The following is a 72,089-nucleotide window of genomic DNA, read 5'->3' on the forward strand; positions in this document are numbered from 1 at the left end:
CTGATAGTACCGGTAGTTTTCACACCTGTTAGCACCTGCTTTCTTTGGGATTGGGATTATTATATTCTGTTTGACATCATCTTCCATAATATAAATGATAAGTTTGTGGTTAATCAGTACTCTGTATGGAACTTCACTATACCATATTAAAATGCCCTCTTTGAAATTCTCAGCTGTTATGGCACTCATACAAAAAGACCACTTCCATAAACCTTTAAATGTTTAACATCAGGTTTCTTCCCAAACAACATCTCATAAGAAGTTTTCCTTTTAATATATTAGCTGAAGCTCTGTTTTAAGGCGTGTGGTTGGACAAACTTCTTCAGGATAAAGTCTCCTACCTACTCTCGCTTCAGCTAACAGGCATCTTGATACATTTATAATTCGCCTGTTGTATCTTTCAGCTGTACGTATTCATTTATGTATGCATGGATGACATTCATTTAAAACGATTTCTTTCTGTCCTATAAATTGATACATATCTGAATTTAAATATTTATTCCCACTGTCACATCTCTGTTTGTTAGTAGTTTCAGGAGCTTCATTTTAAATTACAGTTACATTTTCTGTAAGTCAACTATGAACTTGACTTTTAAATTTGACTATGTATACTCTAGCTGCTGTACTATGATCGTCAGTAAAAGTGCGTTAGCTTTACCCATGCAAATCATGAATTGATGAGGTCCATTCAAATCAGTTCGAATAATCTCTAATGTTTCTATTGCTTTGCTTCCATTGTTTTCGAAAAGTAAATTGTGCATTTTGTTTTCAGTACAGACTTTATACCTCATAAATTCAGCCTCTAAATTTGTTGGCATTTTATGAGCTAGCTGATGATTACACAACATTTTAAAATCATTAAAATTTACCTCTCCAAGTGGATGTATGCATTTGTCCCTTACCGACATATTATCCTTACTGCTGCCACTATTGATTTTAATCACTTTCTTGTAAATTTTACTTGTCGTATTACACAGCTTACGTTCTTTCAAAGCAATTGAAAGTAAGTTATTGTGTTTATCACAGAATCTTCGAGATCTCACCTATAGCTACAATTTTTTTTGTTTTTCTGGTACTTTTACTCAGGTAATCAAATTTCTTTCCATGCATCTGACATAAAATATATTTTTCATTTCGAATGGGACCATGTCATCATAAACTGTAATACCCAACTTTTGTAGCTGGCAGAACTTCACCATTCGCTATTTTTACATCCAAATGTAAACCGTCACGTGTCTGGTCTTCAACATTTTTGCGGTTTATTTGGATCGTGGGTACTGCAGCTTTCGTGGCCTTATCGTTCCCTCTGTGTCTACGTAAAGTCCCCTCCGGATGTAAGACCTGATCAGATGCGGATCCTAATGTCAACCTGTCAATTAATGCGTCGACTTAACCGTATATTTCCAATGTAAAAGCTGTGCTATGATGGAGGTAGTATTAATTTTTCGTTTTTGCTCGTTTTCCTTTGACAGTCGTGTACTATATGGTTTCAACATAACATGAGGTGACAACGCTGTGTAGATTCCTCCAGACGACGTTTCATTTTATCTGAGGACAGAGACCTTCTATATGATTTCGACACCTGTTGTTCGTTAAAAAGTCGTAGATCTATTTGTTTGGTAAGATCTACTAGAGGTTAGGGTTTTTGCGTACGTAGTTGAACTCTAAAATACAGTACCTAATATTTTGTAACGTCCTTGGTTTCACTCTTTTGTCGACACCCGGATCCATCCTCTCTGGCTCCAACTCTTGGTTATGGAATTAATTATACACTGAAGAGCCAAAGAAACAGGTACACCTGCCGAATATTGTGTATGGCCCCCGCAAGCACGCGAAAGTGCTGCAACACGACGTGGCTGGGATTCGACTAATGTCTGAAGTAGAGCTGAAGGAGACTGCCGTCACGAATCCTGAAGGGCTGTCCGTAAATCCGTAAGAGTACGACGGGGTGGAGATCTCTTCTGAATTGCACGTAGAAGGGCGTCCCTGATATGCTCAATATTGTTCATGTCGAGGGAGTTTGGTTGCCAGCGGAAGTGTTTAAAATCAGAAGAGTGTTCCTGGAGCCACTCTGTAGCAGTTCTGGACGTATGGGGTGTCGCATGGTCCTGCTGGAATTGTCCAAGTCTGACGGAGTCCACAATGGACATGAATGGATGCAAGTGATCACACAGGATGCTTACGTACGTGTCACCTGTCAGAGTCCTATCTAGACTTATCAGGGGTCCCACATCACTCCAACTGCACACGCACCACACCATTATAGAGTGTCCACCAGTTTCGAAAGTCCATCGTTGAGATACAGGGCCCATGGATTCATGAGGTTATCTCCATACCCGTACACGTCCATATGCTCAATACAATTTGAATCGAGACTCCCCCGACCAGGCAACATGATTGCAGGTATCAACCGTTCAATGTCGGTGTTGACAGGCCCAGGCGAGACGTAAAGCTTTGTGCCGTGCAGTCATCAATGGTACGTGAGTGGACCTTCGGCTCCGAAAGTCCGTATCGATGATGTTTCCTTTAATGGTTCGCACGCTGACAGTTGTTGATGGTCCAGCTCTGAAATATGCTGCAATTTGCGTCCTCTTCAGTCGTCGTTGGTCCCGTTCTTCCATGATCTTTTTTCGGCCGCAGCAATGTCGAAGATTTTATGTTTTACCGGATTCCTGATATAGAAGGTACACTCGTGAAATGGTGACACGGGAAAATCCCCATTTCATCGCTATCTCAGAGATGCTGTGTCCCATCGCTCTTGCGCCGATTATAGCACCACATTCAAACTCACTCAGATCTTGATAACCTGCCATTGTAGCAGCAGTAACTGATCTAACAAATGTGACAGAGTGTTGCTGTCGTATATAGACGTCGCCGATAGCAGCGCCTTATTCTGCCTGTTTACGTATCTCTGTATTTGAATACGCATACCTATAGCAGTTGCCTTGGCGCTTCCGTGTATGGAGGCACTGGGTGTGTCACCATGATGCCCAGTCAGTGTTATTGCTACTGCCCTTGTGAAGTGCTAAGAGATCGTGTTGTTCAAAGGTCTGAGAGTGTCCAAGGAAGTGTTTCTGCTCCACGACATCATTTCAGCTCATTGCGTATAGGACACAGCGACACACGACGTATTTTTTGAGCTAACATATGTTACCTCAAACTTAGTATTTTCCAGACATAGCACCCCTGGAGAGCGAAAATGCAGGCTTCTGTAACTAAGATCTTCGTCAAGTCGTGAGGGAAAAAACGTCGCACTTCAGGATGGATGAGTAGAGAAGGATTAATACCTTCGCCTAGTCTCAAATTCGTATATCGATTTTTCGGAGTCGACAATTAAAGTTTTACTCCTCTCCTTCATATTTCCATAACAAGGAATGGAACTGTTTTGTTTGTCAGCGAACTGTGAACCTGATTTTACTGTCATGTGCTTGAGAATTCTGTTGCTCTCTGCAGGACCATGAAACACAGAAAAAGCGACTCCAGCAAGATGCTGGGTTCGGAGGCGCTAGTGCTGGGTCTGTTGGGTCTTTGGAGGCCGCAGCAAGGTGGCGGGAACTTGCCTGGAGTTCTGCTGGCGTCTGTAACTCTGCTCTCCGTCGCTGCAGTTCCTGCTGGGGCTGCTCTCAGACTGTGTGCTGATTTTCCAGAAGAGCTGGAGGATCTGGCACTCTGCAGCTACATGCTTATTATTTGCTCAGGATCTTTCATCAAGGTGAGGCTCACAACGTTTCATATAATGACAGCATTCGGAAAAGTGACGTACAGATTTGAAGGGATGTGCAGGTCACCATGCCGATATAGCTGGTGTTTCATATTTTATTTTCTTTCTAAGTTTTCGCTTTAGTATTATTATGTAATGTTCGAGTAACAGTTGGTTCTTGCCTACGTGCCATGCAGGATCGTTCATTCAGAAATGATGAGTACACAACAGGATGCTTGCGAGAGAAACCACTTATTGGCTGCTGGTCATTACCTCGAGTGTCGGCTCCAGACTGGGCTCTCTCTCTGCCACCGGGTTTCAGTTGGCAATGACGTGAGCGACCTCCTCACCGTCCATCCTTCCAGGACACTGGAACTATGATCTTTTCATGATCACCATCACTGGCTGACGATCTCACAAGCCGACCAAGGAGGCCCCTTATCTATATAGCCTAAAGAATGACTCTTTTATTGAAAAAACTCGCTCTGAAATCTCAAATTCCTGCCTGTCGTGGGCAGATTCCTCTCTGCACCTGAACACAACAGCTCTGAAAGAAATGTTTCTAGAATGTAGCAAATTCCCTGTGTTAGGGTTTATTGCAAAATTTTTGACTGTATTTTGGCACTGATCTAAACTCACAAATAACTCTACACTCTTTCACAGAAATTGGCCTGGGCGAGAAGAAGAGCCCTTGGTCAGATTTCAACAGGGCACTACATCTCCACTGCATCGTCTCGCCATTCCATTCTATTCTTCCCACGTGACAAATTAGGATTATAAATCAGATCACTGATGTTTGTCAGGTAGTTTCTACCAAATGACCGCTTGATTACAATCCACTGATCAAGTGAATTTGTGAATCTGTCAAGACACTTCTTGCATAAATCATTAGTTTATTTTCTTGTAACATTTTCCTGGAAATTATAGTAGTGCTCAATAATGTAACGTGAAACTCCAACTCTTAGAAAAGATGCCCGGATTGAATGAAATCTTAGGGGAAGTTTATGAACACTGTACCAGCAGTAAATGAATGAATTGTGTTCACTCTGTTTCAACAACTCCCTCTCTTATGTGATTGGAAAAATCAGCATTCTCCAAGTTTCTTATATAAAGCGCCATTGAACGAAGCAGGGAAACGAAAAGTGCTGACGGGTAACATTTAGTCTTTTAGAGATCAAATAGTGGTGTACTTGGTACCAGAGAAGGTATGATGATCGTACACAGTGACAAAATGGTACCAGACCATGCAGTTACCCACTTGATGGGATGAATGACATCCATACTTCGTAATGCACGATGTAGCTTCTTTGGCTCGATGCAAGTGCACACACTCCATTGCATCGACGTTTAATTTCCAGAAACTCTGACCGCTCACCAATGCAATACCAAGTGAACCCTGTGGGTGGGTCGGCCAGTGAGGACGAACGGTTCTAGGCGCTTCAGTCTGGAATCGCGTGACCGCTACGGTCGCAGGCTCGAATCCTGCCTCGGGCATGGGTGTGTGTGATGTCCTTAGGTTTAAGTAGTTCTAAGTTCTAGGGGACTGATGACCTCAGCTGTCAAGTCCTATAGTACTGAGAGCCATTTGAACCTGTGGCTGGTATGCTCAATAGCGCACTGTAGTATGCTATAAAGGAGTGACGCTCCTGCAGTGACAGCATGCCTATTAGCTGTAACTATGGTGACCGAAATCTGACAGCATGCTTTGCTGACTGGTCAGCCAGTCGATAGTATTTTAGCGAATCGGTTAAAGAAATGTATGTCAAAGGTATCAGGCACTTCTTTCAAGCACTTTCCCATTTCGTTTCTCACTCCTTTAAAGTGCCTACCTACCATTCCAGACCAACTTTCTGGAAAGAAGCAGTTTACTCTAATAAAATACGGTGACAAGGGATGCCATCAATGCTCTGCTGAATAAACAAGCGTACTCAGACCCCAGTGTCAACGCACAGTGTCAACCAATAGCGAATGGGTGAAGTGAGTCAAATGTGTGGTTATCGGAGGGTCTTAGAGGGCAGAGTGGATTTTCATCTCTCACTTGCCGCCTAGTCGTCGTACAGAGAGGACAGTTTCTTGGTCTCTAGCTTTTGGACAGTTTGGGTGGCCTCGTGCAGCTCACCTCTGGCCTGCTCTCCAGGACAGGTCACCAGCCACACAAGTGAGAAGTGATTCCTCTCATTCTTCCTGTTTCTTTTCTTTGTTCACGGCGCAGCTAGACTGGCTATCAGCCTCTGCTCTTATCCTGAGAATGAATAACTGTCATTGAGAATGAATAACTCTTTTATATCACCAAGTCTCTTTTGACGTTCACCAATCTCACTACATAACCTGTACAACTTGTATAATTATCGTTAGGTCTCCAGAATGACTGCGAAGTTCTCGGTTGAAATTGAAGCTGTGTGGCAGGTCAGAAATCGTCGCCACTGTTACCCACACTGTCTGGGTGCTGTGGACAGGCTAGGAATGGGTCGTGTTAGCACCTTCTGCCACGCCAGGGTCAGAGTCTAACTGTTCGTCCACCAACGCGGCTTGTGAACTGAGCCATGGGTTCACCATGCAATGGAGTGCAGCACAAAGTACACATATTCGCGACATGCTTTCCAGTGCCTGCTGTGAGTGCAGAGCACACGATTCCACTGAATGTAGCCTAACGCTGCCGCTCACAGCCATCTTCCCCTTAGTTGGCTGTTGCCCAACGGATTCGCTCACCAAGTGCCTGCCTGCTGGCTCTACTGAGAGCGTCGCCAAGTCTACATGGGCACCACCCACTAGTTGCCGCACGACTTAGCCTGCCAGCCACGTTGTCGACACCGCAGACCATAATGTTCAATGCCACTTAGTCACTTGGCACATTTCAGTCCGTTAATCACTGATCACCACCATTATGATACCGTCACCAAAGTGGCATCAGACCACTGCAGTCTATAGCTGTGTAGACCATCAGCTGATACGTGCTTCCCGTCGTTGAGCTGTGCCAAGTCGCTGCCGACCTGTAGCCACGTCTTACTTGCTAGTAGCCGCTTGCTGCAAATCATACTGCCATCCAGTTGCACGGCCTACATTGCTCTGTGCCATGTGGCCCATCCGTCACCTGTCTGTCGAAGCAGCCTGCTTGCAGCTACTCTGCCTGAGGGTTCTAGCATCTTCCCGAAGGCCACGTTGCAGTTGCGCAGTTGCAGCACTGTTCACCCTGCCAAAGACCTTCTGTCACATGCATACTCTCTCTGCTGACCACTCGTGTGGTTGCTGCCATCAAACCCAGAATGGATAAGATTTTCACACTGCCCAAGTCCATGTGCCACATGCATACTCTATGTGCTGACCACACGTGCGGTTGCTGCAATGAAGCACAGAATGGATACGTTCCCTTCACTGCTGGCTCAGTGATAGCGAAAAGGAACTTCTGAGCAAAATTATAGCTTTAAATGGACAAAAACCCAAAGAACTTTCTGACTACACCAGCAATCGTATCATTTGGAGAAAGTTGGTGTGTGCTGAAATGCAAATCCCAACCCAGAATGGATAAGATTTTCACACTGCCCAAGTCCATGTGCCACATGCATACTCTTTGTGCTGACCACACGTGCGGTTGCTGCAATGAAGCACAGAATGGATACGTTCCCTTCACTGCTGGCTCAGTGATAGCGAAAAGGAACTTCTGAGCAAAATTATAGCTTTAAATGGACAAAAACCCAAAGAACTTTCTGACTTCACCAGCAATCGTATCATTTGGAGAAAGTTGGTGTGTGCTGAAATGCAAATCCCATAGGGTTAAACTAAATGGGGACAGATTAGAACATAGGTTTATTTCACGTGACTAGTGCCTATACTGTGACGTTAGTGATGCTATCACTAGGAAGTGATGTATAACGGGGTACATGGGAAGGTGTCGGCGAGTAGCACCTTGTCAGAAGAGGTGGAAGTGTAGACGACCCAAGGTGCTGATCTAATATCAAAATTATTAACAACCAGACATGACTAGATCAGTATATCTGCAGCAGACAGCCATCAGGTTGCTGGTAATATCCTCAGGAACTGAAAGCGTAGACTGCATGGATGCGACAGTTTCCGATTTGGTCACCGTATAGGCAGGGGCGTTGACCGACTGATTGGCTGTGACTGCGGGCTGACTCTGGGCCTCGGCTTTTCTTCCACGCCGCTACTGTTATATGCTGCTACAGATACATTAGTGACTGGTGAAGTGCTGTAATTCTATAGGCACAACGTTTAGTTTGTTTATCATATACTCTATTGCACTACCCACACTGTTTTGTTGAACAAACGTGATGAGCAGTGAGGACACTGCCATGAACAGCATTGTTTAGCGATGTATGCCCTTAAGTGTTATTTTTAAGTTGGCTTCTGTTATTGAATTTTCTTGCTAATAATATTTATTCAGTGATTGTGGTGTGGACTATTAGGGAAAACCCGTGGATCTGTATTTCTTAGAAATTATGTTCTTATTCTGATTATTAGGCAGTGTTGTGAACTACTTTCAAGGATCTTCCGCCTGCCAAGATGTTGATTACCAGCTACGGAGTGTCCGAGTTGGACGTGGCATTCCCTTCTGATTAGCTTAGGTGTCATGACAAACACTGTCTCTTTTATCGTTCCTGAGAAATTTATTACTGCTAGGGAGTGTCCCTATTAAATTGTCTAAGGCAGAATCGAAATCTACTATGTACACAATAGGTGGCTGTAATTTTTAAACCTGGTGAGACTGAGTTCTTACTTCAAGCCCGGATACCGAAGCTGCAGTGACGTGCAGGCTTCGGAAGGTAAGATTCATACCATTACACTCTTCAATCCTAATGTGTCTTTCAGATTACCAGCGGGAATAGGAGACTTTGGGCCCATAGGTACCTGCACTGTCGTTACCGACGATCAGCATCTGCTGCCACGGAGACCAGCAAGACACTGTGTGAAACGCCAAATTGTGGGAAGAAAACATTATCTCTTTCTTGTTTCACCACACCTATTTGCTATGTCTTGGTTGCTCGTTTCCTACCTGGCTCTTTTTCAATAGTGATACTTGCTCTATAAAACTAGATTACACAAAGAATATGAAAGTGATGGTGGTAGTATACTGGGTATAATATAATTTAGGAAGTTAATTCTTTATTAGGTACTTTATAATATATAACACGCATAAACTATATGTAAGTTTGGTGCATGTACTTGTCAGATATTTGTAGTTATAAATGACAGAGACAATGTGTGATCTCATATTCTTCATATGTTTCAAGTTGCTGTAAACATTAGTGAGTTTTGTGAGAAAGAATTCAGTTTTTTTAAGCACTACAACATAAGTATAAATGCGTAGGAATAAGGTGTTGAAGTATATTCTTTCTCATTTATTGTATAGGTCTTAGTTATTTTCGTGTGATAACCAGTTTGCAATATGTGAATATGGGAGGTCTTCCTTGGTAGTGGAAACATTGTTCTTAGTTTTACCCTGTCAATAAACATCGATTTAACCTGTCACGTAACTTAATCATAGTTTTCTAATGTTACACTGCTCTGTATTTGAGTTAATGCATCTTCTTCTGTTCATTTTCAAGAAGTAAGTGTTAAAAGTACTGAATACATTTTAATTACGACCACGGAACTTACTGCTTGCATTCTGCTTTTCTCTGCAAAGCTTTCCTCCATCGATGGTACTCTGTTTGTGTTCGCTTGCTTTAACTAGCCTAATTTCACCTGAAATCTAAGTTACAATGTTCTCTTGTACACCCTTGTTCTTTTCTGATCGTAGTTATGTCGTCTTTACGTGTCTACACTGTGGTTCCCTTGTAGATGAAGGATTCCTAAGATGGTTGACTAAGATCTTATGAATCTTGCGTTCGCTGCACTGGGCTATCATGAAAACATTGAAACATCCAATTTCTGACGTCAGAAAACGACAAAAAAATCTGTGCTTGCCACACTGAATTAAGCTTTCCATGATTGGTTTTGTCTCCTAAGTTCACCTTTCTTTGAGGTCATTCTAAAAAGCGTACACACTTCTGCAGCGCGTGGCCGCGTTCTCTCCCCTTTCCACCCTTCGCATCTCGCAGAACAGCGTCTTCCCCACTTTCTCAGCCTCCAATGCCTGGCAGTGCGTTCTCATCGTCTCCATATCCGTCCTGCGGAAGCTACGTCTCACACCACAAGGAGTACCCCCTCCTCACCAGAGTACTTTGGAACGGAAATTGTGAATTTATTTTTATGTTTTTAAGGGAATTGTTCGTTTAATGTTCATGTTATGAAAAGTGGAATGCTAGTAAAGTAGACAACTTATTAACAAGGCTAACGCAGTTTTACTTGAGAATTTCCAGTTTTATTAGAGATTGAGTAACAGATGATTAATATCGAAAGTTCATCCTGTTTTAACCACATTATGACCTTGTATTTAGTCCTGCTGAATGCAGGTGGCTCCCTCTTGCCAGTTTCACGTTTTATACATCCCACACAGAATTTTAGGCAATGGAAATTTTTGTGTGAATTATCTTTCACTGGTTCCTGGGAAATGAAGCTTAAGTTTCGTTGGCCTGTTACTACTCTTATATTCTGAATTTGCCATTGAAGGAGAATGCTTAAGACATTTTTGATGCTAAGAATCACCATTTAGTGTTCACATACTAGTTCTGTATCTGATCCCTTAACTGTTGTCTCTACATAGCTATAGCAATAACTATTTATGAGTGCATGAAATGTTCTGAAGCAACTGTGAAACCGTCTGTTGAATTTTTTATTGTTTGCTGAATAGTAAAAGGAAGTTTGTCACTTCTACTGTAACTGCTAATGCAGTACATTCTATTCGCTGTGCACCTGTATTGGGTTCGGTCATTTGCAGCTGACTAAATTTGGTTTGGGGAAATCAACGGTAACTGACTTTTGTTCCGTAAAATATATACTTTCATGGTCGGTATTTGTTATATTGATCATATTTGATTTCAGAGGATACGTCTGTGGTCCAAAGCATATATCTCTTCCTAGCTTCTTCCTCTGCTGGAGATTTCACTACAGGCTTTAACGATTCAGAAAGCTGTTAGAAACTCAAAACAATTTCAGCAAACCAACTTGTTTATACGTGCCCACGCAGTAGTCCTTTTGTGACGTCATCTGACCGCTGCCTAGTGCTAAATAAACGGTGCCACCTCTACAAGCTGCAGGGCTTACGTCGGCGGGGCTCCTCTGTCCAAGGAAGCTGTCGAGGCCTACGAGAAAGACAGGCCACGGCGGGTACGTCACGAAGATAGTCTTGCCCTCGCTCACTCCGATCAGCAGACAGACTACGTTTCTACACCTGTTAACTCGTAACTAGGCGTGTCTGTACAAACTAAAACCGAATCTTCTACTGGAATCCGCTATTATCGAATCTTACTCTTATTAGTCCTATGACGATGGGAAGTCCATGGGCCTACTTATAATTTGTTACGGGTGTTCTTGCATACAATGAAATAAAATCATGCTAAAATGATTAGCAGTTGCATAAGGCACCACTTCCAGCATGTAGTGAGTACCGTTAAGCAGAAAAGACTAAATGCTATAAACAAGCCGTTATACCATTTATATCGAGTACTGATCTTAGATTAAATTTTGCTTTAGTACTTTTAATCAGTAAGACTTCATAAGAGCACATTCCAGTGGAAGATGCAATTCTCGTTAGTACTTACACGCCCACCCCTGCGAGTTAACAGGTTTACAAACGCATTTTGTCAGCTGAGCTGAGCGAGCGAGCGAGTTCAGGACTACCTCCGTGATGTACGCGTTGCGGCCTGTCTTTCTCGTGGGCCTCGGGATGCTGTCTAATGACGTCATGAACCGACCGTTGAGTAGAGGGAGAACTAAACACTTCCGCTTGATGAGCTGTCTATGACTGCTTCCTGAGTCGTTAAAGCCTGTGATGAAGTCTCCAGAAGTGAAAGACGAAATGTTAGGCACAGAATTATGACCTTAAGCCCATAATCAAATATCAGAAATATTAAATATTCCTTGCAATTGTTTAAACATAAAATAGAACCTTTCTACAATAGTACAATATTGTGGACTCTAGATTTTATTGAGTGTATTTAATAGCTTTTTAACAATTGAACCTAATTCTTTTTGTGCATACGTTGTGAAGGAACAGATTAATTATCAGTTTCATTTTACATTTAAAATGAAATTTATTATTTAATTCTTAAATTATGATAGGTGAAATGTTAATTATATAGATAGTTGATTTACAAGGCTATTGTAGTTTTCTGGAGAATTTCCACTTTATTGTGGGTTTAGTAACAGGGGATTAATCTTAAAAATTCTTAATGAGTCAACTGACGTTTGTATTTGGATTCCATTCTACAATAACCGTATTGCATGACATTATTGATTAATTTTGATTAATTTCGTTAAATTAAACCACTCGTTTTCACATCTAGCCGACGATTCATAAACACGGGCTCGCTTACATTGCTCTTCAGCATTGTGAAGGAATTTACTAGCAATCACGACAGGCAAGGACTCGTTCGGACACACACTCGGTGACACAATTTCTTGTGCTGCTAAGGCAATGACATCGCAGTTTTCTGTTCTGCCAATAACGATGGGCAGTTGCCTGTGACACTAACCTGATTCATTTTTTGGCCTCCCCTTTTCAGTTTTTATCCTCGTGCTGTGCTACCAACGCTATTCTGTGTTTCTTCTTTCGTCAACGAAGGGTGCCTCGCACTTAACCCCTTGTGACTGTACCAGTTTTTCTATCTCGCTTTCCCATCCATGATTACTGAGGCAACGTGCTTTCCTTCTTACAGATTCTGTCTAGTTATGTTCCCTGAAGCTCTCCTGCTGGGACTGAGGTTTGAGCTTTCTTTTATTCTCCCTGCCCATGATTAATAATCAGCTGACTTTCTTACCAATAACTTCTTATTCTGATATTTCATTTTAGTAACTCCTTTGAAGTATTCAGAAATACCTTTCCAAACTTAATTACACATGTGTACACAAGATTTGTAGTTATTTCTACGATTAGCTGTGAGACTATCTATATATGCTAAAGAAATAAGACATTCTACATCGAAAGTTGGGATTTCATTCTTACCATATCTAAGTATATGAGAATAATTCGTCATAAAGTAGAACATGTAGTTTCTTAGTATTTCTATTTTTGATATGACATGAGAGCATGTGTATTGGGAGAAAGTTAGGATTTCACAAAATCAATGAAACGACAATTTCCTAGATCTGTCTGCTTAGTGATCGTATGTCTCATTATTGGAGAATACTACAACAAGACAAACATTTATAATTTATTTGAATGAGTGTTACAAGTTTATTTCAAAAGTTTCATTTTGGTGATTAGGATTTTAACCGTAATGATTAAGAGAAATTTAAGTATATAAAAATCCACATCCCTATGAAAACGCTACAGACATCATCTGTAAGACAACAATCACATAGACTCTACGCACGTACTGGGCAAGCTGCGTTTCTGAAGGAGTGTTTGCTGCCATTTTGTAAATCTGGTGAAATACCATTTCCCATGGAAGGGGGAGAAGTATGTACAGGATGGCCATAAAGTCGAGAATATTTGAGAAAACTGGTGAAAAATATTTGTTTCAAATATACCGGCCACACTCTTCAAGCATTTTCCAAGCTTCACTCCTTATGCCATTTCAGCGCCTACATACCAACGAAGTTCGCTTTTCAGCACAGAAGGAGTTCACTCTGGTAATAGCTGCTGACATGAGATGACTGAAACGATCTTCTGAATAAACCAGCATACCCACACTATTGTGTTAATCAAAAGCGAACATGAGAACTGAGTCACGCAAGTGATCACTAGTGAGTGCCGGGTCCACCCCAACCCTCATCTCAGAGCGAACCATCACTGAAAATATATCCAAAGTTCGTTTAATTTAACTCTCTTTTTTCGCCACATCCCTTCTGCTATTCACCCACACTCCCGCATATCCTCGACGCGAACTAACGTCTTACATTTTGTGCAACCGACAACTCACAGCGTGGAGAGTGATCGGGCAGTAATATATCCAGGTATTCTTTGATGCCATATTATAGTGTTAGGAGATGATACTGCAGCACATAAGATCGCCATGCCTTATTGAAAACTCAGGATCGTAGGTAACGTGCTATTCTGTACCTACGGCAAATTACGTATTTTCATGTAGCCAGTCTATATGTGAACTGTAGTTCAACAACTGATAACCGAAATTAACCACCACTCATTAATTTATGTTTAATTTTAAATTATTCGCTTACCTATGAATTATTTTATTACATAGCACAGTGACTAATAATTTCACTTATTTTATGAATATGTTAACGACTTCCTGTTTTTACCACACTTTCAAACAGTGATTACAGAAGTGGACAATAAACAAATAACTCATTTCATTGTAATTTTTATATGAGACGGTGAATGCAAGCATTGCTAAGAATATATCTCCTGTGCTACATCAAAATGAAGAAGATGGTAATCAGTTTAATTCCTCTATTACTATTTAGTTATTATTATTATTATTAGTATTACACTTTTCTTCATTAGGCAATGTAAACTTAACTGTTAATTCAGTCGCCTAAACGCAGTTATTTCTATAGTTGTCTTCTGAATAAACAGTGTTCCTTTTTTGTCTTCTTACTGTAGATATACGACTCTTAAAATCTAACCCCAGTGATATTGTCTTATATAGCATATTACGTAGCTGTAACCTTCCCATGTGGATCGTAAAAGATAGGTAAAATACTATATACTTCAGAGCGGTAGGAAAAGCTCATAGTTCCCAGTGTTCTGAAAAACACCTCAGTAACAAAAATACTGATTCTAGATCTTGCTAATACGGTAGTGTCTGTACGAGAGAGCTGAATGTTTAAGGTAAGGTGTCGGAAGAAACTGTCTTCGGCGTTTATAAGCCGTTACCGATGCCATATACTTCATTATAGATATTTATGCCCCGAATTAAGAGGATGGCGTAAAAGGAAGCTGCCATAAGAAGTATTGTTTCTTTCTTTAATTTTTTTCAGGTCGCTCTTTTCATTGGAGAAGGGGGAACACTACACGAACTGGTGCGCCTAATGAACGCCACAAGGCGGCAGTACGGTAGTGGTGAGACCACTGACTGCATCCGAAACCATTACACAAGGACCATGGACACGCTGTACCGATGCTTCCAGGTGTGTGTTTCTCTTTGCCCTTCAATGTCTGTAGTAACTTCTTGTTGCTTTGTAAAGCTTCTTTAAGTAATGTTACTGTTTTTTATTTCTATTCAAGTAACACAAAACTACGCTCTTTCTTTTGTAATCTGATACAGAATGGAGTGGAATTTTTTTGTGCCATTATGACAACTTCCTTCACAAAATCACGATATCTATTGGTCCGTTGAATAACCTTTGCTGTAAATACCGCGTAAATAAACTTGCATTGTAATTATGTTATATCCTTCATAATATTAATTTTATAGTATTTGGTGCCCGCCATCATATACCTGTAACTATTTTCGTTCTTCTTATGATCCACTTTTTTATTTAATTTAAATGGCATTAGCAAACATCATATATGTAGCCAGTAAAATTGTACTCCAGGTGATTTACAAAGACATTACATTTAATTATGCAAATATCATTAACTGGTTACATTATTATCCATATGCAGTAGGAAAAATATAAGAAATAACGCAGTCACTTTGCATATACATCTACTCTGAAAATAGTTTCATACAGAACACCAAATTAGGGAAAGTGGAAGACTTAATTTGCAGATATAGATGACTGTTTACAAAGACATGGCTAAAATCTCAAAGTCTTCAAATTTAATATACTAACGAATGCAATGAAACCACCACCCTGCCTGCCATCTTCATTGGCCTGAGATCTGCTGCATTTGTACTGTGATTTTTAATCTGTATTTTGGCCTATGCCAGTTATTTATAAATCGCACTTTACTTATGTAAATTAAACTTATGCAGTGAGATAGTAACAGCATATAGTAACAGCACTTAGTCAGCAATTTATTTGTACTCTGTATCTTGTAGCTAGTTACTATTAGTGTCTGACTTAGAACATTCCTCAGGTCAGCCTCAAAATTCTTGAAGCGATGGCAACTTCCAAAGTATAGAGTTATAACGCAATGTAAATGTCTGCACAGCATTCGTATGCCCATTACGGATGTCACACAAAATTCGCTTAGTATCACACAATGGAACTATGAACTCAAGGAACCGTCTTACCTTCTATCTGGAGTCAGGCAGCTAAGAAGCACATTTGTGTTATTCGTATTAGGCAGATAGTCGCATCTCAGTTCTGAAATTAGTATGTACTATCGTCATTTGTTGAAGCTGACCTTCAGTAATGGCCTTGTTTGAAAAATCGGGAACTCTCTCATTAGATACCGAGCTCCAGATGCCGCTGTCCAGAATAATCCGACACCAAAAGTTCAGTTGGCATCCCCTAAAGTTTTTTTGTTTTTGTTTTGAATATCCCAAGCATTGTAAGATACAAAAGTCATGAAAACATCCAAAAATGACCATATTGCTTTTCGTAACAAGAGTTTCAGTTATTTTCAAGTAAACAGGAGCAGTTTTGTATGTGTGACTGAATAACTCGTTGACTGACTTATTCAAGTGATTTTTTGTATCCCCACAGATTTTTCTGTGTTTGTACAAATTATCCATTCCTGCGTGGGAGAGAATTATCAAACGAAGACGATAATTGTTAAATCTGATTTTCCCAAGGTGTTACCTTTCCTTGCTAAGAGTTTTTTAGTTGCATGGGTGTCACCTGACACGATATAGCATGCATGCAAAAGGTTTGTAAGTAGGGAATAACAATCGATAGCCATGCTAGGAATCTTTCAGAGCAAACGTTTTGGTATTGCTAGGGTTAAAATATTGTCAAAAACATAATTTTTAATGTAGTTGGCTGTGGTGAAACATCAGGAATGCGATGTTGGTGCAGAGAACACAACAGGAACCGAACTGCCTGGAAGTCCCATATTGAAAACGTAATTAAATAAGATATATTAGCAAATCATTAACAGTAATTTCATTTTTATAATCTACATCACAATTCGCTCTCTCCTCCCACATTAATAGAGCTTGTTGAGGCTTTCTTTTTCTGTCTCTCATTTAAAAGAAGTATAAAATATTAAGTCTTCGCTAAGTACACTACAAATGTTTTGTAGAGTCGTAAAACAATCTATATATAAACTTAGGACTGTTAAAATTAATTTGAGAGGTCTCTGTCACACTGTAGCTGTCATGCAGTAATTGCATCCTTCCTGCAGCTATCAGTAATGTAGACTACCTATCTGTATGTGTGCTTGCCTGCTTTGCACAGTATTTTGGCTAACACATGTTCTGAGCATTTATACGTTTGGGCAAGTTTCTTTTGGGAACATTGTTTCATTCAGTCTTTATACTAAGTGTCAACTGCCATCTTAAGATGTTACTTTCTATCCACATGTGGTTTCTGACAACTGAAATGTGGAAATAGCATGTTGACACACAATTTGCAAGCCCACAGTCATGCTTAAAGCATCAATTTTGTCAGATGGGTGTCTGTGTCCATCTGTCTCTCTCTCTCTCTCTGTGTGTGTGTGTGTGTGTGTGTGTGTATGTGTGTGTGTGTGTGTGTGTGCGTGTGCGTGTGTGTGTGTGTGTGTGTGTGTGTGTCACTTGAAAAGAATCACATAACGGATTATTATGTGGATCTGTTGTTCCTTACACCAAGTGTGGTACAAAGTCGAGCTATAGATGTTTATAAGCTTTGCTTAATATGTAAGTCCATGGAAAAAGAATGTGCCTGTGTGTGTGTGTGTGTGTGTGTGTGTGTGTGTGTGTGTGTGTGTGTGTGTGTCACTTGAAAAGCATCACAGAACAGATTATTATGTCGATCTGTTGTGCCTTACACCAAGTGTGGTACAAAGTATAGCTATAGATGTTTACAAGTTTTGCTTAACATGTAAGTTCATGGGAAAAGTGGGTGTATGTGTTGCTCCTATTTTAGATGAATAAATAAGGTAAAATTTTTATATAATTTTTATTTTGTGTTACTAGTGTGAGTTGACAGGTATACTATTTAAAATAAATATCGTTTTCGTATTTTTAATTGATAATAAATGTCGTTCAGACACTTATGAATATGTTAGCTGGTGAAGTACTAGCCTATGACTGGGAGAGGGGATTGTGATGTCATGGGTATACCCTAATGCCATATGTGACCTTTAGCCGACATCTAAACGTCGAGCTATATCACGTCCCTCATCCCCCACAGCCAGACTACTTTCATTCCAATCTTATTACTGGTAGGCAGCATATTGTTTACTTCCAACCATTAATTCCTAAGGACAGAAGGATAATCGCAGCAGACAGTGCCCGTGATGCTTGCCCTGATTTTCAGGTGATGGCTGTTCCCTCGTTGATGTGGTGGGTGGTCTCTCCGCTGCTTTCCAGTGGCGTCCAGAAAGAAGGCCAGGAAAACCAGCGACAGCTACCTGCACCTCTCTGGCTACCTGCAGACATACACTCGTCGCCGATGTACGAACTGCTTTACGTCACCCAGATCTTCTGTCTGACACTAACAGCAGAGGTTACGATGTGTTTGGACGTTTTCTTTGTTCGCCTCATGATGATGATTGCAGCAGAGATTGAAGTTTTGAATCACAATATTTCAACAATGCGTGATTTCCACTTCAAGAGTGCAGTATCGGATAACCATCTACGTGGGTTGAAAGGCAGCGAGCTGTCGTCGATGGTGTCCGATAGAGATCAGTCATTTCCAGCTGCAGACAACACCACACAGAATGGTTCAGATAAGGAGATGTTCTCAAGGCTAGTGAAGAACGTTCTTCATCATCAGACAGTTCTCAGGTTAGCACTAGAACACAAATGAAATCCACATTTTTCACGTTCTTGAGCAGTTAATATCATACAACTTCCATACAATGTAATGAATGGAGCTTTTAGAGAAGTTGCACTGTAGTAGCGCAAATATGGTGACAAATATTTGTAAGATTTTACGTTGTGTTCGAAATAATTCTGAAATTACTAACGAAATGTAGTCTACACAAATTTCTATACACTATCGCCAACGTTTCTCGAAAATGCGGTATCAATACCCGTTGCATGCTGTAACAAAGTCTTGACTTGCTATTTCTCTGTAATATTTCAGATTTGAAGGTATTGGACTGTTACATACAGAAAACATGTGATCATTTTATTAAGCAATCATGCCCTAAATCATACCACTTTCATCCTATGGGAATAAATATGTATAACGTTGGGTTGAGTTCTATTGCACCTGCAAGACAAACGAGCGAGAGTGATTTACTCTTAATGTAGCGGTTATTAAACTTGAAACCAACTACCGAATGTACCAAAAAAATAAATTTAATAATCGGCGCTGCAAATGTATTTTTTTTAACATCTGCACGCATCTTTACAAAATCAATGTTTATTTATTAGTAGTTTCGGTTACAATATAGCTCTCAAGTCTGTCTACTTGACAGAAAATAGTAAAAACATAGTAAGTCAGATATGATTCAGCGTACATAAACGTGTGAGCAATCAATATATAACTATTTTATATACCACATAAGATACTCGGATAGTGTCATCGTATTAAAAGAATATGTAGATACCTCTTAGGTGTCATACGTCATATACAGTATGGGTTGACAGGCGTAGTCGGACGTAACACATTAGAAGAATAGAAAACCACCGGAACATAGGAGCCTATAACTTAATACTGCGTATATACTGACAATACAAAAGAATGGCAATGATGTGCCCGTTATATGTGAAAGGAACGGGGCAGAAAATGTGCTCAGGTGTCTCAAAATTTGTGATTTCTTCTTCGGGACAACTGCTTGACATAAATACGTGGAAAACAACGTCCTCATTCCGAATGGAAAGTCATTTTGAGTATCTTTCACAAAGCTTCTGTTAAATGTTGGCGGTATACAATCTTGAACGATCAGTCAACAACCAATGACAGAAATGTAGAAGATATATTAGATCGAAGCTACTGTTTCGCTACATTTTGTAATACTGAACTGTAATTCACAGTTTTACGAACATATACGCTTACTGTGTACGATTATCTCCTTCTGGAAACCTAGCAGTTATTTACAGAACAGACTCTAACAGTGCCGAGATAACAGAGACACTAAGAGCATAAAAATTAACACACCCGTAACTCTAACCTAAAATGAACTCAGAAACATGGATATTTACTGGTACTGAGATAAGCGTAACAGCCAGAAAATATGGTCCTATGACTATTCGTCGCGTGTAGATAATGAGAATTGGAGTCCGCAGCTAGTGGTCCAACAGTCAGTGTCGCTGTCTCTAGATCGTTGTTACCAGGTTCAGTTTTCGGCAGATTCGGAAATTTTCTTTGTTCAAGGACTGTGTTGTTCCCATGACTTCGTCTTTTCATGATCACAAAGACGGGCAAGTTGCAGATGCGGCGCCAAACAAAAGACCTAGGCCAGGCGGCTGAACAACTCAGATGACATCTCGCGGCAACTAATGCCTTGCTATGATTTCATCTAGTGAATATTGGGATGTTATACAAGACCCGCTTTAGAAGGGAAAATTTAGTAAAATTTCATGCTTAATTTGGTGTCATAACTGCCATCCACGGTAGGACGAACAGGCAGTTAGCTAGTCCATCAGTTATCAGAATGTACAATCGATCATTAAACAATATGGCAACATACTGATGCATTACATAATACGTCTAGATATGTTTTTACACGAAAGCTGTGATTTTTACTTAACCGCAATCTAAGTCAGAGGAAGAAGAAAATAAACGACGCAGCTCGAAGAAATTATCCAAATAGGACGAAATCAGTAAATGTAATTTACGTAAACAAACAATCAAATGATTACGATTTCAGAAAAGTGGATGACTTATTCACGAAAAGAGCTTCACAAGTCGAATAAGTAAATAACGTGTTGGTTCATCTCACCATACAAGCAGTTACTCGTCTTAGCATTCATTGATATACACTCCTGGAAATGGAAAAAAGAACACATTGACACCGGTGTGTCAGACCCACCATACTTGCTCCGGACACTGCGAGAGGGCTGTACAAGCAATGATCACACGCACGGCACAGCGGACACACCAGGAACCGCGGTGTTGGCCGTCGAATGGCGCTAGCTGCGCAGCATTTGTGCACCGCCGCCGTCAGTGTCAGCCAGTTTGCCGTGGCATACGGAGCTCCATTGCAGTCTTTAACACTGGTAGCATGCCGCGACAGTGTGGACGTGAACCGTATGTGCAGTTGACGGACTTTGAGCGAGGGCGTATAGTGGGCATGCGGGAGGCCGGGTGGACGTACCGCCGAATTGCTCAACACGTGGGGCGTGAGGTCTCCACAGTACATCGATGTTGTCGCCAGTGGTCGGCGGAGGAGGTGCACGTGCCCGTCGACCTGGGACCGGACCGCAGCGACGCACGGATGCACGCCAAGACCGGAGGATCCTACGCAGTGCCGTACGGGACCGCACCGCCACTTCCCAGCAAATTAGGGACACTGTTGCTCCTGGGGTATCGGCGAGGACCATTCGCAACCGTCTCCATGAAGCTGGGCTACAGTCCCGCACACCGTTAGGCCGTCTTCCGCTCACGCCCCAACATCGTGCAGCCCGCCTCCAGTGGTGTCGCGACAGGCGTGAATGGAGGGACGAATGGAGACGTGTCGTCTTCAGCGATGAGAGTCGCTTCTGCCTTGGTGCCAATGATGGTCGTATGCGTGTTTGGCGCCGTGCAGGTGAGCGCCACAATCAGGACTGCATACGACCGAGGCACACAGGGCCAACACCCGGCATCATGGTGTGGGGAGTGATCTCCTACACTGGCCGTACACCACTGGTGATCGTCGAGGGGACACTGAATAGTGCACGGTACATCCAAACCGTCATCGAACCCATCGTTCTACCATTCCTAGACCGGCAAGGGAACTTGCTGTTCCAACAGGACAATGCACGTCCGCATGTATCCCGTGCCACCCAACGTGCTCTAGAAGGTGTAAGTCAACTACCCTGGCCTGCAAGATCTCCGGATCTGTCCTCCATTGAGCATGTTTGGGACTGGATGAAGCGTCGTCTCACGCGGTCTGCACGTCCAGCACGAACGCTGGTCCAACTGAGGCGCCAGGTGGAAATGGCATGGCAAGCCGTTCCACAGGACTACATCCAGCATCTCTACGATCGTCTCCATGGGAGAATAGCAGCCTGCATTGCTGCGAAAGGTGGATATACACTGTACTAGTGCCGACATTGTGCATGCTCTGTTGCCTGTGTCTATGTGCTTGTGGTTCTGTCAGTGTGATCATGTGATGTATCTGACCCCAGGAATGTGTCAATAAAGTTTCCCCTGCCTGGGACAGTGAATTCACGGTGTTCTTATTTCAATTTCCAGGAGTGTAGTTGTTTTATGTTTACCTGAGGGATATTGTGCCAAATTCTACCCAATAGGCGCGTAAAATCCTCAAATTCCCGAGCTCGTTGCTTTGCTCTTCCCATAATGCTCCAAACGCTATCAATTGGAGAGAGAAATCCGGCGACTTGCTGATCAATGTAGGGTTTTGCACCCTCGAAGGCAAGCAATAGAAACTTTTACCCTGCGCGGGTCGGCACTATCTAACTAAAATGTAAGCCAGAATGGCATGCCATGAAGGGCAACAAAACGGAGCATAGAATATTGCCTACGTCTGCTGTGCTGTAAGGTTACCGCGGATGTAAACCAAAGAGATCCCGCTATGAGAAGAAGCAGCACCCCAGACCACTACTCCTGGCTGTCGGGCGGCATGGAGGGCAACGATCATGCCAGTGTCCCACCACTGTGTGGGGTGTCTTCAGATACGCCTTCGCTGGTCATAAGGGTTCAGTTCGAAGCGGGTCTCGTCACTGAAGACAAATGAGCAGCAGCGGATACCAACTTTTCTGTGCCTACCATACAGCCCGACGGCCTGGAGTGATGGTTTGGGGAGGCCATTCTGGGCTTACATTTCAGCACGAACGCGAAATATTCTATTGCTTGTCTTCGTGCTTATCAATCCCTAACTGGCCCAGTAAGTTCCCAGAATCGCTTATCAGTTGAGAGCGTTTGAACGATTAGGGGAAAGGTTATTCAACCTCTCGGAATTCCTACGATCTAACGAGTCAGTTCGAAAGAGCTTGGCACGACATTCCACAAGAGTACACTCAAGACTATGTTTCTCAATTTCCAGCCAAAGAATTGCTTGCATAAGGGTCAAAGGTACACCTACACGATACTGACTTTTCCAATTTGTGGGACGTTTCTGTCGAGTAAGTCATTTTTTTCTGAAATTATATTCATTTGTTGGTCTATACATGTACATAACCTCTACCGACTTTGTCATATTCTGATAATTCCTTAGTGGCGCGTCGTTGTTTTTCTTTTTCTTCTTCTTCTTCTTCTTTCAATTTCTCGTCATATATGTTCAGTTTTTCTTACGCTTATTTAAACACGTATTCACATTACGACTACACAATCAGGAATTCTTCTATGAAATATAAGGAAATGTGAGCACATCTGATTTCAATTCGAGATTGTAGATAACTGTATTATGGATTACATCCCTTATATTACTAGATATGTGGTGAAAAATTTTTACGGCTGAATATACTCACTCCTTTCTGTGCCACATTAAGTTTGAGAGATGGTTGGTTGGTTGGTTGGTTGGTTGTTTGGGGAAGGAGACCAGACAGCGAGGTCATCTGTCTCATCGGATTAAGGAAGGACGCGGAAGGAAGTCGGCCGTGCCCTTTCAAAGGAACCATCCCGGCATTTGCCTGGAGCGATTTAGGGAAATCACGAAAAACCGAAATCAGGATGGCCGGACGCGGGATTGAACCGTCGTCCTCCCGAATGCGAGTCCAGTGTCTAACCACTGCGCCACCTCGCTCGGTCTAAGTTTGAGAGACCAGTAGAGTAAATTATTTATTCCTCTATTTTCATATTTATAACAGTTACTGTTGACAATAAAGTTTTGGACAAATAAATGTGGGACATTTGTCCATATGCCAAATCGTTTAAAGAGTTGTTTAGAAGATAATGTAAAGAGAACACCACATATTATTCATGTGGCTTGCGTCTGTGCCGCAAACACTTAGTCTCTAGTAACGCATTATCCCAGAGTGTGATGCCATAATACACTAGTGACTAAAAATAAGGAAAAATAATCGAAATTCTTGATTGTACAATATGATATTGTCCTTAGCCCAAATGTTGCACAGCTTGGACGTGTAACAAAAATTGCAACATGCGACTTCCTGTTCATTTTCTTATCAATGTAAACACCTAAAATTTGCAATAATCTGTTTCCTTTATCAGTTTAAGTTATGCATTATTTATAGCGGTATAGTCAACTCTTGTGCCTCGCAAAATGGTGTGTAATGTGTTGTACCTAATTTCAGCAACTGTTTTTCTAGAAAGTATTGTTTACATTTTCAAGTGTTGAAGTAACTTCAGTCAAATGGCTCTGAGCACTATGGGACTTAATATCTATGGTCATCAGTCCCCTAGAACTTAGAACTACTTAAGCCTAACTAACCTAAGGACATCACACAACACCCAGTCATCACGAGGCAGAGAAAATCCCTGACCCCGCCGGGAATCAAACCCGGGAACCCGGGCGCGGGAAGCGAGAACGCTACCGCACGACCACGAGCTGCGTACTAAGTAACTTCATTACCCTAGAATGTAATATATACATTGTCAGTAAGGAAAACTATTTCTTCATTTTCAGTATATGTTGGAAGTCATGAAATTAGAACAAGAGCGGACAAATAACGATCTCTGTGCTAAATCATGGGTAACTTTTGCTTATTCAGAAGATGACGCATCGTTGCTTAGGCTTTCCGAGTTTCATAATGCAATAGTGTGTCGTATCAGCTAGAAACAACTAAAAATATTTACCAATAAAGAGTCAGTTGATGAACAAAGGCTCGAGAGTCGAAACTAAAAGTCTATGGATACTTATTACATAATGCCGCCCCTATCTCGACTGCACAAGAGGTGGTATTCCTCCTACACGTTGGTCACGTAGTTGAAGATGGCGGGGTGAAACGTTGAAACTGGTCGCATAAATAAATTACAGTCAAAATATAGGGAACTGAAATGTTGGTGGGACAAATGTTGTGTGAGACAACGGGGGCCATAATATGACGTTGGTTTTTTGTTTCTGGGTGGGCTATCTTCAGAGATACCACTGTCAACTCTATTTTCAAATGGGATGCAATAGTTTTGTAGTCATTTTCTGATAGCGGCTATCGAGACGAGTCCAATGATGTGTAACAGTAAGGTTTTCGAAGGTCAACCAAGGTCACACAGGTGGCATGAACGTCCATTTACAGAAGGTGTTCGAAGTGATGACCATTGGTATCAATGCAATTCTGCAATCTTCTTAACGTGGTTTGAGTGGCATACCCTATCACATAGACATCTATCGAAGCACATGCTCTGACAATTCTCTCTCGCATACCTTCAGGTGTAGTTAGAACGTCTTTGTAAAAAATATCTTTTAGTAATCCCCACAAGAGAAAATCTTGAGGCATCAAGTCTGGCGAACGAGCCAGCCACGAGTCATCCCCTTCACATCCAATCCAACGATTTGGGAATTGTCTCCTCAACTCATTTCTAGCCAGCAGTGAAGAATGTGCCGGACACCAATCGTGTTCATACCACATTCTGTTGATTGTTCCAAAAGGTATTTCTTCCTATAACAGACCTAATGTTTCTTGCAGGAATGTGGTGTACTTCCTACCATTAAGATTTCCTTCGAAGAAATAGGGCCTGTAATTCTGTCCTGCAGAATCCCGCACCATACATTCACCGATCACGGTTTTTGGTGTGCAACTTGCCGCAGCCAATATGAATTCTCAACTGAGAATACTGTATGTTATGCACATTAACATTTCCATGGTTCGTGAATGTAGCCTCGTCAGTAAATAAAACAAATTAATAAATGTGTCATCCCTCTGAATCTGAAGTTGAGCCCATAGACAGAATACAGTGCGACGCATAGAATCCGTACCAGTTAATTCTTGGTGGAGACTGATATGGTAAGGATAATATTTATGGCGATGCAGAACAATACTCTGGTTCATGCCAGATTCCCTTGCGATTTGACGCGAACTAACACAGTGGCAAGAGTACCGATTTAGGTTTCCTCGTCAGTAGCTTTCCTTTGCCGTGTATCTTTCTGATGCTTTAAAGTTCCAGTTGTTCTCAATTTGTTATACACATATTTAAAGGTACGACGTGTAAGGTGAGTACGTTGAGGATATCTTTCTGCGTATAAGGCTCTAGCTCTCATTAAATTTCGTTGCCATTCTCCGTATATCGACTCGTTCTTCGAAGGAATACATCTTTCAAATTCTCTTGATGATACGATACTAGTTTTACTGTTCCTATTAGTGTTGTATTGTGAAACCGTCAAATGATGTTGACATGTCAATGGCACGTAAAATGGATACGCCGTATTCAGCGAATATTTACTATTTACACGATATACGAGAGAGAATTGTAAGAGCATGTGCTTCAATACGCGCCGAAGTCATAAGGAATACCACTCAATCCATGATAAGAAGATTGCAGCACTGTATTGACACCAATCGTCATCACCTTCTACAAATGGACGTTCATGCCATCTGTGTGACCTTCGCTGACCTACAAAGGCCTTACTGTTACACATCACTGGATTCGCTTCGCTAGCCGCTATCAGAAAATAAGTACCAAACTATAGCATCCAATTTAAAAAAACCAAAGTTGATCTTTATATCTTTGACGCAACCCCACCTAGCAACAAAAAACGAACGTTACATTATGGCCTCCATTTTACCATGCAACATTTATCCCACAAACTTTTCGGTTGCTGTCATACTTTCGGAGTTATTCTAGGTGGCAATAGTTAGTGACTCACCTTGTAGATGGTTGAAGGTACTTTTGATTTAATATTTTCACAAAGTACCAACTGGCAACATTTGTAGTTACTTAAATTCTGTATAACCTGATTCGTGGAACGACAAGCAGCATGTGTCCTTAGGTGACATGTTTGGCAAGATGCACCATGGAGGCGCAGAGCCACGTTCTGATAGGCCGATGACTGTAAAGTGACAGTGGATTCATGGCCCGACTACAGATACAACTTTGGACGCTAATTTAATGCCGCTTGACACCAGCCTCTGATAACTTCTGATAAGAGTCTTTTCTCTCTTGCAATTCTCCAGAGCTGTTCGTACTTTACAATGCTTCTAGTGACTGCAACTTCTGTTATCTCTCACCCTTCGGACTTTGAAATCTGTGGGAGCAACAGTCGAATACTTTGTTTGAACTAACTCTGAGAGATAGACGCCTGTGTAATAGTTTAGTCTGAATGAAATAAAGGAGTTTTATGCAGAACAATGAGTGCATGAGGCTCCTACAAGTACCCTTCTTGAGTCACAAAATCCAGATTTCTCAAAGGGTTCCTGTGACAGTGTTTGACGCTGGTCCGAACAGACACCAACCATCAGTGGGATTTTGTCTCTCAGCACTCTATTCTAACCTCCGTAAAATTTCAGACTTAGTTGAATCCTTTAAAGCCTTCTTCTATTCTATACCAGTGCACGACAGCGGGTCGAGCCGTTTCTCCACGGAAGGAAGTACGAACATCTGAGGAAAACAACTGGCCCAACAAATGAGCAGCTATTCCATGTAATTAATGATCACTTCTTACCAGCTATGCAGGCCGCTGTGGTTGAGCGGTTCTAGGCACTTCAGTCCGGAACCGTGGAGCTGCTACGGGCGCAGGTTTGAATCCTGCCTCGGGCATGGATGTTTGTGATGTCCCTAGGTTAGGTAGGTTTAAGTAGTTCTAAGTCTAGGGGACTTATGTTAAGTTCCATAGTGCCTAGAGCGACTTGAACCATTTTACCAGCTATATTCACAGCCCGAAAGCCTACTATGACAAGAGGGCTGCACAAGACATCGCTAGCGTGGGTGAGCAAGCAGCCACCATGAGCTTCGTCAGTCGCCGCCACTACATTAGCTTCTGGCACCTACCACATTTTCTGGGACTAGGTGCTGGTCCCATGGTGGAAAAATTCCAGGCTGACTCCAGCCGCTGGTCGACTTCTGACCAAGGTGCAACGGATCGTGACACAGTCATGCCGCTACATTTCCTTCTACGCTGGTGTGGGCATCATGGCGGCACACGTCAACATTCACAGAGGTGGTATTTCCCACTGGGTGACTGGCAACTACTGTAATTTTTCGGCCATCGTCTACACTGCTGATGCCACTCACAAGCAGTCATGCTACGCGTAACTGGACCACGTGCTGGTAGCTGACCAGCAGGTATCATTATTCCTAAGTGCATTCGTCACGGCCTACCGGTTAGGTGCTAGCCCATATTATCAGGAGCTCGCCTACCACGCTGATATGCCGAGAGGTGTGATTGCCACGTTGCGGCGTATTAGTGTAGTCATACGAGATATAGTAACATGACTCTAATTCGGTGTTGTTTTATGAAGTTACCATCAGCCTACTTCTCGCCATGACCTTGTACTACAACCCAAACCTACACAGAAGTGGCCCATCAATGTCAGGTCCACCACAGTTGGTATATGAATGTTACGTTCTGACCAATTTCGTGTGTGGTACTTGGATCAAAGTATGTCCACCTACTAACTTACAATTTATCTCACTATTGGCTACAAGTGAGCCATGTGTATTTTAGTACGTAATGTAGACAATTCAGACGTGGAAATAGTCCATTTTAAAGCATATTGTGTTTCAAAGTGTAGTAGAGCAATCGAAATTTCGGTGTTAACAAGTGCTGCTTAACCTGAAAACCGTAACCTGTGTTTCGTGTTCAAAATCTTACATCTTTCGGAAAATAGTACAATGTTAGTTTATCTGCAAAGTTCGAATTTACGTTTGAATTCAGAGATCTCTAATTATACTTCCGTGACAAAATTTTGCTTTCTAGCTATCGACCTTCAATCTGTGTCTTGTTACAACACCATCTTTGGCGATGTTCCATCTCTGTCTTCTGCCAGCTCCGTCTTTTTTGTGTTTTAATCTACGTAAATTTTTCTTTTGAGGATGAGGAGTTTCCTTTTGCATATTACGAAAGTATATAGTTAAATGATGTAAGACATAATACATGTTATCAAAACGCATCATTTTTAGTAAGATTTGTTGTGCTATAGTGTCGGAAGATGGATAACCATAAATTTAACATTTTTTTTTTTTTTTTTACTACTAGTAACATTCATTTGGTCTTAGCAGAAGCAGTTAACTGCCCACTTAGCAGCTACATGTGTGTACATAATACACACAAGTTACACACAGACATAGCATGGGTCACTTTTTACGCATCAGTTTTGACGAACATGGCAATCTTTAGTTTTTACCTTTATAAATATGTATTACTGTTGTACTGCAACGTTCGGTGCTATCGACAGATGATGGCAAACGTTTGGTACTGCAAGACAAAGTCGGTATCCCACCATGGAGTCGCTATACTGTTTAGATGACTGCAAAAGCTTACAAAACCCTCGTTATATACCTATATGAATGTGTATTACAAATGTTCAATATGCTATTGCATCAGAGAGTCGTGTAGTTTCCATTGCGTTACAAGAGAGAACAACAAACGTTTTGAACTGCAAGATGTAAAATGCAGTGTGACTAGGACCTCCTGTCGGGTAGGCCGTTCGCCTGGTGCAAGTCTTTCGATTTGACGCCACTTCGGCGACTTGAACTTCGATGGGGATGAAATGATGGTGATTAGGACAACACAACACCCAGTCCCTGAGCGAAGAAAATCTCTGACCAAGCCGGGAATAGAACCCGGGCTCTTGGGATTGACATTCTGTCGCGCTGATCACTCACCTACCTGGGGCGAACAGCTGCAAGATGAAACTAATTCCCTAACATCGTGTCACCATAATGTTTAGCTGACCCTGATAGCAATATTAGAGACGAGTTTTTGACAGACTTAGACGTTCCCACGTTCATTTAGGTGATTCTAATTGACAAGAGAACATTTAGGCATAAGTTAATTGGGCAGTGACGCCCACGTATGTTTAGTAACGCAGAATTTGTTACTAAATTCTCTGTGCTGAGAGTCAGATGAATTGGATTTTAGCAAGACAACTTTTTTCGGAACAAAAAGAACTCACACAGCAAATTCACTGCTGATGGCAGCCTGCTAGCCTTGTGCCAATTGACGGGCTTTGTAAAGCAATTTAGAAGAGGAAAATAATTTATTTGAGCCTCTATTATGCCCTGCACAGCCTAGCGTACGAATATTAAAGTTTGCTTTTACGCAAAGGTTCCTTTACATACTTTTTTGGGTAAACGCTTTTCAACGTAGTCTCTGCTTTTGAATACTTTTACCACAGTTAAGATGACTGAATTGTGATTGCATGTCCTTATCTGCTGTCAGCTCTCGAGAAAGATAACTCACCAACCTCTCGCTGCTATTCTACCTTCTGCATTGACACCTCTCGATAATGTCAACAAAAATGCCATAACAGTAGTAGCTGGAGCTATTAGCAAAGGTTCAGTTATGGACATGCATGGAAACGTAGCGAATAAAATTGTGACATCTGCCTTGTTTCAAAATATGGATTCCGGAATCATTTTTTCAGGCAGTTTCAACGTTACTCAACTTCAGTGAAATGTACGAATTACATTTTGTTCCGTTTTCCTTTCTGTTACTTACTGACGATACAAGACAATAGTAAAGTGGTTAGTGGTGGAAACAGTATAGAGAATGCATTAAAATAAACAAGTAAATAAAATACGTGAAAAAACGTAAGTACAGACCATCAATTAATATCCATTGTGAAAATGACTGCAAATCCATATGTATACTTCTTTTTAGAAAATAAAATATATGTGTTGGAAATATGGACGGTATTTAAGTACGAAAATCTCATTGAAAGGAATGTGACAGTACTATAGTTTAAAATTTTTACCAAAAATCTGGAAAAGCTCTTGACAGGTTTTCTTCAAAATATTACACAATGGCCTAAAGAAAGGACGTTACCTTCTTATAAGCAGGGGAAGAAGGATTTTAGCAAGTATCTCAGAATGTTCTTGAGCGATTTGCATCAAATTTTCACAAAATTTACTACAGACTTTTACATGATACACTAATTAACGGACGGATATAAGCCATATATTTTAGAAGTATGTATGGTACATAAATATAAATGTAATACATTAAGAGGAAACATTGCCAGTAAACATCTCGGAAAATGTTGACCGGTTTTTTCCATTTTTCTCTACACTAGAATAATCTTTCGGACGGATATAGGCTACATACATTTTAAACATATGTGGATGTAAATACATATGTGATAGACAAGGAGGAAATGTGGTTAACAAAAATCTCCGAAACTTCTTGACAAATGTACTTGAAATTTTTGCACAATACTTACATAAAAATTCTGACAAGAGTAGGCAGTATTTTTTAAATACATATTATATGTAAATATATATAGAGAACACAAAAAGGAAACTTTGGTTAGCAAAAATCTTAAAACGTTTTTGAGCAACTTATTTCAGATTCTTACAGCTGCTCTAATAAATTAAGGGACACACTTGCTGCATGCTTTCCTTTAAAATATGTAAATATAAAAAAGTATTTAATATATAAAGGGAAAAAGAAGTTAGCAAAAATCTGTAAGAGTTCTCAACTGCTTTCCTACAATACCGTTTTACGGTATTCTATTAACCTTCAGTTGCTCATGAGTTACATATATTTTTTTAAGAATTGAGAGAAAGAACATGCTGTGCTGCGAAAATGTGCGGACTGCTTTTTTTTCTTTTTTGCATATCAAGGCTTTTAAACAATTAGACAAACCGTTTATTCCACATACATTATTACCCCTTATATACCTAATTTAAAACAAAAAAATGTATATATGACCGTATGTTGTTTTTTCCTCTTTGTCACAGTCAGTTTTAAGAGGAAAGAGAAATGTTGTATATATAACTTATCGATTTGTACTTAGAATACTCCTATGGAATATTGATCATCCGAAACTTAGCAACCTTACACATTCGTAGATTACAACTATAAGAAATACTGTCATTGTAACTACTTTCCTCATAAACTCAGCTGTTGGAGAAGTCTGCCTTGTATCCCTGATATTAATAACCCCAAGCAAATTACCTATTCATTTTGATTGACTCCATTTCCTTATCCAGCGTTCGCCCACAATAACAATAAACAAGGCTGAGATCTGAAAGAAAGGGCAAGAGGAGGATGCGAGGAGGAGATGGACTGTGGGAGGGTGAGAAGCTGGAGATAGCCAAAGAGGAGCGGAGGGGGGGGGGGCGTAAATGGAGGAGATGGATAGAGAATGGAGGAAGAGGAGATGTACAGTTAGAGTAGGGGAGAAGGAGATTAGAACATACGTACAATTTGTACACACATTTAGCAACTGCGAAGCATTGATGACCTGTGTAATTTGTGATAAGTCCTCAGATGAGATGCTTCCGGGCTTTAAAATGTTACCGTGCGGTTAAAGATGCTGCAGTCTGGAACCGCAAGACCGCTACGTTCGCAGGTTCGAATCCTGCCTCGGGCATGGATGTTTGTGATGTCCTTAGGTTAGTTAGGTTTAACTAGTTCTAAGTTCTAGGGGACTAATGACCTCAGCTGTTGAGTCCCATAGTGCTCAGAGCCGTTTGAACCATTTTATTAATGTTAAATTATGTATTTTGGTGTGAAAAAGACTATCAAAGCTTAACTTAACCACTATGGCCTTATATATAAAATAACATAGAAAACCAATCAAACTTGTACCATACTTATGCATAAACAAAGAGTAAATTTTCATCAAATGACACGTATGTAAGAAAAAATGACTTATTGACGAAACTGAAAAAAGAAAAGAAAGTATTAAGGCATTTTCTGAAACCGAAATAATAAAAGTCATACGATCATAGCACTTTGTCGTATTTCAGAGAACAAAGGACGATGAGCGAAATGCATACTGTAGCATAATAAAACCATTCTTTGTGACTCAAGACAAATTTTTATTTCACATTTTACTAGGACAACGTAGTCACGATTCTACTATCGACTTAAGTTCCTACAACAATGTCCTTGTATACTTTTTACTTTTTGTTTATTTATTTTATTTTTATAGCAACACCATTATCTATGTTGATTAATGAAACTGAAAGAAAGAAGGAAAAAAGATAACAGGGTTTTTGCACAGAACGATGAGACAAAAATCATACGAGCAGAGCACTCTGTCATGCGAAACAACAGAAAATTTACTGTCTAATGTAAACATCTTGCATTGTATGGTAGACACATGCTTTCATATCGTATATTATTTTGTTGCAGGTCGGTCTCTTTGTTGCAGACGTCAATGAACATATCTATCTTCATTCTTCTGTTTATCAACATGGCAAACTTATGTTCCAATATGTTTGTCACATGTGGTGTAAGTAATTTTACTTCATAGATGTTAAAGTGTAAACAAAATTTGCATGATCAGTAGTGCATATAGCAAACGCTTATATTGGTTTCTGTGGAGACACCATACAACACTAAGCTCGAAGGCATCGCTAACTCAGAAAATGTTTAGCAAGGAAGACGTTCAACTAGTGCAAAGCTGTTTTGCTTTGATAATTGTGTTGTGTCCGTCTCAGCAAATTCCTGCATGTGTGATATTGAAGTATCACATGTACACTTACGTAATGCTTCCAAACATTTGGCCTGCGCTTATGTCACTAGCATCTTCTCAGGAGGAAATTTTGTGGTAAGTTCCTATAGGACCAAACTGCTGAGGTCATCGGTCCCTTGGTTTACACACTACTTAATCGAACTTAAATTAACTTACGCTAAGGACAACACACACACGCCCATACCCGAGGAAGGACTCGAACGTATGAGGGGGACAGCCGCGCTAACCGCGGCGGGATGCTTCAGACAGATCGGCTACCCAGCGTGGCTTGTGAGGAAGAAGAGAAACTCGTAATCTACGAATAATTTTCCAATTAATATGATGTAATACAGCGACCGAACTTGCTTTTTCATCACTCTCTTACTGACCAATCGCTGCTTGTTTTCCCCACTAATGTTGAGGTGGCATATGTTCATGACACCGTTATCTTGCTAGTCAAAGCCAACAGACAAAACTGAGGATACTGCTACAACAAAGCAGAAATCATTGTTGGATCAACTTACACTGCATTCAGTAACATGAAATGAAATTAAAATATGGCATTAGCATGTTTCTAAGTAATTTTTCATTTAATGTATATTTTCCTGTTTTCTATACTAATCGCAACTTTTTGGGACTGTTTTCGTCGATTCAAGTTTATGGTAGCAAACCTAAACTAAAGAATAGTGATTCTTTAACTAGCAGATTTTTTGTATTTCACATTGACTCGTTACGTAATTTTTAGTAAGATTGTAATGGTGTTGACATGAAAGTTTGAGTAGCATCAACTGCATGAGCTCATAGTGGGGTTTACTTTCTCGCTAATATTTTTCGTACAGCAGTTTGAAAGTGTGTTACACGTAGCACCTTCTTCTGGGAACTGTCGCCATTAACTACATTAAGTTTACGAGAACGGAAGTATTCGTAATTTTAAAGCAAGAAAAATTCCTGTATAAAATGCCATTATATCTAACGATCGCAACAAAAATTCTGACTTGATTAGCGTGTACTATTTTTGATTTGTTGTCAAGAGCAATGTGCATTGTCAACTTCACCTAGCAGAATACGTGCTCTGTTGGTGCAACATAATTTTCATAATATTAACTGTGATAAGCTGACGCAGCTGTGAATTTAGAAGGTGTTACAAATTAAGCTAATTAAAAAATCCATGCAATTCGCAGGTTTGTTTACACGCTTAGGCCGACATCCGAATTTTCTTTCGTGTGAGTCCACGTGCATTGCACTTATGTTCCTCGACTGTAATACACAACTAGGACGCTACATTTAAGGTCTTGATAAGGTTTCAGGTTGGTGTCGTGTTTGTCAAATTCCTTTAACTGTTCAAAAAACTCAATTGCACCTCTTGACTACGTTATCAACGAGTCACAGTCCGAATCAGTAAACTCTACACAAATACCTAGGATTAACGCTTTGTAGGGATATGAAATTGAACTATCATATCGGCTTAATCATAAGAAAGGCAGGAGGCAGACTTTGATAGAATACTAGGGAAATGCGATCGGATAACAAAAGACTTTGCTTACCCGTGTGCCAAATCCTAGAATATTACTCAAGTATGTGGGACATGTAACAAATGGGACTAACAGGAGACACTGAATTTATACAGAGAAGGACACAACAAATGATCACAGGAGAGTCTTATGCGTGGGAGAGTGTGCACTCATATGGGGAAGAAACTGACCTGCCTCACGCTTGGAGACAGACGCCAACTATCCAAGAAGCCCTATATACAAAATTTCAAGAACCAGCCTTACATGACGATTTTAAGAATGTACTACAACCCACCTCACATCACACTATATGTATCATGAGGACAATGTTATATTAATTGCAGCTGACACACAGTCGCTTAAACAATTATTCTATCCGCGTTCCATACATGAGTGCATCAGGAAGACTTCCTAATTACTGGTCAGTGGGAAGCACCCACTGTCATGTACTACACAGTGATTTGTTTGGTGTAGATGTAAATGTATGTAGACGTGAAGTAACAATTCATAATCCATTGCGGAGAGTTCTTTCGTGCGATACTCGCAGAATCGCTGTTATTGCTTCCTAAGTCATGAGTAATGCGTGACACTTTACCAAGGTATTAATTACTTTTGATTCTCGTGTAGTCATTGTAGTCATTCTTATACCAGTTAACGTAGAAGTCATATGTTTTGCATACTTACCCAGAATTCTTGCTCTGCTATTTTGTAGGCAGTTGTGTGTGTGTGTGTTGTTCAGTGCACACGCAGGTAGCTTCATAAATACATATGTCCAGTGTTATGTCATAGGAATATAGGTATACAAATATGGCCAGCTGATTTCAAGGGCACTCAACCATTGTTCTGTTATGAATAGCTGCTGCAGAGAGACGGAAGTCTGACAAAGGCTACGAAGGCGCTCTTCACGATACCTCCCGTCCTCTTCCAGACAGGGATGTACTGCATTTTCGGACAAATCACAACTGACCAGGTATGTAGTGATATATAGAATGCCACTCAATTGTATCACATAAATTTAGAACTCTATTTTTTATTTGTTCGTTAATTTCAGAGTCTTACATACTGTATCCCTGTATAAAAAGCTGTAGAGTTGCGTGGAAATTGGAAGACTGTAGCCAAAAAATTACCACCATGGAGAGAAGGAAAACTATACTCTGGCATTGTAGAAATGCAAATCGAATTTACTCACGCCTGGGGTTGTAAACTATACCAGCAGGGTTGGCCAAACTGAGTGGAAATCTTTAAGAGATAATTCCTCTACTAGCCTGCACCAAGAATGGAAAAAAATTCTAATCCTTTTTTAATAAACCTGTGCTGTATCTCGTGTATGTCGAGTGGATCTTCCAGTCGCACACTGAGATTTATTTCATTGATGCAGTACCAGATACCTACCAAGAGACTGTTTGCGAAATTTAGTAGCTCCATTGAATAAAATCTGAAGAGAGAAGAAGAACAACATGCATGTGAACACAAAGTGCAATAAGTCCTGCAGCCATATAATCAACTAACATGCTAATAAAATTCTATGTATTAGGAAAGGTTCCACTAGACAACTCCAGAGGTTGTTGAAAATATGAACCATTGCCATTATAACATAAAATTCAATATTGAGTTGGGGATTTCCACCATTGTTTTCCTAGAATCAACTTACAGATACAAAACTGTAAATGGAAATTTTAAATTTATCTGGAGAGGCACCTTTACTGACATGTTCGTCCCAGTTTCTTCTCTACATCCCACAGCTTATAAACATGCAGCATTTCACCATATGATCCACGGCTTCCTTTCCGTAACCATGTCCCAAGAAGGATAACAACCGTAGTTTAATACAGTAAAGCCAATAGCTACATCAGTAATTTAAAGTCCAACATTACTGAAAACTTTCTCAGTTGTAAAAGTGGATAAAGAAGCCAGATCTTTAATCTACGCAGCGAACAACATAGACCAAATAGGAAGTGGTGAAGATCACCATTTATAGGTATAATTTCTACCTGGACAAGGAAATTTGGAAAGACAGAGAGTTTCTTTGTTCTTATCTGTTTTCCATTTGAATTTGTTAGACGTTTCTTCAACGCAGAGAATAAGCAACCTACCATCGTTAGAAGAGAGGTTCATAAGACTCTTTACCAAGAGTGTTAGTCCTGATATATAAGATACACCGGGTATACGATCTGTACTAGGCTCAGACAACATCGTTGAAGCTGGAGATTAAAGAAGGCAAAGCCATTCTTTGTTGAATATCGTTTAAATTAGGACCATAGAACGGCAATAGATGTAGAAGTTCGACACGTAGAAGGAACTGGGGTAAAACTCACACAATGTAAATATTAGATATTAAAAAACTGATGCGCATATCCCCACTTTTACTATGGAATGAGCAGCCTCAATTTAATTATTCACCCCTCTTAAGTAATTTGTAAACTTCCACATAGGATGGGAACTTTGGTGTCTTTATTCTTAATTAGGTTATAACACAAATACACATTCCTGTCCACATAATCCAAAGTGTCTCTATTCATAGTTAGACTACATACTGTCCTAATGAATATTATATAGGTGTACAATGCAAATATACCTACGTTAAAGGAGCCAACACTGATAAATTTTACTGTGTGGGTCGTGCACTGATAGATTAAGATTTTGACAGTTTTTCTTTGCTTGGTTGCTGTCTTTGAAATCAACAGTCTTATTGTAGAAATGACTTAAAACAAGGAAACTATGTCATAAATGAATTTAAAAAATGAGAAAAAAGTCAAAATAGTATTTCCTGTAGTTAATGCAACATAAATGTTTCACTAAGAACTCACAGTTGAATCAATAAAAATTTAAGATAACGCTCTATGCACTTTTGATTTCAATTAACTTGCTGTTCCCAATGCTACGAGAAGATTATTTCAGTACGTATGTATTTTCGCTGTTGAGGCTTTACCCTGGACGATAATGACTTTATCTAATTATGTTTACAAGGATTGCCTCTTCAGTGGATTAAATTTCAGGACCCATTCATTGAAAGTGGTCTCTTTACAAATTTCATATTGACATTGCTTGAGATACTTAAATTGTAACTATGTCACTCATTGCAAATAGCAATGAACTGTCTGCTATCTGTACTGAGCTGACCACAGCTAGGTCTTCCAGAGTACTGTTCCATTACTATGTTTAAAACCATGTTTCTTCACAGACACTGTGGACTCTCACATTCCGTTGGGGCTCTTATCACAAGTAAACAATTCTGTACAAGTAAATAGCCCTATACTACATCCACCTTCAAAAATGTATATACCGGTTTACTCTGATGCCATGGTGCTATCACATTTTTGGTCACTATAAAACTGTAATACATGTTCATTACAAATGTAGCGTCAGTAGTCCTAGTGATTGTCAGCTAATCTTTTAACTTCGGTGCCCAGAGGATATACACATACAAAACGCTGTCAATAAATGTAAGAACTACGGCGTTACGAATTCTGCAGATGTGCTATCTCACCACCAGTAGTGACTGTGAAACATTTTACCAAGTTCGTCGTTAATGAGACATTCAATGTTACAGAGTGAGAGGCTGTCCGACTCGGCCTTCGGCTGTGGTTGGATCAACTGCGATGCTCACTTCAAACGCAACCTGATCATCCTCATGATGATGGTGGGAAAGCCAGTCGAGATCACAGTGGGAAAGACGTGTCAGCTGTCGAAGCAGATGTTGCTCCAGGTTAGCAAGCAGCACATAAATCTTGAACATACATTGCCTGATCTCTGCCTGTTTCCGTAAATTTTCTCTCTATTGGCCCCTCCCGTGCTAAGTTAACTACTCAACACGTACTGTAGAGCTGTCGCCTCCTTCGAAAAGGGACAGTTGTGACGTATGTGTCATCTGTTAATAATACATAAGGTTGTCTTCCTTATGAATTGGGAGCAGGAGTATGATGAAGTCACGGAAATGGGAAGACTGGCGGAGTACCGAAGAGCCTGTGGGGAAAGTAGTGTGGCGCGAAATGTCGGTCATTTGCCAGCTGTTAGTTCATCAATTACAGCCACAACTGAAATTCTTTAAACCGGTGCTGCCTTACACCCCAACAGGTCTTTCATCACTGATATTCTGCTAACAGTGAGGATTGTCCGCAGATTCCTTTACGATGACATTCATACCACTAGCTCTTCATTTCAAACTTTCGCTGTCCACTTGAGTCTTATCGTTCTTCTGTAGCAGCATCACGTTTCAGCTGCTAATTACTCCACCCCGGCTGTCCCCTAGTCCTGGGTTACTGGCATGTAATGCTGCTTTCAGAACAAAACTACTGTTTTAGAAACATCTGCCTCAACTTTGTTTCAGTACTGAAACCTGTACAGTACTTCTGTTAATGGCAACTGCTTTGCCCATGGGTATCAATTTCTTCTGTATGTCTGTACTTCTTCTACACTTTGTAGCTTTGCATACTATGTGGCTAAATAATTCATCTCTGTACTTCCTCAATCTCATTCTGCTATGCAATTCTGACTCCTTATCGCTTTGTGCTAGTAATTTTGCAATAAGATTTGTAGCTATATTGTTAAGGAAACTGCCGAACAATGCTGATTTCGTTGCTTCTGACGTGGTCTTGTGGCTTTCCCGGTTGGTGTGAGAGTGACTTTTAATTTTTTTTTCAGCTGCCAATTATTCAAATGTTTCAGATGCACACTCCCCTGACTATATTGGAGCATAGCTTTAATACAATGACAGACTTTTTAAGAAATTTTAAGTGTTTATTTAAAATGCAGAAACATTTTCTGTGTTGCATTATATAGATAAATAATGTGCCCTGTGCGGAAATATATTCATTTTATACACGTAAACAGAATAAGAGACGAAAAAAGGATTCGCGTGTGTTTTAGAATGATGGAAATTTCTATGTCAGCATGGTTAGGTTCAAACTGACAAAGTTCTTGTGACCTTTCTGTATCTGAACGTTTCCTCACTGGCATCAAGGCAAGACAGGAATGCAGCAAAGTCTGTCTCATGTTCGAGATCTGTTTGCCAGAAAATATTGTGACGAAAACCTAATATACGTATCGTTTCTCACCTATGTATTCAACTAATACAGAAAGTCCCATTATTTGAGAAATATCTTCTCGAAAATTCGAGGAGAACTAGTTTGTATTTGAATCGCACTCCACTTACACACGTGAATCTATTACTGAACGTATTTGAGAATAGGGTACTGCATAGTGAAATATATTTCGTACAGGTGTTTCTGCTGCAGCCATATTGGTGGTAGGTACCAAACCATATAACAAGATACAACAGCCTAAGATCATATTAGATGTAGTTTGATAATTCATACAAACCATAGAAGCCTATAATCATAGAAAAGAACATACTGATATCAATGAACATCATAAAAATAACGTTGAAGTAACGAGGAAAGTATGAAAACGCGCGTTCGTACATAACAAGCACAACACACTAACATGTAAGATTTACGTGTTTGAAATTGTTAATGAATTGTATGTGAGGTGTTAGTATGAATCCGACAGCCACATTTCACGGTTTTTCATTGTTTAGCCTTTTTTAATCTGTTCTAATTAGGTATTGTTCTACCTACAGGTGCTCAACGGAACTTACGTCCTGCTGAACATGCTATTCCAGGTGCGCCGCACTGAATGAAATCTCAGCAATGAATGAGGCTGATAAGTGGTACAGTGTTCAAAACACATCTCCACTGTAGTCTGGAGTAAAAAAAAAAAATAGGAGTACTAGTACAAAATTGGAAGACATATAGCAAAAGTTAACTGTATATCTTATATAAGCTAAGACAAAAATTTGAAATGAATAATACAGTTGTTCACAATACTGCTACTTTAAATTATTATGCACACTCTTTCAAATGACATTTTCAATATTTGTTATCTATAGTGTGTGACATATCCTCATACACAGTTCCAAATCATTTATATGTTCACCTGAATAATAAACAATGACAATTTATACCAATCAAGTAATTTACCTATTTGTTGTGATTATTATTTCTTTAATAAGTAAATTAATTCAAATCTTCACTTGAGTGAGGAAGTAGCAACTGAACACAGCAATGAAATTAACTGCACTAGTTGCAGTAGGGGACACTTGTCTAAACAAATTAGTTTGTCACGTTGGTTATGTCCCTTTAGCGTTGTGTCCAAAGAAATAATTACAGTTTGTTACAATTATCGGATCTACCAATACACAATATTCATGATTCCAGTACATCTAAAACATAAAATATAAGAAAATGTAAACATAATGTCAGCTATTACATGATTCATAATTAACCATCTGTATATGAGAAGTAGTTCTTCCACAAAACTAGAGTTTATTAGACTTGATTACTCATTTGAGGCCATCCTCCTTTTAACTCTGCAGTGTTCAAATTTTCTTCTGTACTGCAATTAACGGCATCGTAAGTATTCTTTCCATTTTATCAAGTTCAGTGGCATCCTGTAGCATTTTCCCTCATCTGAGTTAGATCCTACCCAATCTTCTAATGTTTTATTAATGGTATCCTTAAAGGCCTTAAAGTGTTTTCAAGTTCGGTGGCATCATCTAACATTTTCCCTCAACTGCGTAAAAACCTTTTCTACTATTTTATTTTTCTACTTTATGTTACTACTGGCCATTATTTGCAAGTGTAAAATATGAAACTAATGCTAATAGCTCAGTTTTTTCCTTACTGTCCGAAAAATCTGGTATATAGCAGTGCCCATCAAGTTAAAAAAATCACTGGTTTCCTAAATAAGCTGCTAATTTTAGTAACTGCGAAATTATACCAAAGACATATTCTACCCTGCCAAATCTTTCAAATTTACTGGAGAGCAATCTGTCACCTGTCCTATCTCTAGTCTGTTGAAATATTAATCTCATCTCATCAGCTTTTTCATGTTTTAACATGTGAAGCGTCATGTTATTATTGTGAGTCTCCAACTTTCACTATTTCTCTCTGATTGTGTTCTCTTTATCTTCTGTGGAACTGCCCTTTATTCAACTGTTTAGTCTGGTGGCCAGTCTCCAGAAAAAATGAATTTTTGTCGTATATTAGGTTATGACAGTTTGGATTCAGTATGTAATATATATCTGTGTCTATCGTATCCAGTCTTACTCATATATTTTCCGAAGTACTGGTTTGTGGGGTATAACTTCATCTAATTATGATGCTGCCAATAAAACACCTTATTCATTCCATGCTAATGTTTTTTACAAGGAGTATCTGAAGTGTGTAACAATTCCATCTATTAAACATGTCTTTCATCTTTATAATTAGCTCCTGGTAGCTCAAATGCACTGATAGTTTGCGCTTTCTTATTTAGTACGCTATTTTCATCCCTTATTTTATTTAATCAGCTATCCAATTATTTCTGCTTATAGTTTCTTCGTATCCTCACCACCTACTTCCAAAATGTAAACAAATTTATAGGGTGTTAAAAAAAGTATTAAGTATTTTCGTAGGTGGTAGTGTGGACCAAAAGAAGGAATGAGTAGTAAGCATGGGCTCTAACATGCATGGCCTTAGGCCTATGGGCACTTGTTTATATTCGTTATCATAGGACACATGTCTTCTATAGCAAGCTTCTTTCTATTCATCAATTTTGGGAATGTAGTGAAAAAATGAGGAAAAATTCTGCTGTAATTGTCAATGGATACAACATTTAGTAAATATCTGTGTGTTGTTACTATAAACCATATTCACAGCTCTGGATGAGTGCAATCCGTACATGAGCTCCAGTGGAACCATTTGGTGTTGAAATAAATTTGTGAATTCTTCTGAATTGTAGCCTGGTCTTCACCCTTACAGTTCATCAGAACACGAAATGGTTTCACTGAAACTAATGTATGAGAAAGACAGTACTTACACAGGATTGTGAATATAGTTTACGGTAACACTAGCATGTGTTTACTGCATTCTGTATCCATGGACGAAAACAGAGGAATATTTCCTCGTTTCTTTATTGCATTTTGTAGGCCGTTCATAACAGGAAAGCGCTTGCAGGAGAAAAGATGTATTTCCCACAAAATATGAACAAGTGTTCACAGCTGCAAAGATATTCATTTTAGTGTCAATGCTCACTTGATAATTTGGTCTTGTTTTGATCTATGCTACAATCCTAAAAATCATGGAGTCTTTTTTGAATGCCCAATTTTTTTATTGGTCCTTAGTATCAATATAATTTAAACTCAGAAGTGAGTTTTGATATGCTGCTCATAAATTTTTAATTGCTAATATCTCACATAATAAGCGAAAGAGAAACAACAGAATCCTACATAAAGATGCATAAACTGAAGAGCAGCAATTTTTCTGGTTTCCATAATGAAAGTAAAGTAGTTGTCGCTCAAATTATCTAAGCCGTCAGAATTGTTTTGTACTTTTTACTAAAAGTTGTGCATGCTATGGTTAGAAAAGCGAAATTCATGTTATTTATCTATGAAGGAATTACTTTACTGCAAACGTTTTTCTAAATAATTTCCTGATAACTGAAATTTCTTGGAGGATTAAAATTGTTTGACAGACATACACTCGAGCCCGGGACCTTGCCCTTTGCAAGAAGTGCACTTCTTAACTCTGTTATCTACATTATACTCATGATCACCAGTAAAAGCTCAGTTCTTTCAGAACGTCTATCTCCGATTTTCCAAATTTCGCTCTCCTACGTGCCTTGCACAATGATCAAAGTTTACATGCTACACTAAACACCAAATTACTTATTGTAAAGTGTAAAAGACGACGATATATAGGAGTTAATATATTAAAAAGAGCATAAAAAGTTACCCACTAATTTATGTGTATCCTATGATGGAACGTAGAGGAAGAATTGTTATCTTCAACACTTGACACTGCGAATGTTTCGGATATATTGACGTTCTCATTAGATTTTACATGTATTGTTACGCAACAAGATATGTAAATGAAGAATGGTATCATGTATCAACTTAAAGCAGTTGTTCCAATAGCATTTTATAACTTCACGATGCCGTTCGCTAAATGTAATGAAGCTGCTTATCACTGGCTTCAGATAACGTTGTGAATACATCTGTACAATGTTGTGCCACATGAACGGGAAAGTTCCCAGCAAGAGATTCTTTGGGATACTAGTGTTCAAGTTAGGTATTTTCATTCACTGCATCCTAAAGCAAATAACGTAAATGTTTTTAAGGTGCTGAAGGGGCAGTGGGTACAGTCAGCTTACAATAATAGCAAGAAATAAATATCAAATGGGAAAGTGATCTTTCCTTCGTTTCTCTAAATCGTGCATGAGACTTCATTGTTTCTTCCGTTCGATTCTTCACTTTCATCGGAATCCGATATATTATTAGTGATGCCTGCTATATCTTGGAAATATTAGCACAAATATATTGTTATCTGTGGAATATTTTCACTTGAAATTTCACCTTGATTCGTGATTTGGAAAACGTTTACTTTTGAAGCTGTTTTGCCAATGAAGAGGACTCATTAAAATCCCAGAGAATTGGACTCCTTTATCAATACTCCAGTCGTCATACAATTTGATGGAGAAACATTGATTACGACACAGTCTGCCATTACCTATGACACATCCTCATCAGCAGGGCTAATGGATGACCTATATCTCTATTTCCCCATCCACTCTTTTAGTATGAAATCATTACGGAGTGAGATCGACTCCTAGTCTCGTAAGTCATCATTTGCTCTAGTAGTAAAATACTCCAACGGCTTAGGGGTGTATAGGGTATAAATTACAGTCCCTGGATTTGTAATATAGCTCTAACGTTAAAAGGTGGCGAACTTAGCAAGAAACGTGAATAATGTATTAAAATCGCTTCCCACACATTTGTCGATGAAGTAAGAACATTCTTGTTGCAGCAAAATTACATCAAATCAAGAGAAATGAACGGACAGTTGCATTCAATACCTAATATTATGGAACTCAAATGAAATACAAAAAACAGGCTTTCCAACTTCTGAGTAAATAACTTATGGCGTTTTGCCACAAATCTATCTACATTTTATTGTATTTTGTTATTAAGTTTTAACCAATCGCATATAAAGATTTGTGTCGCTGGGAGCTATAGCGGGAAGTTAGCACTGTTGACTTACCCATACCACTACTTGGTAGTTGGCTTAGAAAGGGAGAACGTTGGCATGTGTGGAAGCCATATCGTTCTAAAACGTGGAGAGACAGTGCGAATTCATTCATGTGACTCGGTATCAGGGAGTGCACCTTTCACTATTTACATGTACTGTTTAAATGTTAATACACGTCTCCAACCAAGCTGCTAACTTCTCTTCCACTGATAACATGTTAACAATATATCTTTCACTTTAATTTCTTATTCAGACGCTTTTATAACATGGCGGCGAGTGAGTGACGTGCGCTAGCGCTCGCAAGTTTACGTGAAATCTGGAGGTGTTTTAAGCAGTTAGGCTAATCTACATATACTAAAGCTGTATATCTACTGCCGAGTGTCGTATTTTACGTCACATACTGAGCGCCAATTGCAAGGATTCGCACTTAAAATGGAAAATCGCCGAACAACGCGCAGTGCAGGCAACGGCCAGGCCGGCGACAGCGCAGGCGTGGAGTCCACACCGGCAGTTGCGGCCGCTCCGCCCGCCATCGCTGACATCGCCGCACTCGTGAAGGCTGAGGTGAGTGCCGCGCTGCAGGCAAAGGAGACGCTCGGGCTCGTTGTTCAAACCACCACTGATGCCGTCACTGCAGCAGTGACGGACAAAATACAGAAAACTCTGGAGGCGAATGCGAGCGAGATCCGTGCACTGGACACATCGTTAAAAGCAAGTGAGGAGAAAGTACGACTGCTCGAACATAAACTGATCGAGAAGGCGGACGAGCTCGAACAATATCAGAGACGCAATAATCTCAGACTGTTCGGCATTCCAGAGAGCAGCAAAGAGATCACAGATGAACTTGTGATACACCTTGTCCAAGAAAAGCTAGGCGTGCAGGTGACTCTGAGTGACATTGACAGAAGTCATAGAGTGGGTCGTAGGTCGCCAGGTTCTACAAAACCAAGACCTATAATAGTGAAATTTATGTCATTTAGGAAAAGATCTGAAGTCTTCAGAGCAAAGATGAATCTCGCGAAGTCGGGTCTGACAGTACGCGAGGATCTGACCTCTGAAAGACTAAACATTCTGAAGAGCGCGATTTCGAAGTTTGGGCTGCAGAACGTATGGACAAATGACGGCAGGATAATGGTTAAGACCGAAAACGGAAAGAAAACAATTTGCCGTGTAAATGAACTCGAAAGCCTGTGCTTTAGAAGCTAAATCATGTCTAATCTTGCTGCCATTAACCTGTATGTTTATATTGTTTACACTGTCAACTATAGCTTAACTATTGTATTATCAAATTATTCGTTTCTCTACATAACTATTTTTTTTGTCTCTAATTATTTTTTCTCGTGTAGTTTTTTTATTATTTGTATTATCAACTTTTCGTTTCTCCACATAACTGTTTTCATCTTCAATTAGTTTTTCTCATGTACTCTTGTTAATTACTACATAAGGTGGTCTCATTTCGACCCTTAATTGACAACCCACCATCATACTTTGGTTGTTATCCTCATAAGTGCAATTAATATCACGCTCTGCCGTTCCGCGCAGATTACTCCCGTTGTGTTTAGCGAAATTCCTTCCCCTGCCAGCCCACGGCTACTTCCAGAACCGTTGCAGACCTCGCTGACCTTGGCCGCAGATCCCCTTGCCTCCCTGGGCACCCACCCCCTCCCCCATCCGGCCGCTTTCACTGCACAAAACTGGGCGGACACTCCCTCCCCCCCTCACCCCCTCCCCCCCTCCCCCCCTCCCACCACACGCCTTCCGCATTCCTCATGCCAGACCCTCTTGTCACCGCTAACCACGACCCGCAAACATGGGTCGGCAGCCTCCTCGGGCAATCAACACCCCAACGCACCAAGCTGCATATTGCACATGCAAATGTCCAGTCTCTGCCAGCTCACTCCGTTCAAATATATATTTCAAACTGCTGATGTGCACGCAATACTTTTGTCAGAGACTTGGCTCAAACCAAGTATTCCTACAACTTCCGTAAACCTAGATGGCTATATCTTTCTCAGGCACGACAGATGCAACAGACCAGGGGGCGGAGTAGGGGCGTACATACGCTCCGATTTGTCACCTACAGTACTACACACATCCGACAACAATGCAGATAAACAAGAGGAATATATGTTCATAGAGATCAAATCCCTTAACAGAAAGTGCTTAATATGTGTCCTTTACAAACCTCCTAAAGTAGGCGTGTTCGCCTGCTTCGAAACTGCCCTCTCTAGTCTCGAATCGTCATATGAACATGTAATTATAGCAGGTGACACTAACATAAATTTTCTGCGCAATAGTCCTTCCACTGAGAAATTCAAAAGAATGCTTTCTTCCTCAAATATGACGCTACTTCAGCTGGCACCTACTCATCACACGACTACCAGTCACACTTTCGTAGATATATTCGCAACGAAATCTCCAAACAGAATAATCCGCACCTCTCAAATATCTGCGCCCGGCATGTCTGCCCATGACATCATTTTCATGACGTATTCACTAGAATGTCCTAGAAAGAAACAAAAACTGTCTACATACCGAGACTTCAAACGCATAAATTTGCCTGAACTCGAAAGTGAGGCACAAGAAATAGTTTGGGGGATGACCTCTACTCCCCTCATGGACATAAACGACAAACTCCAGGATTTCACTAACAAAATTACTCAACTATATGACAAATATGCTCCAATAAAGACCAAAAAAGTAAAAAGGCAACCTGCACCTTGGCTGACTGATGAACTAAAAGAGCTCATGAATCTCAGAGACGCTGCACATCGAGCATACAAGATACACCCTACACCTGAAAATCATACTGTTTACAAGCAGAAACGAAACAAATTCAGTCAAACGGTGAGAAACGCTAAGCTCAGGCATGCCCGTACATTAGCTGACAATAGATGTTTACCAGCTATCCTGTGGAAAAATCTTCACAGTCTCAGCTTAGGCAAAATAAAAGTTGCAGAAAATCCCATGGTCCCAGCTGAAGAACTAAACACTTCCTTCACATTTCCCACAACTACAATAGAACCGCAAAAAAAACAGAGAATCATTGATTACTTCATGGTGATGAATGATTGTAGCAAAGAAAAATTCTATCTACAGCACGTCACTTGCAGTACTGTCAGGAAAGCCATAATGCGGATTAGATCGGCATCTACTGGACATGATGGAATCACTATCCAGATGGTAAAACTTATTATTGACCAACTACTGCCCTCTATAACAGACTTTTTCAACGATTCATTAATCACAAGTGATTTCCCTGAGGCCTGGAAACTGGGACAAATTAAGCCACTGCCTAAAAAGGACATCGCCACAGCACCCTCTGACTACCGCCCCATCTGCCTTCTTGCTGCGCTATCAAAGGCCTTAGAATATAAAGTTCATGACCAGCTCACCAACTACCTAACTACTAACAATCTACTAGACGAATACCAACCTGGTTTCCGTAAACATCGAAGCACAACATCCGCACTGATAAAGGTGACAGATGACCTGAAACTTGCCATGGACAGACCGGAAGTAACTATCATTTGCTTCTTAGATTTCTGCAAAGCATTTGATACTGTCGACTTCGACATCTTACTAGCCAAACTTAGCGGTCTAAATTTCTCACCAAGTGCAGTGCAATGGTTTCACTCATACATGAGGTCTCGTCAGCAACACGTCGTGTCTGGTAATATAAAATTACAATGGCGGCAGGTAGTATCAGGCGTTCCCCAAGGCTCAGTATTAGGTCCTATACTCTTCTCTCTGTTTGTCAATGATGTGTCATCGGTTATGACCTATTGCAAATACCAAATGTATGCTGATGACCTTCATTGGTATCTATGTGCGAAACCAGGCAATCTCAAGAAAGCTATTGAAAATTTCAATACTGACCTCGACGCACTGTCAAAATGGGCACAGGACATAGGTCTAAAACTAAACCCATCTAAAAACCAAGCGTTACTTGTTGGTCACTCTAAGCTCATTAGCCCAAACATCGGGAATCCGTACCATCTCTTATCCTAAATGGAACAAATATTAACTTCTCTCCCTCAGCAAAGAGTTTGGGAGTTATAATAGATGAAAATCTAAATTGGACAGAGCACGTAACTGCAGTGTGCAAAAAGCATCAGCACCCCTTCATGTTCCTACAAAAATAGAAAAAAACTCTTCCCTTTCGATCTGAAAAAGAAATTAGTACAAACGCTTATACTCCCAGTCATTGACTACAGTGATATTATCCTAAGAGGCCTCTCTCAGGAAAATTCGTGACGTCTAGAACTGGTCATGAATGCCTGCGTACGATATATCTGTGACGTTCGACTTTTTGATCACATTTCACCAGCATATGCAAAATTGTACTGGCTGCGTGCAGACAAACGCAGAGATTTCCATACACTCTGTGTCATCTACTGCCTTATAAATGTACACTGTCCCTCATATCTCTCCTCGTCCCTAACGCTCATGTCGGAACAACATGACAGGAACACACGTTCCCATTATAATAAAATCCTCTCTGTTCCACTGCATCGCTCAGTCACCTTCTCCAAGTCTTTTACAGTAGCAGTAACCCGACTACGGAATAACCTCCTCGTTATGTTAGAGAACTTAAAAACATGTCCGGATTCAAAAAACAGTTAATGACGTATCTACTTAAGCAACAATAACACCTTCCTCTGTACACGAACGCACTTCACCTCATTACTTCCCTCTTTCCCCCTCCTTAAATCTCCATTCCCCAAAACTGGCTACACTAGTAAACATCTACTTTAACCACCAAGATATTAATGTACATCTGCACAAATCTTCATTACTATAGCCAATTTTTCTCATGTTTATCATTATTATTTGATTTTTTACTGTTATTATTATTGCTTTTATCATGATCTGTTCGTATAGAACCTGTTGTAAAATACTGCCAGCATTTACTTCATTAGGTCTTAGTCATGTTTATCATTATTATTTGATTTTTTACTATTATTATTATTGCTTTCATCATGATCTGTACGTATAGCACCTGTTGTAAAATACTGCCAGCATTTACTTTATTAGGTCTTAGTCACTACTCTTTATTCATATTGTCACTAGAGTAATCTAATGTTCTCATTTAAACTATTGTCATGATGTAACTCTGATGTGCGAAATACTGCACGTGTGGAACACTGGTCCGATGTAAGAGAGGGTCTGATGGCCCTAATCTGATCAGGTTAAATAAATAAATAAAATAATTACAAATTTTAGCAGCAATTAATAGTCATTTGTAGATAAGATGAGCCAGTCATAGTCGAGACATGGGTGGGCAAACGCCAAACTATTAAGGTAGCTCACTAGTGCCTGTAGTCTACCATCGGGTTCCGAGGAGGTAATACACGAATCCATGTATGAAATGTGATCTCAGATAAAGAGGAACAATTTGTTGTAAATTGCTTCGGATGATGTACACATACACTCCAATGTTGATCTCAAAATCATGTCTTGTCTACTAAATCCAGAGACGCAACACATGATTAAGTGTGTGTAGTGCTATTTCGTATACTAACGGAAGAGTTTGTTAACAGTTGCCTCAGGAAATACACATATGAAGTGATGGTGTGAGGATTGAACCTGCCTCTCCGTGGGTAGCCCAGTTGGTAGAGCACTTGCCCGCAGAAAACAAAGGTCTGGAGTTGGAGTCTGCCGGCCACGGTGTCCGAGAGGTTCTAGGCAGTTCAGTCCGGAACCGTGCGACTGCTACGGTCGCAGGTTCGAACCCTGCCTCGGGCACTCATGTATGTGATGTCCTTAGGTTAGTTAGGTTTAAGTAGTTCTAAGTTCTAGGGGACTGATGACCACAGATGTTAAGTCCTAAATTGCTCAGAGCCGTTTTCGAGTTCGAGTCTCGGTCTGGCACACAGTTTTAACCTTCCAGGAAGTTTCATTTAGCGCACACTCTGCTGCAGAGTGAAAATTTTATCCTGCAAACATATATATGTGCGATTTCATGGGTATTCTAAGATCGGGTATTCTAAGATCGTGTGAATCATTTTCTTTTTTCCTTTTTCTTATGGTGCTCGCGAAATAATGATTAGTATCAAGGAATTTTGCTATGAATATCGGTAGCAGACGGGCTCCAGAAGTCGGTATACTAATTTTTGATAGGACGAATAAAGCAAAACTAGTTGGCACCCCAACATGTTGCTTTCCTCATTATAGTGAAATTGGAACGTTCTCGTTTGCCATTGTATTATGCACTATTTATAGCAAGAGCGTTAGCGCTTGCTTCCGGCGATGATGAAATCAATTGGGATGACGACTTCGAATCATCTTTGGAAGACAGAAGGTAAGCAAGTTGACCACAATTCAGCTAGGAGAAGTTGGCGCGGATGCTTCATTTAGAAAGGTACCGTGTATTACACAAGGGTTATAACTTGTATTTGTCCTGAAACCACAAACAGAAATTAGACATTCAGTGACATATTTGTGATACTTGTCATTAGTTGTACCCTCACAGTTGTCAGAAACTACTAACGTGTCGCTATGTATGAGAACATAGTTTGTTTACTGTTTGAGAAGTAACTCAGACAATACCCAGTCCTTTATAGTCTACCACCTAATTAAATTGAACAAAAACTGACAGAAAGTCTACCTGTGACATACACGGGATAAACACTCTCTTATTAACAAGTGACAGCCCACGTACATTCATTGTTAGAAACTTCTCATCAGCTAAATTCAGCGGTAATTTTCTGACAACCAACATCTAAAGATTTTTTTAAAATGTATGAAGATAATTCTTATTTCAAGAGTACAGTTCAGGCATCAGTTTTTCCGTTGGAAGAGGGAGAAAAAAGTTAATTTTCCCTTTTTTTTAAAAAAAAGATAACTTAATTAATATAGATTGAAATCAGTCACCATTACACATTTCCGTCGCTTAAAATTTCTAAGAAGTGCGAGTCATGTGCTCAATACAGTATTCAACAATAATGACTTTAATGGAATAAATTGTGGTCTGTCGTTTGTATGAACTGTGTGAGGACGTTTTTTTATATGATGTATAAACATTTCGTCCAAAATGGCTGAACTATGATAAATGTAAGTCCTCCGCAGCTATGAAAACAGTGCCATTGATGTCTACCAGTGAATGGCAGAACTCCTTGGAATCATCCATACATGTTATATAGCCCCCTGAATTATATTTTCTATCTGTATGTGAAGGCTAATCTCAGGAACAACTGTACATATTTTGACACGATTTTCACAAATAGAATGACCCAAGGGATGGTTTGTGGGTTCAGCAGGGCCGCTTGGCTTCAACACCACGTCGCCTATTCGTAAGCAATGTGAGGACGTGTGAGACATTAAACAGATAAGACACATTTTTCTGGTATATAATAAATGTTTAATGGATGTGAATGGAAATGTAGGGAAAGTTCTCACAGATAACGGCGCTCAGTCTCGACAGTCGCTAAAGTCAGGTGCCTGGAAGTGGCTATAACAGGCGCCGAACTCACTCTGCCGTCTGCGGTTTGTTTCCCGCTACAAAGATAATTATTTTTAAAGCTGAGTTTTTCGTGGACATTCAAGAGATCGGTCCCAAATTATTCTGGTACCATATCTGTTTTATCGATATGCGTTAACAGGGACATAAAAACACGAAAAATGAACAGCTCTCCAGCAGCGGCTGGCGCGTCACTCAGTCGCTGCTGCAGTACTGGCTGATCTTCGTGTTTTTCTGTCCTGTTGACGCACATTGATAAACCTAATATCACACAACATTAATGAGGGACCGCTCTAACGAATGGGCACGTACAGTTCGACTTCGAAAACCATTTCCTTATTAACGCGAATGATATGATGAATGGTATTTCTTTGGGCTGATTCCAGCCACACACTGCAAAAGCCAAATTGCAACTACTTGGTGAAACACCAGAGCAAATAAGTCTGACTATTCTTTGAAGGCTGGCCGCTGTCGCCTAGCGGTTCTAGGTGCTTCAGCCTGGAACCGCGTGACCGCTACGGTCACAGGTTCGAATCCTGCCTCGGGCATGGATGGGTAATGCCCTTAGGTTAGTTAGGTTTAAGTAGTTCTAAATTCTAGGGGACTTATGACCTCAGATGATAAATCCCATAATGGTCAGAGCCATTGGAACCATTTTGAACCATTCTTTGGAGGGAGGCCCTAGATACCAGCTACACTCTCTAGATTCTCGAGGGTAGCACTAAGTATCTTAGTTGGACACCTTGTCTAGCGTAGTGGTGATAACATTATATGCGCAAAGTTACCTCAACTATCACTGTATTAGTGAGCTTAGTGAGCACCGCATCAAAATCGCTACCGTGGTTCCTGTGTTTAGCCTTCACATAACGACAAAAATCGCGACCGGGGATTTTAAATAGTCGTTGTTTGGCCTGTTTTCACGAAATATTTATAAAGTATGCACACAAGCTATCCTCGTGAATCAGTCCCTCCACTGGTGAAAATTGTTTCAAAGTCCTCATAGTACTTCCTGAGACTTTCCTTCACATAGAGTCTAATAAGTTCGACTTTTGACTTTACTTCACTATAGCATAGTAAATTACCACGAACTGTTTATGAATTATACACACAAACCTCTCTCGAAAGTCCATATGTGTCTTAGTGAATATATCAGAATTCCTAGAGCAATTACAGAGGTGTTGTCCAAATTATTAAATTTTGGGAGACCTTAAATGTGGTCTTCATGTTATGTGAATGACCTTTTCTCCACAAATGGTATATCTGTATACAAAATTATCATTTTACGTTGATTCCTTCTCCTGTAGTTGACTGAACCTTTATTTTAAATGTCAGTTTCACTAATATTCAAAAGCAAAAAAAAGCTAGTGTTGTTCAGAGCTGGATCACACAATGTTTAATTACCAGTTTTATTCACTGTGTGACTCTTCCTCTTGCTCTTAAATTCAATTCATGCATCTAGGTATTGACGTTAGCCAAGTGATATTTCGGAGATCAATTACGGCATATTCTTAAGAGAACTGCGTATGATTACCTTTAATTGTAATATTCCCTTCCAGTTAATTTATTATTATTTTGGTGAATTATGTAGCAGAGGCATCAGTCGCATTAACAGAAGATGTTGGGAGGAAGCTCACACTCAGTTCATGTTCTGTATTTCACATATAACAGAAAGACGTATTCCATGAATTAGCCTGCAATAAACTACAACTTAGTTTTATTGGTGAGAACATGCCGATTACGTACAGTGCATTTACTGCTCTTCAAGGCCACTGACATTTTGATATGAACATCTGGTGTAATTCATGCTGTTCCTCCCAGGTTCTCATTCTCACTCCAAAGTAAGTCACTGCTTTGATTAGTATTTCCTTACCGAATTAATGAAAATATTTACTGTCTCATGAGTTTATCACCACGTTCAACAACGATCAAAATAGATATGATCTTGAGCGTCACTCAAACATAGATAAACCACTCAAACCAATTTTGTCGCCAAAAACCCAACACATCTCAAATTCCTATACTGTTCGTCATTAAATCCACCCATTTTAAATAGGTAAATATCTATACGCTGTCTCTAAACTAAGTGGTGCGTACATAAAGTGACCGGTCCGCACCTTAAGAACTTCAGTACGACTCCTCTCCAACACACTCAAAAAAACTATTAACTCATAAGTGGCACGAGTGGCTATCTTGACAATGCCAAATAAGCTCATGTCAGCGCTAGCCACGTGTCCAGAATACACCGAACTACAGGTCGGGCAAATGAAAGTGGTCGGGTGAACAGAGTTCCAGCGTGCAAAGAAGCACAGCAGAGAAAAGGAAATACAGTACTAATCTCACATCAGCAGATGTTGAAAGAGACCAACATTCATCTCTTTGCACTTTTGGGCGCTGCTCGAGAAGGTGCTGAAGATGGATCGAAGTTGGACTGCTGAAATTGCTGCAGTCTCTTTCGAAATGTTCTGCTGCACTTCTTGAGGAGTGTAAGAGTTGTTGCGTTACACCTTAAACTTTAAGGCTCCAGAGATGGGACCAATAATCTTTCATGCAGACGCTGCACACTAAACTCCAGCCTTCGGATCATACTGTGCTCTTTCGTGGAAGTTATGCTGATTTCACGCTGCCCAGAACCTGTGATTCTGTGGGTTGATATAACCACTCAGTTGAAACCAGGCTTCATCAGACATAAAGAACAGATCCATATACAAGCAATTCATTGTATTCATTGTTATCTCAGTGAATAGCCACTCACAAAACTGACGGCGCTGAGGAGCAACTAATGGTTTTAATGCGTGAACAACAGACAGTCGGTAGCGACGCATGTGCAGGTACAGGTGTAGTAATCGTCCGCATGACCAACTTGATATGCTGGTCTCTTGCGACAGGTGTCGGGTTGATTTGCTAGGATTCTGAAGAATTTTCTGGTGTATTCAGCAACGTTTCTGAATGTTTTTTGACTTTTTCAGAAGAGGTCCTATCTGAAACCATTTTCGGACTATGCTTTGCATGGCACTCTTTGCTGGCACTTTAACACAACTGAACGTGTCAGCAAACAACTATTCACACCGCTCACACGGGTTTCTTGTCACGTAACTATCCGCAATGGACACCCGCTACTCTACTGTGAATGCCATCGTCCTCTTTATCACAGCTGCACTCATACTCACAAGCCCGTATCACGCTCTTAGCCGGTACGAATCTCATGGCGGGTGTACACATGGTGTACGCGATACGGGTTGTGATTATACGCATATATTCACGTCCAAACCCACCCACTCATCTGGGCAACTTTTGGTTGCTCCACCATGTATAAGGCACTGTACTCTTACGTCAGGAAACGTACTTTAAACTCTCTTGTTGTGAGAAATAAGGAATAAGTACTGCAACAGTCTTCGTTATACAGAGAATGTCTTGTACGTTGGAGCCCTCAACATCGCAACATGCACTGTAAGAATCAAGGTAATAGTCTTAAAAGTATGCTTTGCAGAATAAGTATTTATAGCGTACAGATCATTTCTGTTTGAGCGGTGTTACATGTCTACGTTGCAATGAAATAGTGTATTGCCAGCAGAAAGACAGTGCTCTTGAACTGCGAATGTGTTTAACTAATCTCAGAACTCGTAAGTCTCACAGCCCGTTGTTAAAGAAGCATATCATACGATTGACAAGATTCGTCACTATACTAGTACAGGTTTGTAGGAATCATGAAACACTCTCAGCTGCTACTGCAAATAACCGACAAAGGGTAACAGTACAGATGGTCAGTGAATGGTTCTCATTTGATGATGTTCGAGTCTGCTGTATAATCAAGTTAATATCTTACTTAAAAGCATTAGGTGTACTTGGAAAAAATAATTATTTACTATAAAAAGCAGTTGCTTTTGTTAAACATCTTGGCGGTGACATAAACACCTTACAGCTTTTCTGTATGATTCCATCCATGAATTTCTTTAATTCTTGCAACGCCGCTCTCTAGCTTTCTCAGACTGATGGAACCGGCATGCATACCTGGACTAGCCTACCTAGAAGGAGTCATATCGTGAAAGAATGATTTGGCCGTCTTGATTCGAATTTTCCACGTCAAAGGTTTGAAACTTAAAAGAAAAGCGTTTCAAACTGAATGCCTTGTCTCAGTGTATTAGTCGGTAAGAGCAGTCCCAGTCTGTCATGCAGTTTTAATCTGCCAGGAAGCTCCAAAACGGTTCACGTTACCATACAGCGTGAAAGATCCATTATGGCCACTATCGAGTCTTTGAGGATGAAGATGGCGTCAGAAATACTCTGTTAGGAACAGACAGACTTTTCACATACACTAACATTTCTCAGAGGTCATAACTATGAACTCCTCTGCCGAAATATGTGAAACAGTATTATTATATGGAGGTAAACCAATTCCCGATTAGGATTCCTAAACTTGAAATGCTCAAAGGAAAAAGGATTTTGATGTGATAGATACAGTATCCGTGGATAGATAACTGAATAAAATTATCCCTCAGAAGTGAAAAAAACTGTATTTAAGGACTTATTCTGGAAGATACAGTCGCAAGAAGAAAATTCATTTCGCATTATAGACACAGATCGAATGTTAAGCTAATAGATAATGTCAATAGAAATGGTTCTCCGCACTGTAATTTCTGTTCTAGAGAATACTGAAGGTCCCTTACGGAAATAAGTTACAAGATTAGCAACTCGAAAACCACTAAAAGGTGTATCCAAACACTTGTCAACTGGGCCGGCCGGGGTGACCGAGCAGTTCTAGGCGCTACAGTCTGTAAACGCGTGACCTCTACGGTCGCAGGTTCGAATCCTGCCTCGGGCATGGACGTGTGTGACGTCCTTAGGTTAGTTAGGTTTAAGTAGTTCTCAGTTATAGGGGACTGATGACCTTAGAAGTTAAGTCCCATAGTGCTCAGAGCCATTTGAAACATTTGAACTTGTCAACTGGAAGACGTACGTATTGGTTTAATGAAATATAGTTGCTACGTTTATTTGTACAGGTAGTTGCAAAATTAACACACAATCTACCCAGGACAAATCTTCTTACTTTCCTTCAGCGTTTGTCCCAAGTGACTGTGGGGTCCGCTACATGGGTCCGTTGTTCCCAAATGTTCAGAAATGTTCAAATGCGTGTGAAATCTTATGGGACTTAACTGCTAAGGTCATCAGTCCTTAAGCTTACACACTACTTAACCTAAATCATTCTAAGGAGAAACACACACACCCCTGCCCGAGGGAGGACTCGAACCTCCGCCGGGACCAGCCGCACAGTCCAGGACTGCATCCGTTGTTTCGATTTCGCTCTATCACGGGCTGCATCTGGGTGGATGTTCATGCATTTAAGGTCTTTATGAATCGTAAGGTCCTGGCAGCAGAGTCATCACCGGACCGAAAAGGATGCCCAGACCAGCAAAGACGACTTTCACACATCTTGTCTTGGACCAGTGCAACACCAAACTGTTTCGTAATGCTGTCATTGGAAACGTGATCTAAGTAAGTGAAGCCCGCTGTCACCGTAGCATCTTCGTTTCCATTACACTTAGACGACGTTCTGTCCAACTGTAGTCGGCCAGCACTTAACAATCATACAAGGCGACTGGTCGGATGACACTGCGATAGATTTTTGATTTTAAATTATTTTTCATCTTGCCGTCGCAAATGACTCCAGTTGTTGTTCGCCACTTCATCCAGGCTGCCTGAGTTGGAGTATTGATCTCTTCGGTAAGTTGGCCGTCAACAGCGATCGTGGAACCAAGGTGCTTAAACTTGCTGACACGGGTCAGATCTTCACTATTACCCGTGGTGGTTCCCATTTCATTTCTGTATGTGTCATGTACTCGGTTTTCTTTAAATTAAGGCGCAAACCGTGTAGCGCCAACCGGTCACTCCATTTTTGAGTTTGACTCTGCAAATCAAGCTCGTTTTCTGCTGCCAGCATCACGTCGTCAGCATAAAGTAGGGTCCACGGTAATGGCCGATGCAGGTCAGCTGCCACGGCGTCCATTACGAGAATGAACAGAAGTGGTGATAATGCAAAACCTTGATGGACGCAGACTGTGATGGGGAAGTCGTCGCCCATCAAGGTTCTGCATTACCACCACTTCTGTTCATTCTCGTAATGGACGAATCTACCAAGTGCAAATAAATTGTTAATTTATATAAGAACTTCTGTGCTTCGCCGATAGCTTTCGACGATACAAGACTGTACAACTAGAATGCGGCCAGTTAATGAATGTACCCACTCTCAGTTCTTGCTTAGGGACATTCACTACAAATAATTAGAAATAAAGTATTACGTTCTCCTGCTTACAAAATTTGTTGTTTTTTTCAGTGTCCGCTTTCTCTTGTTTCATGTGGACTAAAAATCTTTGTAGTCTAGTCGTCTAAATTAAGCACATAAACGACAATATGTTCGAGAATAACGCCGACAGCTGTCGTATAGCTTTGAAGTCACGAACAGTTTGATCTCAAGAATATTGTATCATGGTCCACATAGTAGTTAAGGCAATTTTCTGGTTACTTCTTTTTAATAACTGACGTATGGCAAACAGGACGCTTCATTATAATACGAGGACTGCAGAGCTTCTAGCTCACGGTTTATAGGCTCAATGCTGTACCGTCTAGTATCGCCCCCTAAAATCGCTAACCTGACTTGCCTGCTAACAGGGGCAGATTGAGACAAGTGAGACAAGACGTGTAGCTATACTTGGAATTAGTCGAAACAAATATTGCTCATGACGTTTCATGTGAACCACAGTCTCATTAGTAAATATCACTTTCTTTCCCAATATAAACGAAATCATATTTCAAACAGAATATTACGTTCCAAGTATAGTATAGCGCGGCCCCAGAAAAGTGTAGTGCCATATTTGTTTTATTGGCATGTGTTAACAGGGACAGTAAAACCCGAAGAATAAGCGTAGTCGAGCAGAGACTGAGTAGCGCTGCTGTATGGTGGTAACAGAAAGAGTGGGGCAGCCTTACTCTGTCACTGCAGGGGTACTGGTTATTCTTCTTATTTTATTCTGCGTGTTAATAGATATCGATAAAACGAATATCGCCCTACGCTGATATAGGACTACTCTCTCGAATGGGCATGTAAAACTCTAATTTAAAACATTTTTTTGTAAGGGGAAACAAATCGAACCTTTCCACTGACGCTGCGCATTGCTGATGGACAGTATCTGTTTAGGATGACTCTAGCTGCACATTACAAGAACGAAACTGTAGATATTTATCGAAACATTAGAGAAGGGAAGTGTTTCTGCTAAAACGAGCATGTAAGTAGTTGTTCGTATCTCACTTAGTCAATGAATTGACATCATTTGGTTCCAGTATGATGGACGTATAGGAACTAAGGGAAAAGTTCAAGTAGATTGTAAATCGTGCTATGGAGAAATATGTGTGTAGTATGTGTATTAAAGGTAGATAAGATCCCTGTGGTTTAACAACAAAACTTGTAGAATGCTGAGGCAACACAGGCCGTTGCACTCTCGATTCAAAAGAGAACGCATAAATGACGACAGAAAATGCTTACTAGAGGTTTGTGACTCTGTAAAACGATGTACGTGCAAAGAATACAACTACTACCATTATACCTTAGCAAAAGATCTGGCAGAGAACCCGAAAAAATTCTGGTCCTACGTCAAATCGTCCGTGGGCATAAGTAATTAACTGACCAGCATCGTGTGTAAGCGGAGGACAGGAACAGGGAAGCCGAAGTTTAAAATGTCCCGTTTAAGAAATCGTTCACAAAGGAGAATCGTACAAACATATTGTCGCCTGAGCATCGCACAGACTCTCATTTGGATGACACAGTAATAGGCATCGCTGTCGTAGAGAGACAACTGAAATAGTTGAAAACAAACAAATCGGCAGGTCCATATGGAACATCAGTTCGGTTTACAAAGAGTAGTCAGTGGCATTGCCCCCTTACATAGATTGGATTTATCTTGAATCTCTCCTCCAGCGTAATGTCCCAAGCGACTGGAATAAGAGCGTAACTGACTCCCATATAACTTTACTAAAAAAAAACGGATCCGCGAAAGTAAAGACCGGTATCTTTAAAATCTGTTTGCTGCAGAATTGTTGAACACAATCTAGTTCGAGTACAATAAATTTCCTTGAGTCCGAAAAGCTGCTGTCCATGAATCAGCACGGTTTTAGAAAACATCACTCTTGCGAACTCAGCTTGCCCGTTCTCACGTGATATAATGCGAATTATGGATGAAGGGAAATTGGAAATTCCATATTTCTATAGTTCTGGTATCGTTTGACACATTACACCGCTCCAGACGGTTCACGAACGTATGAGCATACGAAATAGGTTCCCAGTTATGTGAGTGGCTCGAAGATCTCTTAAGAAATCGAACCCAGTAGGCTGACCTCCATGGCAAGTGTTCATCAAGGCCAAGGATACCGTCAGAAGTGCTTCAAGTAGGTGTGATACTGACTTCCGTTGTCAAATAATTTATGCATCAGGTCCTAAGAGGAAGGAAGCATATGATTTCGCTCTGATTGCGAAGAATTTTCACATTGGACATCGATGCCTGTTACGTTTCCCAGCAGAATTAGGTAGCTAGACGAAGAACAAACCTGTGCGGAAAATTAGTAATATTTAAAGTCTGTACTCAATAAATTGTAAATTATCTTTATTCAAAACAAGATCAACGAACATTTTAGGGTTAGATCCAGGTTATTACTCAGTGAAATCATTTTAATTAACCACTGCACATCACTGGAAATTCATTATCAAGCTTATTAATTGTATTTACGCCAGAGAATTAAACATGGCGTTCTTACGTGCATCTAGACAGAAAAAGGAGTAGGGAGTATATACGTCTCTAAGGAACTTCCTTTGTTTCATAGAAAAGAAGAACTAAACTAATCTGTCGCCTCTAATACATCAAGATCAAACATATAGAGTTATCCCTGCATTGTACTTAATTAAACGAATTAATAAAAGCATTACTTTATTGCACCTCCTTTCGAAGGAAGAGTAAATTTATTACGCAACCCACCAGCCTTTCCCTGTATAGCTACTTCCTCACCTAACCTTCGTCGAATAGGCGTGCAACTACACGAACTTTCCCAGTTCATTCATACCATTTATATATATTTTTTTTAACAGCAGGAAAAACACATAATTAAACTGATTCTTTTGCAGATACTTCGTGCACATTATAAGTCACCAGGAAATACCCGCCAGCAGTCATTTGAGATGCAAAACCACAAATATACAAAGTATTCCAGCATTTGAAGTGGCTGCACTTATACGAGCCACCTGTTCCGAAAAGCCAATTGCAGATAAGTCACTGCCTTTAAATAATATTGTTGGGGCTATCTGAAGATGACCAATCTTTTAACGGTGAGCTGCAGATCCGGAATAGTGAAAGAACGCTTAGGCGAACAACTCAATATAGTGGACATATGCAGCTTACTATATTCGATTTACCTAGCAGGACACAACGGCGCGAATGGGACCAACACTGGATTGTACAAACTACTGAGAGCTTACTGGAATAAACCTCAAATAACTGAAATATTTTCTACAGACTAAGGTTCAAAATTAAGTGGACAGTTTGTATCATGTTAGACAGGAAGAGTAACTCTTCTTCTTGAGGACAAAGGGAACGTTGGTGGAACACTAGCGCATACAGGATTAGGTAATCGGGCAATATATAAACCAGTGGAGAGTAGTTATAGTAAAGGGTGCTAACAATAGGCTATGTACTACAGATTAGTGACAGCACTGAAAGTAGTAGAGATAACGGTGAAGGATGTCGTCTTGCTTATATCTATAGATGTACATGATGTGCAATACCAATTTCCTTCTGTCGAGAAAAGTAATCGGCACTATAAATATTTGGAAGCCCGGAGAATTTCAGGTCAGGCTTCCCTGTACTTAAAACTTGGGACAAGGTTTACTTCGACTCCTTTTAGTCGTCTGCCCAGATTCCTAAACAAAACTGAAAGCAATGTCGTATCATTTACGTGATTAGAAGACATTAAGAATCAATAACTTAGATGTTTGGGGCAGTTAGCCTATGACTCTACAGCACATAATTTTCATTCTCGTGTACTTTACGAATACGGATGATTTTATCGATTAATATTGGTGAGCGGACGAGTGAAACTACAAGTAGGGATTTCCTTCTGTGCTAATGTTTGCAAAAACATATTGCAGAAAGCTGTTAACTGTAACGAGTTACGTAGTATCCAGAAAGGGTGGGGTAGGTGGAATTTCCTGGCACCCGGAAGCGTGGGAAACGATAAATGGGCGATAACACTCATACCCAAAGAACGTCGGGGCGCCCCTGCTGCAGGTCATGAAACACAATTTAAAATAATATACAGCCAGTCTTGTTCACGTAATTCTAATCGACTGCCGTAACCGCGTATATTGCGCCAGGCCAGTCTCTTGTTGGATTAATGCTGGGTCTAGAATAACTTTAAAATATTTATAAAAAAAAAAAAATTTTCAATGTGAAGGAAACATTTAATGCTTGTACCGCAATTTTCAGCATACAATTAAAGCACGATGACTGGTTTCCAGACGTTTCAAATCGTAAAAAAGCTGTGAACATGCATTGAAGAGGTCGTCAACTGTAGTCATGCACTGACACGCATACATATGATGCGCCAACTAGACTATGATAGTATGTAGTTAAAAAATTCATCGTAAGTGAGTAAGGTCGTTAGTCATAATGTCGCGGAATGATAGTAATAAAGAAGAACAATGGCCTGTTCCTTTGGTAATAACTGCATCATATGTCCATGATTTGTAGTTGCACAGCACGTATTGTAGTGAGAACAGTATATGCGACGGTAACAGGCGTTTCATAGCGTGGCGTACAAAGCAGTGATGCAACATACCGTACAAAATAGTCACCTTTATAAAATGTAGTTTGAAGATTAAAAGTAAACTACCACAAGTCCAACCTGCCTGGCGAGACACATCAAATAAATGAAACAATTCGTTAGAGCGTTTGTAGTCATAAAATTGAATTAAAGTAGTCTTGACCGCAATACAACATTTGTAGGCAATGGTAACCGGCTTCTGTCATAATGTGAGCACATTATGCCATAATAGTAGGAGGAGGTGGTGGACAGAGCAGATATCGCATATCTACGAACGTCAGCTGGTCATGTAGTTGACTTTGTGGATCCGCCATACTTACTCCGTTGACCGCCGCCTGCTGCTATTGTGTAATAGGGTCTGAAGATGGTTTCGTTTTGACTGCCCATAAATGTTTAACTGTGGTCAGGACTGCTGTTATACAGTTTTAAAATAGTTAACAAGGCCACTGATATTCAGCACTGGAAATGCTCTCAAACAATCAGTTTGTAATCTTTATGATCTGTAGTTTGGAGTACTGAAGTGATAGTGTATTCCAATGTGATTGCTGAATTTGGATTGTTTTCGCGTGTAGTGAACAAGATCACCTAACACTTTCGGGTGAGATGCAGTTTATTTGTCAGGGCCATCATTTTAATTAACCATCGCACATCATTGGGGAGTTATTTTAGAGTCCTATTCCGGGTAATTTCGCATGGACCGGACTTAATATTCATTCCTAGCCCAAGAGCGGGAGTGTGTGAAGATGGACAGACAGTGTAGGAAGACTCGATATTTACTCACAGACAGATAGATTGACACATGTTACTGTTGTTTAGCAATTTTTCTTGCAATATTTATGTGTACTAGAAAGTAGTGGTACTGTCAACAATGTCAGAACGTCATCGTTTCAGCTTGGATAGCGAGACAGAGACTGATAGATAGCAAGTCCTTTCCTACACTATTATAGCTGTAGTGCTGTTAGCTGTTATGGAAGTAAATGATCACTGGGACAAATGAGGTTTGTTTCAGGAATATAAACTGAGTGTTTAGCCTCTGATATTTATAATAATTCGCTGTGAATACTCCAACGAGTACGAATGAACAGTATCACAGTCTTCATCACTTGTATTAATCACTGCAAGGGAAGTGCGAATCATATTACAATCAAAAATAGTTATCCGCAAATTACGAAATACATACCACTTGCCGGCCGCGGTGGTCTCGCGGTTAAGGCGCTCAGTCCGGAACCGCGCGACTGCTACGGTCGCAGGTTCGAATCATGCCTCGGGCATGGATGTGTGTGGTGTACTTCGGTTAGTTAGGTTTAAGTAGTTCTATGTTCTAGGGGACTGATGACCACAGAAGTTAAGTACCATTGTGCTCAGAGCCATTTTGAACATACCACTTGGTCTTGGATTCATAGATTTTAAAAAACTTTTGTCTAAGTTTTAAAAAAAACTGTGCAAATAGCTCTTGAGAAACTAGGCACTCATTAATCTATGTTGGTGTACAGAAGAATATGTACTTCAGTGCTTCAGTTCCATTAGGCTCCATTATGATTGTAAAACTTAATTCAGCCAGAAAGATTAGATATCACTAAAACTATTTTTAGTGGTCCTAGGTACTATTGGTAAGCTAAAAAAAGAATTTCCAAACGAGGAATGGACCTCGTTTTGGACCATTTGTTTTGTGTTGTCGCAGAGAGAAATGGTTCAAATGGCTCTGAGCACTATGCGACTTAACTTCTAAGGTCATCAGCCGCCTAGAACTTAGAAGTAATTAAACCTAACTAACCTAAGGACATCACACACATCCATGCCCGAGGCAGGATTCGAACCTGCGACCGTTGCGGTCGCTCGGCTCCAGACTGTAGCGCCCAGAACCGCTCGGCCACTCCGGCCGGCTCGCAGAGAGACAAGGATTTTTAATATGAAATCCAAAACCAGAGGCTCACGCTGCGTGCAGTGGAGAGGTGAAGTAAGTTTCGAATTAATGTGAGTAGGAATAAACAAACTACGATACAAGTTTCATTGACTCATTGAAATATGCCATGGAGCATTCGGGAAATAGTAACTATGAATTAATCAAAATGAAATGCAAATTAAGAAAAGGAAGGAATGAAGATTAGGTTTTAACGTCCCGTCGACATCGAAGTCATTACAGACGAAAACACAAGGTCGGAATGGTCCGTGCCGTAGTTAAAAGTGCTCCAGCACCGAACTGTCTTTAACTTTCTCCTTGGGAACTTTGTCTGGCGTATGGCGGAAATGTAAGTAGTCTTTGCCTTATGGGGCCCTCTCTGGACGCTAGCCTTAACTAAGTACTCTCTCAGTTTCCGGCAGCTCGGGTCTCATGCGATCTTGACAAGCATATTGCGATTGTCATCGAATGAGTGTGTCATACTTCTTCTTTTAGTTATCAGCTGCTCATTGTCCACACGAGCAGCACAACAGCACGACTTCATATTACGACATCCACATCCACCTACCACATGAGACCAAATGTGTTTTCTGAAATTCTTTCCTCTAGGCGAAAGCTCTCATAACATTAGAATCAAATGCCCCATTACTCTGTTACATATGCAAAATCTCAGGGCAGAAACAGAATCCAAAATTTAAATATTATTGTCAGTCTTTCTGGAAAAAATATACAGCAGTATTGTTTCGTTTAAAAGTTGATAAAAGGCAAATTCCTATGGATGGACCCCTGGAAACCAACATTTCGGGAACGGCAAAGCAGATAAGGTTTGCACATGCTACTGTTGTGAGAACGTCTTTGGAAAATGTTTGAAGGACGTCGAAACCACAAGTAAGCGCTAAGGAGGCGACGTCCACACATCTCAGAACATCTAAATCAGACTCTTCCACGCACTGCAAAGGATAGGGAGCGATCTGCATCACACCCGATGACAGAGCATGACGGTGGTGCGGGCACAAAGGTTTCGAAGTGCATAATTCGACTCTCATTGTTTGAACATGTGTACCCACGTGGCGCCAATGATATTTTCAAAATCCATTGCTGTGGGTACGGAATCATCTACATTGGACTGTGAGTCAATGGAAACTTGTCGCCTTGTCGGAAGACTCTCTGTTGTTTTTATGCCAAGTCGACAGTCGTGTCCAGATTCGCCGTCACCCAGGAGAGCGGCCGCTCGAAAAATGCACTGCGGCACGGACGCAGACCTAGGAGGACAGTGTTATAGGATTAGGCTAGGGTGTATTCGCCTGGGCTTCCATTAGTAATCAAAAGCAATACGGTGAACATTAATGTTAATGTTGACTACTTGCAACACTTTATGATTGATGTCTTAACCAATGGTGATGGTCGATTCCAGCAGTATAACTGTCCTTATCACAAAGCCATAAGTCCGGAGGAAGAACAAGCCGCATTCAGTGGTGGACATGGAATCCAAAAAAACTTGCGTCAGTGCTGTCCAGAATGACAAGAACACTCAGGGAATGTCTTAAAAACATCTCCCAGACCATCATTTACAAGACCATGACAATGAATTCACGTAAATACACTGCCCAATAATTTGTCTTCGCCTGAACTCGACGGAACACGTCAAGGAAGCTATCAGGAGCCAGCGCCATGCCCACAAACCACTGGTCCACAATTACTGAAATTTGATGACCTGTGCTTATGCACCTGCTGCTGTGTAATCCGGAAATGCGCGAACGTATTGCCGAATCCATCCCACGAACAGTCGCTGCTGTACTGCATCGTAAAGTGTACCTTCATGCTCTTAGAATGGTAATTATAATACTTTGGCTAACAATCTTCATACATTTATGCCGGTATTTAGCACTTTTTGAAACACATGTCACCAAACAGCCGCCTAACAACAGCAACGTTAAAGAAAGTAACGTTGAAAGGTAAAATGTAGCCGGAATCATAATTATAGTAGTCTATATTGTTACGAAAACGTTGTTTTTATTTTACTACCCGTTATATTACGTCGATGATGTCAGTAGCGTTAGTGTCATGACTTTCAGTTAGGAGTCGCTACTGGCAAGGACACGTAGAGCTGGAACACAGGCATCAGTCAGCATTGCAGTTGCAGACAATCAACAGGGGTCTGGACAAGGTGAGCAAGCCTTTAACATGAAGCTGTTTTATGAAAATAGCAGCAATAGCGCTGCTGCTCTTGGCGAGTATCAACGCGTTAAAGGAATACAGTCCTATTTGCGCAACTATATTGGAGAATATGATTCTGAACTTTGAATAAAATGGCGATTTGGGAACTTCTACTGCGACAGGCCACCGGTTAGCTGCGCCACAAATAGCGGATGAAACTACTCTTCCCATTGCTGACAAAGCTGGCCGCAGTGTGCGATCCTCAGTGTAGGAGCAGTGTCACGGCAGCTGAACATTCCATGGTGCACCGTTCGAAAAGTGACGCGAACAACTGTGGAAAGGTATCTCTAGTACATTTCCAGGGTTCGTGGATGCATATGTCCGTCAGATTCAGCAAGGTTAGTAACCTGGAACATATATGTATGCTACGCTGTTTACGAATATTATCCTCTATTGTGGGGATTAAAATTTAATTATAACCACACGCACATCACATATTGTCTGAATTGGCTGTGCATTAACGATGAGACCTGTTCGTTTAGCTTAATTGTAGTGCACTGGCTTGCGACACAATGAGGTGAGACAGATTCGTATAGAACCTGCATAGCGTATTAACAACGTTTGGTCTGATTCACCGTCCAGGACGAGTGTGGTGATTATGAGGGTTCCCATGTACTTATTACGAGGGTTCCATGTTCTTTTAGGCGAATCATGGGAGGGTCTCCAATTTCGGTCTTAGAAAATATGTTAGAGATATAGTTAAAGTACGATGACGTACTGAACGATGTTTACGCTATATACAGACAGGTGTTTGACGCTTCTTCCGTCTTAAGAAGACTGTACTTACAGGAAGCGCACCCTGCAGCAAAGCTGAAATGAAATAAAGTCTCCTAATTAACGAGAGCAGGTTTCGTTATAAATAGGAAGGTAGGGCAGAGAGTGAGTTACTGTGAGCAGTTCTGGGACAGGTTTGTTCCCATTAGTATTGGGAGAAAATCAACACCACCAACAACAGTTCAGCTACACATGCCGAGGACGCAAGCACAAGGTGAAGGGACAGAGAAGGTATATGAGGTTACGTAAAGGGTAATTCACTACTTAAAAGGACACGAAAGTCTAGTAGCCATTGAGCACTGCAATGCGGTTGTAGGGGAACGAGTAGAAAAAATAGTTACAGGAGGATATGGGTTTGGCAGTAGGGTGAGTTCTGCAATAAAGTTCATTTGTTAATAGCGAATACTCTGTTAAAGAATCACAAAAAGAGGAGGTATACTCGGAAAAGGTCCAGGCATAAAGAAAGACTTCAGTTACATTACAGCAAGGTCAGGCAGAAATACCGAAATCAGATATTGGATTATAAGGCGTACCCAGGGACAGAGACAATACACAGTCTCGTAATGACAAAGAGTAGACCGAATTTTAAGATACTAATCAGGAAGAAACAATACACAAAGAAGTGGGATAAAGCAATAATAATGAATGACGACAAACGCTTGATGTTCTCTGACGCTATGTCTACATCTACATCTATTTCTACATGGATACTCTACAATACATATTTATGTGGCTGGCAGACCGTTAATCCAACCACCTTCACGATAATTCTTTACTACTCCAATCTCTAACTGCGTGCGGGAAAACGAACACCAATATTTTTGCGTGCGAGATCTGATTTTCCTCATTTCATTGTGACGATCGTCCCCCCCCCCCCACCTCCCCCCTATGTAGATCGGGATCATCAAAATATTTCCGCATTTGTAGGAGCAAGTTGGTGATTGAAATTTCATGAGAAGATTCCGCTGCAACGAAAAACGCCTTTGTTTTAATGAAGTCCACCCCGAGTCCTGTATCATTTCAGTGACGCACTCTGCCCTATTTCGCGATAATACTGGCCTTCCTTGAATTTTATCGAAGTGCTCCGTCAATCCTATCTGACAAGGATCCCACACCACGCAGCAGTATTCTAAAAGAAGACGGGCAACCTTAGTGTAGACAGTCTGTTTAGTAGATGTGTTACATTTTCTGAATGTCCTCCCAATAAAACGTAGTCTTTGCTTTTCCTTCCCCACGGCATTTTCCATGTGTTCTTTCCCAATTAAGTTATTCGTAATTGTAGTTCCTAGATATATAGCTGAATTTACGGCCTTTGTATCTGATTGATTTATCCTGACCCTAAGTTTAACTGGTCCCCTTTGGCAGGATGACCTCACATATTAGTTATTTGGGGTCAATTGCCAATTTTTGCAATGTAGACACTGCGCGAATGAATATCTCAGGAGCCAGTTCGGTTGAAGAAGAATGGACATTCCTAAAAAAGGCAATCACAGAAGTTATAGGGAAAAACGTAGGTACAAGGAAGCTAACTTCGGAGAAAACGTGGGTAACAATGAAGTACCAAAATGTGCAGGGAAATTCAAGAACACAAAAATATGTCACTTAGAAATGAAATAAATAAGGAGGGCAGGGAAGCTAAGGCGAAATGGCCACGTGAAAAATGTGAAGAGATGTAAAAAGAAATGATAGTCGGACCAACTGACTCAGCATACAGAAAAGTCAAAACAAACTTCAGTGAAATTAAAAGCAATGACGGTAATATCATCCACAAAATTCAGAAGATTGCAAGAGCCGACAAGTGCGTGAATTACAGTTATCTGAACAGCCCATGGATCCAAGCTGCTGACAAAAATATTATACAGAAAATTGGGAATCTGTCAGATGACAATCAGTTTGGCTTTAGGAAATGTAAAGGCACCAGAGAGGCAGTTCTGATGTTGCGGTTGATAATGGAAGCGTGACTGAAGAAATATCAAGACACGTTCTCATTATTTATCGACATGGAAAAACCGTTCGAGAATGTACAAGGTGTCATATGTTCAAAATACTGAACAAACTGGGGTTGCGTTATTGGTAAAGAAGAGTAATATACAGCAAGTAGAAGAACCAAAAGGTTACAATAAGAGTGGAAGACCAACAACGAAGTGTACAGATTAAAAAGGGTGTTTGACAGCGATGTAGTCTCTCAGCCCTAATGTTCAATCTATACGACGAATTAGCAATGACGAAAATAAAATAAAGGTTCAAGAGCGGGATTAAAATTCAAGATGGTAGGATATCAGTGTTAAAATCCGTTGATGACATTCCTATCCTCAGCGAAAAGAAGAAGAATTACAGCACCCGTTGAATGTAATAAACATTTTATTGTGCACAAAATATGAATTGAGACGAAATCGAAGAAAGAAGGAAGTAATGACAAATAACAAAAATGAAACAGCGGAAATCTTAAATCATAAGTGGTGATCACGAAGTAGATGAGGTTAAGGAATTCTCCTACCTAGGCAGCAAGATAACTAATGATGGACGGAGCAAGAAGGACATAAAAACAGACTAGGGCTAGCAGAAATGACATTCCTGGGAAAGAGAATTCTGCTAGTGTCAAACATAGGTCTTAATTTGAGTAAGAAATTTCTAAGAATGTACGTTTGCAGCACAGCATTGTATGGCAGTGAGACATGTGAAACTGGAACAAAAGAGAATATAAGCATTTCAGATATGGAGCTACAGAAGAACGCTGAAAATTAGGTGGAATGACAAGGTAAGGAATCAACAAGCTCTCCGCTGAATCGTCGAGGAAAGGAATACATGGAAAACACTGACAAGAAGAAAGGACAGGAAGATAGAACATCTATTAAGACCAGAATGAGATTTTCACTCTGCAGCGGAGTGTGCGCTGATATGAAACTTCCTGGCAGATTAAAACTGTGTGCCGGACCGAGACTCGAACTCGGGACCTTTGCCTTTCGCGGGCAAGTGCTCTACCAACTGAGCTACCCAAGCACGACTCACGCCCCGTCCTCACAGCCTTGCTTCTGCCAGTACCTCGTCTCCTACCTTCCAAACTTAACAGAAGCTCTCCTGCGAACCTTGCAGAACTAGCGCTCCACAAAGAAACGATATTGCGGAGACATGGCTTAGCCACAGCCTGGGGGACGTTTCCAGAATGATATTTTCACTCTGCAGCAAAGGTCCCGAGTTCGAGTCCAGCACACAGTTTTAATCTGCCAGGAAGTTTCATCTATTAAGACTTCAGCAAACAATTTCGTTGGTGCTAGACGGAGTTGCAGAGGAAGACAGAGATTCGATTACATCCAGCAAACAGATGAGGACGTTGGTTGCAATTGCTACCCTGAAATGAATGTTTCAAACCTTATGCTACTCGTGGTTAGTTGTTACACCGGTGCGCACTTCACTTTTAAAAGAACAATGGAAGCAAATACACTCAAGAGTATCACACTGACCTTAGCACATTTTGCAGACGATTTACCCATTATTTATAATCAGAGGCCACAAAACTATCTGTAGCAGCTCCTCTTCTCCATCCACGGCTTTCAGATGGAGCTATCATACTATTCCAGAATTTCGAGGATATATTTTGTAGCTACGGAACGCAGGAAGAAAATGCTCGGAAGCTTGTAGAAATGTACAAGAACTGAGTATATTAGTAGTAACATCCTTAGGCTTACTCTTTTAAGCTGAAGAGAACTGTGTATGTGTATACACAAAATATCTCAGTGACACATATACCCTGGACTGGTAACTATACTGGCAACACCAGGAATGGCTTACACCTGCAAGTGGCTACCCTGATTTTATTACTTATCTTCCTGTTTAGTCAGCAATTTGAAGCAAGCTTCGTTGGAAAGTCGAAACTTGTTAAAGTCTGTTTTAAAGAAATTGTTGATGCTCACATC

At 40.5% G+C, this 72,089-nt stretch overlaps 1 protein-coding gene across 1 annotated transcript; it reads left to right on the forward strand.

The window, feature by feature from the left end:
- The first annotated feature begins 3,457 nt into the window (after positions 1–3,457).
- LOC126413601 (odorant receptor coreceptor-like) lies at positions 3,458–40,607 on the forward strand. Its single transcript, XM_050083281.1, has 7 exons — positions 3,458–3,712; positions 14,702–14,851; positions 18,074–18,543; positions 33,069–33,168; positions 35,758–35,871; positions 38,452–38,607; positions 40,480–40,607. The coding sequence occupies exons 1-7, from the start codon at positions 3,458–3,460 to the stop codon at positions 40,537–40,539; spliced, it is 1,305 nt and encodes a 434-aa protein (XP_049939238.1). The 3' UTR covers positions 40,540–40,607.
- The last annotated feature ends 31,482 nt before the right edge of the window (positions 40,608–72,089 follow it).

The sequence above is a fragment of the Schistocerca serialis genome, chromosome 1, assembly GCF_023864345.2.
Source record: "Schistocerca serialis cubense isolate TAMUIC-IGC-003099 chromosome 1, iqSchSeri2.2, whole genome shotgun sequence".
NCBI lineage: Eukaryota > Metazoa > Arthropoda > Insecta > Orthoptera > Acrididae > Schistocerca > Schistocerca serialis.

Excerpts from the sequence above, each read along its gene's own strand:
- LOC126413601 (XM_050083281.1), top strand. The coding sequence starts at position 3,458 with ATGAAACACAGAAAAAGCGACTCCAGCAAGATGCTGGGTTCGGAGGCG. Across the intron at positions 3,713-14,701 it reads GCTCAGGATCTTTCATCAAG|GTCGCTCTTTTCATTGGAGA; the intron begins GTGAGGCTCACA and ends AATTTTTTTCAG. Across the intron at positions 18,544-33,068 it reads CATCATCAGACAGTTCTCAG|GTCGGTCTCTTTGTTGCAGA; the intron begins GTTAGCACTAGA and ends ATTTTGTTGCAG.